The sequence below is a fragment of the Balearica regulorum genome, chromosome 16 (assembly GCF_011004875.1).
Source record: "Balearica regulorum gibbericeps isolate bBalReg1 chromosome 16, bBalReg1.pri, whole genome shotgun sequence".
NCBI lineage: Eukaryota > Metazoa > Chordata > Aves > Gruiformes > Gruidae > Balearica > Balearica regulorum.
The window spans coordinates 17086175-17147122 of record NC_046199.1 but is presented as its reverse complement, the minus strand read 5'-3'; the positions used below and the strand labels follow the sequence as shown (position 1 = coordinate 17147122).

Sequence of the window (60948 nt, the reverse complement as noted above, 5' to 3'; positions counted from 1 at the left end):
GGGAAGGGAGCGAGGGAATAGTGTCAGGGAAGGAGCTGCCAGGTAACGACGACTGAGGGACAAGGAGCTACTGGGTGACTGCAGCTGAGGGACAAGGAGCTGCCAGGCAATGGCGGCTGAAGGACACGCTGGAAGGCCATGCCGACTGAGGGCCAAGGAGCCGCTGGACAGCGGTGGCTGCGAGGGCCGTGACGCCAGGCAGCAATCTCTGAAGGACAAGGAGCTGCTCAGTGACGGCGGCTGAAGGCCAGTCCCCAGCGAGGGCCACTGCCAGGGCAGGGCGTAGGGCGGGGCCCGGCGGGCAGGACACCCCCGGCGGGCAGCGCGGGAAGGGTGACATCACACCACAGCATCAGGGCGTGACGACGCGGCGTCGCGACGCAACAGCAGAACAGCTCGCTGCCTGCCGCGCGCGCAACCACCCCTGCTCTCACGTGACGACCCCTCCCGCGATCACGCGTCCGGTAGGAGGACGCCGGCGGCAGGCAGCCGCTGCGCGCGCATGCGCGCTCCTGCTCTCACGACCCTCCCGGATGCCATCATAGAGATTGCGGACGCGCTGGCTAGAGCGTCGCCCCGGAGACCCGGAAGTGGCTGCGTGCGGGGTGGTCCCGCAGGAGCGCGGTGGGAGGTTTAAGCCGGCGGCCGGCAAGATGGCGGAGTGAGTGTGGCGGCGGTCGGGCCGCGGGCGGCGGGAGGGGTCGGTCAGCTCCGCTGTGTTTCCCCGGGCCCTGCTGGCGTGAAAGTGTCGCCTCCGGGGCAGGGCCTCGCTGCCCTGTGCCCGACGGGGGTGCCTTTCGCCTCAGCAGGGTCTTGCGTGCGGGGGTCAGTGTCCCCGGCCCCTCGGTGCCGACCCCTCCTCAGCACGGCGCCCGGGGCTGAGGGCTGCGGGGCGGCCGTGTGACGGGGGCAGCCCGACGGGCTGTGCCTGCCCCTGGGCAGAGGGCTGCAGTCTGGGCCTCTAGAGAGGGTCCTGGAGCATCCTGCCCACGGGAGGGGGAGGCCGGCTCTGAAGCGGCCCTGCGCGGCAGGGAGGGCTGTGGGAGCTGGCAAGCGCAGTCCTGCGGGTGCCCTTGGGCTGACACAGCGGGGTTGTTACACTCGACAGGCTAAGTGGGCTAGTTTGTCCTGCCTGTGTCAGGCCTTCACCTGCATCCCAAGCAGCAGTGCAGAATATTTGGTGTCTGCAGTGCGTGAAGGAACTCAGCAGTAATCAGCTCCATGAATCTGAATTTACAGTATTTATCTGTGATCAGAGACCACTTTTAAAAAACAAACCTAATGTGTTGGTCACTAGTACAAATTCAGTATGATCTGGTGGTTGTTTCACGGTGTGCATATCTGTAGTAGGCTAAGTCTTTATCATGCTGCTCCCATCCAGCATAATCACATACTATATTGTCCTGACAGGTCTGCAAATGCAACCCATGAAGTCATCAATGTCACCCTCCACACGACACTGGCTGCTACTACCAAATTGGTGGTACCTACACCTGCTAAACCTATCCTTCCAGTTCAGACTGGAGTCCAAGCACAGCAAGAGGAGCAATCTAGTGGCATGACAATTTTTTTTAGTCTTCTTGTATTAGGTGAATGATGAACTGAAAGTTTCTTAATCTCTGTTAATCATACTCTGTACCTGAGGACATAGGCCAGTTTTCAAAATCAGCATTTTTCTCCACTTTTTTCTCTCTATGAAGGGGAGTATTGTACAGGCACAGGGATTTAGAAAGTGGGTATGTAACTGCCTGAACCTCCCAAACCTGTGGAGAGATGAGGGCCATTGCAAACCTTTTCACCATGGTCGCAAAGTGCAAACAACATGTTTAATTGGCTTTGCCTTCTGTAGCAAGCACATGGCACATGTTCATGTATGAAAAAGACACGGTCAGAATACTCCATGGTGCTTGCAGCTGTCTTTGAGGACTGTACTAGACAGATGTCAATTTAACTACTTATAGCGCTTTTGGGCAGCTCTCAGGTGTGTTGTTATATAAGCCAATAGAAGGCTGTCAGATTTACATGCACAAGTACAAAAGTACATTTATCTATTTTTCTGGCTCTTACATTCCTACAAGAGCGCGATAATAACATGCAGATTACCATAATTATATTAACGTTGTATATGTATGGACGTTTTGAATGGCAGATGGATGCCCAACTTTTCTATAAGGCTGGGCTGTTATCTTTCTTTAATGGATATAGTTATCTCTCACCATCTGCGTAGAGCAATGCTGTAGTCAAAACTGAAACAATAACAAAACTTTCATGGAGGGTTAAGGGTTTGTCTGTTTTCCCTTGTGTGTTTGTGTGCTTGGTTCCTCCAAAGCAAGCTACACTGAGAGACTCTTCTGTGACAGGTGGATCACCTAGTCTTCTAAGTGGTTATTCTTTCCAGTAGCAAATGGAAAAAATAATAGGTATGGAGTTGACAGCAATGCAGAAACTTCTGCAAATCATTTGGATTTTAAAAAAATAAAATTTTGTCTCCTATAACTATTATTAAGTGTGGCAAAAAGTAGGCTTTGCTTATTTCTAAAGTATCTATTTATCTTCAGAGAGGGTTAATGTTTTCCCAGAGGTCAATCGTGTAGTAGAATTTGAACAGAAATGAAAGACCACAGCAAAATGCAGCAGATCAGAAGTCTTCTAAGATTAAAATAAAATTTCTGAATATGTGTGTCTCATTGATTTTTAAAAGGGCCATTGTATTCCTAGCACTTAAGAACAGAGCTATGATTTTTTTTTGGCCATGTTTTAGCCTATTTATGCCAGTCTAATAGCTTGATGGATCTTAAAAGCATCACCCTCAGGACAGGGGAGTTCTGTGAACAAAGTAAAGTCAGTATAAAAGCTTATTGTTCATAGTTATTCCCATTCATAATCTCTGATTTAAGGGTATAGGAAGGGTGAAAATGAATGTGTCTACCATACTTTTAAATCTGAACGTCATGAGCTGTAAAATGGCCTTTAGAATGTTCTAAACTGGAGTAGACCCAGAAGCAGATCTGTTCTGAGCTGTGTTGTGCCAAAGCCAAGACCCGAATTTAAAGTGCCTGAAGTAGCATGAGTTAGTCTCTGGCCCCAGATTTCTATGGCTTGTTTATCTGTTCAAACACAAAGTCATACCTCTATTCTGCCATGTTCATGTGATCCAAGAATTCCCTTCTGTTATGTTATATGCTTTTACTGTGCCCTTCCTTAAGGGGACACTCAAATGTTCTTTTAGCCTGTGCAGAACACTGCTTTTTCCAGTCTCTTGCCTGATTGTTATACAGGAAGTTGGACTAGATGACCTCAAGAGATCTCTTCCAGTATAATTTTTCTGATTCGGTGATTACCATTTGAGCAAAGCCCATCTACTTACAGGGACTCAGGTGTGAAAGTGTGTAGCTTTGAAATTTTAATTGAGGCCCTGTGTACATGTATGTTTTATTTCAAAAATACGAAATATTTAGCAAAAACGGTATTAAAACAGTGTATTCTGTATAACTGATATTTTTTACAGCTACTGCTCAGACAAGGTTTTCTTGTAAGCTGAATCAGGCTCTAAAAGTAGTAATACTGGTATTTTTAGAAGATAATTTTAAGTACTAAAATATGCCTTAGTTATTTTCTGTCATTTGTAGATTCATTTATGTATTTCAGTGAGAGTTAGGTTTGAACTAAAATTTGGTTAGTTGCATTAGTGGATTTCTACTAAATCATTAGGAGAAGTTTTGCTGCATGTATTTTAGAAATACAACTTAAAAGTATATTTTATTCTCTTCTACCACTTCTAAATCTACAATTTCTTTTTTTTTCTTCACAGCTATCTGCATCATATTGGTGCATTTACTGATAAAATACCGACTTCATTTTTTACCAGAGAGTGTGGCTGTTGTTTCTTTAGGTGAGTGACCATGACATTTTTATATTGAATTTGTGTTAATTCAGGGACTCTCAGTAGTCTGTACATTAAATAATGCTCTGTTGTGTGTTAACCATCACTAGAAAGATGCACCAAACTGGATGCGGTGAAGAAAACAACCAATTCGTAGAACTAAATTCATGGAAGAAATCAAGAAATAAGCATATGTGCAGAGAGCGGCCAAGTAAAATGACACATATAGGCATTATAGGGATGTCACTACCTAAGTACTTTGGCAGTACTTCCTCTATTTTTGCATCTGCACTATAGGACGAGATACCGCAGCACTCCCTGGCAGCAAGACTCTGGCCTTCCCCTTGAAGTGGTACATGTGTTTCTATTGGTTTTGGTAGAATTATGTCTGTATATGTGATTTTAATCTAGCTGGGGACTGTAATTGTATCGTGAAGACTTGCCAGGTACTTGACTATGCCTGTAGTACCATGACAAGAGCTGTTTCTATGGCTTGAGCTATAAGAATGCCACCCTTAATGAAGATCAAGTAGTTACTTAATTTGAATTAAATTTGGGGTATTCCTAAGCCTGTAGTTTTATGTTAGGGTAATTTCATTTATTTGTATCCTGTTGTTCCTGATTTATAAATATGAACATGAGGAGGAAATCAGGTCAATTGTATTTATTGTTTTCTCTACATACCATCTAGCATAATGTTTGAAGAACCTGATCTAACTAATCCCAGTAACAGTTTTTCAACTGTCTCTGTAACTTATTTACAAGAATCTGTGATATTTTTGCTTCTATTACTAGTGACATTTTCACTGACAGCCATTCTAAAAATACAACAAAAAGAGAAAGATGCTTAGCTATAATCCTAATATAGCGAAGTGTAATACTTGTTGAGCAGATAGATTTTTATTTTTTTTTTACTTTCTCCTGGGCTTTGCTAGTACCTTCTTCTCTCATATTTCTTAACTGTATTTTCACACAATTTCTCAATGGGAGCTTTCTGGTGCTTGTCGCTGCCTTGTGCTTTCTGGAGAATGGGGATCATCTTGCATCTCAGGTCCTAGATTGAGAAAATCCTAGAGCTGTTATTTAGCAGAAAGAAAAACATATTTTCCTGCAGGCGTGACTTGCTGAATTTTTAGATAACTATTTGATGCAGACCACATTGCATTACTAGCATAGTGAAGGTATTGAAGCTTAAAGAGACATTCATTTGCAAGACCCTATTTGAGTTTTGATATTTCTGTGCACCTGAAAGACAAATAGACCTGTAAGAAATCTGTCCTAATGCTGGTATGGATTTCCTGGGCGTTGCATGCACACCTTTTCTTTACAGGAGCAGCATCCGTCAGACTTTTGTGCGTTTATGCTTCTGTTTACCACAGTAGGACATAGAATGATCAGAGCTGCTGCAGATAATCCTGACTTACTTTGTCATCCCCATAGAAACCATACAGTGTTTGATTCACTATTGACACATTTTTCTTCCTTCCCTTCTTACATTATTGCCATGGACAGGTAAGATGTCTTGTGTAGGATATCTTCCAGTGTCTTGAAAGATTCTAAAAGGACATTACTATCCCTTCAGTATCCTTCCTCTTTGTACACAAAAATCCAGGTGAAAGGTAGATTTGGCTTCTAATCATGTTAGTTATGATTGTTATTAAATAATTAATCTAAATTAAGCATAGTCCCCAATTTAAAATGCAGCAGTATATTGATTGCTCTTGCTGGGATAATTTTGGATTTTCTTCGCTCTCATTCCTTATATTCTGCTCCAAGCCAACTCCTGGGCAGTGCTTAGCTGAGGTGTTAGGCAAGCTTGCATCACTGCTCCTGCTGAGCTTTGCAGAGAGCAGCAGAGGCACAGACATTCTTCTCTTTCTGTTTCTTGTTCTTGGCACCTCAGCAGCAGGGTAAGGATTTTAGCTGTGCTGGTATGTTCTGTGCTCCTGTTAGTCGCAACAAAAGCTTGTTTGTGAAACTGGTACTTTTTGTGCTGGGCTGTCACTGCTGCTCAAGATGCGTGAGAAGGAGTAGCATTGCATCTGTTGTATTTTCACATAGAGGGCACATAAGAAACTTGCAGTTTGGGTTTTGGTGTGAACCACAGCATAGCCGTAGTCTATCTCCCAACCCAGACAAGATGATGCCAGCAAATGCAATTCCACTAAGTCAAGAGAGTGTTATACCCAGTAGCAACCCAGTTAACAGGTGTCCTGTGTCACTTAAGCCTTATTTATTTAGTTTATTGGCTCGGTCGTATTTAAACCACTGTCAGCTCTGTTGACAGCATGTGGCATCTGTATAATCATTGGAATTGCCAGCTAATTGCTGGTCAGTGAACCTCTGTTACTGGTAATGATCTACACAGCTGCAGGAGCACAGCTTGAGTTTCCAGTATCCAGTTTTGCTAGCAGTGCCAGAAGATGTGTCCTATTTTGACTTGCAAATTAAGCAAATGTTCTCAAGCAGTTAGTGAAGGCTAATAAAAATGGCAGCAGAGAAGATAAGTATGATTTTCACGACTGTTTTTCCTCCCATTGTCTAAGCTGCTCAGAAGCTTCTGTTTTACACTTTCTAGGACATGTTACTTTCCTGGTGGACAGGGATGGAGTGCATTCTGTAAGGCTGGATTTTTATTTTTGTCCTTAAAAATTACTGGAATTTCATTGGTAAAAATAGTTACCAGAAAAGTTTTTCTGTTTGATTCGTTACTGAGTTTTAACATGTTTTCAAGAAAAAGGTTGATTGTAATAAGAAAATTCTTATAATGTTTTCAAAAGAATGAGGCTTAGATTAACTCTTACAGACTTAGCTTTCCAATCAGCCCCTTGACAAAACTGATCTACCTGATTTAATAGATGGTACCAGCTGAACAAAAACTGCATTTATTAATCTAGTAATAAGAGTAGTTTGTAAAGATGTGTGGGACAGGTTTTAAAAACCAGCATGCTATTAAACTTTCTTGATCATGCATTATTTTGTGCAGCTCTCTTTCATGACTTTGTTTAGCATAATCTTAGTTTAGTAGTACTGTTGTGTGTAATATGCAGCTAGAAGTAACTTGTGCTATATAAAAGTGAAAGTTGTATGATTCAGGCTCACCCTTTCTCCTTAACCTCTGCTGTTGCCTTACATTGATATTGTTGCTCGTTTAATTTCTGATAACGTGAAAGGACCTCGTCTGTCCATGACACTATTGTTAGGGCCAGTTTGTGATTAGCTCTTCCTCTAAAAAAGAGATTAAGACTGGCCTTTGACTTAAGCCTCCTGAGCTTGCAGGATAGGGATGCCTAGCTTGTAGCCCCCAGGCCATAGTTGGTCTACTCACAGGGGTCCAATTTCACAAGTTGTGCTGGAGCCCTTCCACTTCAGCAGAAGTGAGTTAAGGGATTCTCTTCTTGTAAATCCCCTCTAAACATAGTTTTGTGTGAGGGCTTTCAATACTAATTCATCCTGAAAGTTTGTTCAGAAAGTACACTTCCTCAAGTCTTTGCCTTCAGATATATAGGCTCTGGTTTGTGTGGTTTGTTCTTTCCCCACATAAACTTCTTGTTAAGTGATGCAAGTACTGCCTGTAGCAGTTGAAGATGATGTTGCTGCTCTACAAAAATTAGAAATGTTCTGGTGCTTGGCATCTGACACAGCTTCCATCCGAGATGGAAAGCTTGACTATTAGCACTGAGGCCTCTGTTTATGTGGCATGTGAGTGGCTGTATCTGCATACTGTCCTCCTTCAAAGAACAGCAGACCTTTGATGTTCCTTCATTAATGTTTTACTCTTCCTTCCCATCTAAACCATTTCATGGAACAATTATTTCTATCTTCTGGGACCAATGTCTTCACATTTTTTATGAAAGAAGATTAAGCCTCATGGCTTTGTGCATATGACACATCCATCAGGAGTAATCCATGTGATGCTATTTGTAAGACTCTTTTGATAGCTACAGCATGAGAGAATAAAAACACATGAGCAAAGCATACTTGAAGCTTCTCAGCCACTTTTTACCTTTCATTCAGTGTGTTTCACTTCTACATCCCAGTGTTTGACTATGAAGTCTCTCTCCATTCTGTAAATAATAAAACACAACTATGCAGAAATACAGATCTGGACTCTGACTAAAGACAAATTCCTCAAAACTCCTTGAAAGCAATTAATGAATTATCTTCATGACTTCCAGAAGAAATCTTGTTAGTTTGGAGTTTTCTGTTTTACCTGTTTGAAGATGTATAGGAGGAAAGAGCGTGATAACCTTTAACTGTTGACTTTCCAACACCCTTGATAAAATTCTCTTATACTCAAATTAGTAGTTCTACATGACTTAAAAGAAGTGTAATTAATTTGGAAAATAGTTCTGACAGTGTCTCCACCCTGATCAGAATTTGTTGCCTGCTTCGTTGCCAGTAAGTGCTATGGTTTCATTGAGAGAATATTCACTTCTGTGGAGAAGACTGATTTCACTTAAGCTGCGTTAACACTGCAAATAACATTGAAGTGACATGAAGGTTTTGCACTGTCACACAGATATCTAACTCATAACTTCCTGATTCTTTAGCAAGAAAGGTGGAATTTTATTTGAGTGCAGCTTAGATAAGAAGCCTTTTTGAGTAGTTAAACCTATTACCTTTATGAACCAATGAACACAGCACTCTCAATATGTGTGTTCGGTATTTGTATATCCCAAGTGACAATCTTTTGTGTAGGGAAGCTATGTAATTATGTAACGTTTTGGAAACTGTCATATATCAGACCCAAAACGTCTTTGTGTTTCTGTGATGTAGGAATGAAAGACTTACTGCTTTATGTTTTGCCTTGTTTTCACTTTTAAAACTTTATTGACTGAGCATCAATAAACAGTTAATGGAAACAGTGATGTGCTTTGTGAATATTTCAGAATGTTATCTCATTCTCTCCTAGGTATCCTTATGGGAGCTTTTATAAAAATCATAGAGGCTCAAAAGCTGGCCAACTGGAAGGTATATTTGAAGCAATTTTTAATGGTAGAACAATCTTTAAATGTTTAAAATAAGACTGTTTGTAATACTATTTTCATTAGATGTAATTTCCAAAAACTTATGTACTTTATACTTGATGCCAAAGTTTGGAGTTTTTTTAATAATAATACAACCAATTTGAGGTCCTGATCCTGCTGAACATTTTCTACAAAATGTTTTTTTCCCTGAGTAATCCTTTTTACTGTACCAAATCTGTTCCTATTAGATATATGGTAGAATAAGGTCCTAGGCATCTTTGGGATCAGTTACAGTAAAAAACACAGCAGTTCAGTTATTTATCTTGTATACTTTTTGACTGTATTTAGTCCTTTTCCTCCTTTTGGAGTTAGTTTGGTAGCTGTTTTCATAGAAAAAAATGTGTTTCGATAGGTTGTGAAGTCACATGTTTTACCTGAAGGTGTTAACGTAGATTTCACAGAGGTAAAAAGGAGCACATCTTTAGAATAGCTGTGCTAAAAGTCATGTTATTTACTTATTTTATTTACTTGTACTTAAAACTGTAACAAATTGTGGTGCTTACAACAGACAGTTCAAAAAGCAGTCCCTTCATCATGGCATGTTCTTTGGGTGCTCTATTGCTTCCTGTGGAAAGACTGCATAAAAACCAGTGTGCCTGAAGCAGTGGCATTTTTCACACTGGCTGAGACAATGGAAACATGATTTGAGCTTTATTTCCAGCAGAAAATACAGGTAAAGCTTGTGTGCAGAAGGTTGTCCTTGTCCTGGTGCCCGGTGCTTTATGGACTTTGATCCTAGGAAGAAACTGTTAACAGTGATGGTAACCATAGGAAGACGTGACCAGAGAGATTGTGGGAATCTCCATCCACAAAAATATTCAACACTTGGCTGGATAAAGCCTGGAGCGGCTGAACTTGCTCCGAGTTGGCCCTGCTTTAAGCAGGAGCTTGGATCAGACACCTCCAGAGTCTCCTCCAACTTAAATTAGTGTGTGATGCTATGAAGTCTTACCTGTGCATGTGTGGAGCTACAGAGGCTTCCCCGGGGAGGGAGAATCCTGGCAGAGGTGTCTGCAAAAGGTGAAGTCTACAGTGAAGCAAGGATTTTGCCTCCTACAGTTTATCTACATCATCATAGTAATGAACCCTTCACTATTCCTGCTTTAATTTCTTGCAGTATTTAAATTGTGAGTTTGTTTCGTAGGATTCAGCAGTTTATTAGGATTAGATCAGTGAACTGATTGAAATCACAGTGATTTGAATCACCAGTTTTAAACAGGATTTATATTAGCAAGCTGAAAATCTTGGTCTGAGTAGTAAATTTTAATCCTGGCTTGCAGCTTAATATTTTTTGGCAGTTATTTCCTTAAAGGAAGATTTTTTTTTTTTTTCTCCTTAGTTGAAATACATTAAAATGCATAGATTTTCAATCAGATGCAGCTTTTTAATTGCATATTGTACTTCTTTTTTGTCAACTAACTATATTAATTCTGTGTACATTCATTTAAGCAATTACATAGTTCGAGTCATGTTGTGATATTTCATTTTTATATATTTATGTATTAGAAACAGTGGGTGGTGTACTAGTTAGTGGTTTTTTGTTCCTGATTTGTGTCAACTGGGTTTGACTTAAAATTGAAAGTCAGTTAAACAGCTGCAAAATCAGCATTTTAAAATAGCTTCTTATTGGTTAAATAAAATAATCTGAAGAAGCATGTAGGAAGAGAAAACAAGGCTTCAAATATGCTCTGATTTGAGCACAGATTCTATAAACACAGGAAATATTGATCATTGCTAGTGAATTATGTAGTTTATTTCTGGTAAGCATTAGTCAAATCTTGGGAGGCACTGGGGATGCTGCGTCCAGTTGCTCATGTTATCAGCTAAGGTAAAGGGTCACAAATATCACATTATTATTTGCTTATTTAAGTTACTTTCACTGTATTAAAGCTTAGGTTTTTAACATAGGCTGTCATAATTTCAGATGTGAAATGTTCTAATCAATAATTATTATGTACTTTATAAAATCGTTTTAAATGTTTTTTTAAATTTACTAGAGAATTTTTATTTATCTGATATGGAAAAAAAAATAGAATATTTAACTGCAGGCTATATCTGTGTACAAAGCACATCTTGGATCATAGCCATGCCCTAAGAACTTTGTAATGTAATTTCTTGCTATCATGCCTTAATAAGTCTTCGGTGGACCTTGTACTTGCTGGCTGTTCTTGCTGGCTAGCATGGCTGATAATTACAGTCCTCATGTTTTACTTTCCTACTCTCTGCTTCAATGCAGCACAAATGCAGTCCATCCTTTTCATTATTTCTTGCTTCCTTATCTAGATCGGCTTTCAGGGGCTTTTACACAGTGTAATTTATCAGGTATGGGGGAGTTTTGTCCTAGCGCAGTTACTGTATTGACGGAATCTAGGTAGTGTTAGCCGTCAATGCATGGAATTGTGCATGCAGAATAATAGACTAAAGCATTTCATTATAAAGGATGAGTTTTATTTTCTAAGTCCCCCAAATCCTTTAAGATGATTATCACTGGTACAGACAGGAATGAGACTTTAAAGAGATGAGTACTTCTTTTTTCAAAGCTGGTGTTTTAACAGAACAGTCAATCAGCTGTTCAACCTGGATTTAAACAAATTAATCGTTGCTAACAAAGGTGACAAATTCTGCTGTATTCAGGACTGTGGGGACAAGGAGGGAGCCTCATGGGTAAAAAGAGAGAGGCACATTCAGCCATGATTAATTTGCCTTCTGTGTTTAGTCTGCCAGCAGGAAAAACAGGGTGTCAGTATGGGGGTACAACTCCATGAAGCAGTGTTAGCTAAGTGATGAGATCGGTGACAAAGAGTAAGGTCACCAAAAAATAACATCTTCACGGTAGGTTTCGTTTATATTACTCTGATGGTAAAAAGGAACCATCAGAATAGTACTATTAAATTTCAGGCATAAATTACATTTGCCAAGAAGAATCAAGCCTCAGACTCTTGACAGTGGTATATATCTTGAGCCTGCCAGTACACTGCCAGTGTACTAAGATGATGATCTGATTTCTTCTTGTCAGGTGATGAGTTTTCTAGTGAAACAGTACTTGGTCACAGTTAACCTTGATTATATTCAAACCAGTGGCCAAGAAGTCACTGTTCCTTGACAGTCCTTACAGATTTCAAGATAAAATGGGAATACTTTTTGTGGAAACAGAAAGATTTTTCCTTTGCCATAAATAACCTGTTTTCTGTGCAGCTTATTTGAGGACAGTAATTTAAAATAAGTAACGCCTAGATTTCTATCACTGGATTAAAAAAAACCACAATAGAAGCAGCAGCCCTGGAGTAGTTTACTGTTCTTCAGTCTTGTATTTTGTGATAAGAAGGTAGAAAGATTAATGTCATTTTCATTTTCCAACATTATTTGTTTGGGGTTTTTTAAAAAATAATTTTCCTTTTGGAAGATTTGCTGTTATTTCCATAGTTATTATATCCCTGAAATTACACCTCATTTTTGTTTTGCAGGAAGAAGAAATGTTTCGTCCAAATATGTTTTTTCTGCTTTTGCTTCCACCTATTATATTTGAATCTGGATATTCATTGCACAAGGTTAGCCCCTGCCAGGCACTCATTTTACACATTGGGGTTTTGTTTGGAATACGTTCTGCTTTTAGTTATCTTTATGAAGTTTAGAATAATTGCATGAAATTCCATCATATTGATCATCAGGGAATTGAGAATGCAAAATTTAAGCCTCTTCAACCCAGAATGCGGGGGATGTAACTTACTGCTGTTAGCTGAATGTTGGCAAGGTGTTAAGTACTGTGCAGAGGTTGTTTCCCTTGGTTGGAGACGTTTCTTACCTCATCAGAGCTGTACAAGGGCTGATGTGAAGGAGGCAAAATGGGAAGGAGTAGGATCAGAAGTGGGAAAGGTGAGGTCACTCCACAGCTAAAGAAGAGGAAAGAAGAGGAAAATGTTTACAAGGGTTTTCACCCTTTGCCTGGGAGCCTGTGTTTCCATGGACGTTTCTCACAGCACTAGTCCTGGCTGAATTGGTTCTGGTCCTCCCTGTGTGCTGCCTTTCTACTTGAGCTGTGCTGCAGGAGAGGGTGTGAGCAGTGGGCGATAGTAATATCCTGAACTGGTACCAACACTGAAGATTTTTTCCGTACAAAATCACAACCTAAGAAACGAACTAGCAACTGGGAAGTTTACAAGCCTCCTTCACATGCCCTGTCTGCAATAGGTAGATTAATTTACAGTTCTGTCAGGTGGGGAATGTGTCAAAGTGCTGGTGAATATCCATCTATTCACCTGAGGATTGGTTTGTTGTTAGGGTACCAGACTGACAGCCTGTCCTGGGTGTCAGAGGGATTTGCTGTTGTCTTCAAGAGAGCAGGCTCTTTAGGCAGGTGGTGTGGATGTATGTCCTAGGGTACCTGGAACCACACTAATGAAGCTTTATGATCAGAAACCCAGTTGTGAATCAGAATTTAATTTAGATGCAAACCCAAACATGGGTTTTCCCTCAGATAATTTTCACTAATTTACTTTATTATTGTGTTCCAGGGTAATTTTTTTCAGAACATCGGTTCCATCACTCTGTTTTCTGTATTTGGCACTGCAATATCAGCTTTCATTGTAGGTGGAGGAATTTATTTCCTGGGCCAGGTAAGAATAACTGCTTTGGAGCACTTAAGTTTTTCCAGCTTGCTCTTTGAAAGTCCATTTTTCAAGAGCAGGCAAACATAGGGAAAGTGAATTCTTGGGTCACAAAGTCCAGTTCTCTGCTGTCACAGAGGCAATGTTATTTAATCCCTTCCATAGATATAGCATGCTCTGTGTTAAAAGCAATTAAGACTTGAGTTTTACCTTTTTTTACTTATTCTATCTTCCAATAGGAAGGCTGTATTCTCTAGAGCCATCTTCTAATCTTCAGTATTAAGTTTACTTGTTCTTCTGTCAATAATTTTTTTCACTTCTCTGCTTTAGTGTTTCCCCATTGATTAGATAAGAACGTAGATAATTATGTTTTCTCTCAGACTTCATTCTGGTAGGCCAAATAATCCATACTTTCCTCTTTGCCTCTCAGATTTCCATTCCTTTGAATGCCTTAGTTACTGTACTCACCTGTATCTGTTCCAGTTTCATCTGGTCTTCCCTGATTTTGGGTGACCAGAATTGCAGCAGTAGATCACTGTTGGAGCGCAGTGTTAGACTGGGTAATGTCACTACAGTGATTCTTTTCATAATAACAAACTTAGGATTTGATGAATAGTTTCATTTTTAAAAACAGCAGAAAAACACAGTTGATTGTGATTTTTTTTTTTTTTTTTATGTTTTACCTATTCTTTCAGGCTGATGTAATTTATAAACTCAACATGACAGACAGGTAAGCTCTTGGGGAAATGGTGTAGTATATGAAATGAAGCATTCTTCAAGATAAATCTGTATGGGAAATGCACTGTAGTTAGCCAGCTCTTCTGATTATTGTTTAGATTGCTTAGATTCAACATGGCGTATGAAACTAATAAATAGATCAAACACTTCTAAACTCTATTTATTACACCCTTATTTCCAAATAGTATTCTGTGCTCAGTGATTTTTCTAGACAGAGAAAATACTAAGCTTTTTACCAACCTTTAAAGTTAAAATATGTAAACTTCAATTAGTTGGTGTTATTAATATATGTGATATGGGCATAACTTCCTTGTCCAAATTTTCTCTTAAAAGACAGAATGAGTTTTTCGGTATCACTAATGTAGATTTTTCAAGAACTTGGCAAAGGATCTAATCAGGTTTTTAGGAGTACACCACCCTACCATTAAATAAAGTTTGTTCCTGGTTTATTTGGAATGATTGTGTATTGTATAGCCAATACAGCAGTTTTCTGTTAAAATCCATAAATGAATTGGGTGGCAAGCAAGAAACATAACAAGTAAAACATGCATGAACAACAGAAATCTTCCTTACTTGGTTCCAGTGTTTGGCTTTACAAAGCTGAGCAGTCCCGTTGTCTCTGTATTGTCTATCTTCGGATTCCAAACAAATGAAGTTTTAGCAGTTCCCTTTAAATGTTCCTCTCTAGTACTCCTGAACAGGTAACAATATGCATGTAGGATACGTGGCTTGGGCTGTGTCTGTAAAGTTGTTTGGTTTCTCATTCCTCTGATTTTTTTTTTTTTTAATTTAGTTGGAGTAAGACACTGATACTGTTATTGAGAGCTGGGAGATAGTTATTTTTCCAGTATCTCTTGCAGCTGGATAACAACTTTTCTCTTAGGTATATCAGTAAATGAAAAACAAAAACTTCCCTTTTGTCACTTCAGGTTCTTATGAATGGGAAGACATCATACCTTTGCACTGTGTAGATACTATAACATATAAGGTCTTTGTTACTAGTTGTTCATATAACTTTACTAGGTACATATTTTTCGTTCATCTAGTTTTCTTTTTTGTTTTATGTTCTCCCAGTTTTGCATTCGGCTCTTTAATATCTGCGGTTGACCCTGTGGCTACTATTGCCATTTTTAATGCCCTCAATGTGGATCCTGTACTTAACATGTTGGTTTTTGGAGAAAGCATTCTCAATGATGCAGTCTCTATTGTCTTGACCAAGTAAGTGCATTTGAACTACATGTGCTTGTGGAAACAGCAACCACGTTATTTTCTGTTAATTAATTATTCAGATATACAGTAATTCTTCCATTTCCATTTGGAACAAAGCATGTATTTCTGGTGTAAAGCTGAATTTTGCATGATCCTTCTTTGTTAAAAGCAATCCATAATGTAAACTGCATAGACAGAAGGCAGTAAAAGGGTGTCTTATTACGACTACCTCAGTGCCTCATGTCATTGATCCCCGATAATTGATTGCTTTCTAAGTCCACATGTTTACCAGCTCTCTTTCCATCTGAGGGTCCTGACAACAGAAAACCAACATGTGTCCTTTCAGACTTACACAAAAATATTTACCTTTCCAAATAAGCAGCTGTGTCTCTTGTGTCATTGGCTTATACCATGAATCACATTTCAGCTGGGAGAGGAGGTATACACCAACATCCATGCAATAGTTTTATATTTATGTTGGGGCTATCACAGGGAAGAACAACATCTGCTATCCTTGTCCTTTGCCCATGGTAATTCTTTGGGGCTGAAAGAGTAAAAAAAAATAGTGATATATCTTCATGCTATTGTTGAAGTCAATAGATGTGACTATGAATGTATAGAAGGAGTACATATACTAAGAAGATAGTGAAGTTAGAGTCAATTTTCAGTGCACTAATTGCTTTTGATACAGTCATGGTTCTTTTATGGAAGACCGTGAAGTCAAAAGGAACACTAGAATCCATATCTTCTTTGCATGGAATTCTATGAAATAGAGTCCTGAAATTCAAAGAGATTTCTCCCTGTTCCTCCTGAGAGCTTCTTTGTTTTTCTTCAGTGACCTTCTTGTCTCTCATTCACACCTAAATATTTGATGAGAGGTCTTCCTGTTCATTTGTTCTTCTCCAAGGATCACATAATCCATCTCTTTTCTTTTTCATGCCCTGAGTTTTTACCACTGCGAAATGTGTTTTCCTTTACAAAGTTTGAAAACTGTTTTGTAATACTCGGCATTATCATAGCCTATTTATGCCATTCTAGGGATTCTTCAGAAGAGCAATGCTGGATTTCCAGATTTTTAGCAGAATTAGGTTTCCCTTTGGGGATTACACTAAGACTTGATTTAACGTCTTTTGACATTCCTCGTTATATATATCACAGGAAAGCCTTTTGAGAGTGGTAGCAACAAAGAAATGGAAGTTGTCGTTGTTGTTGTTCTCAAAGGATTTTTGGTATTTTTGGACTCAGGCTTAGAATTTATAACCATTTCTTTTTATTTAATTTTTAATTATTTCTAGCACAGCAGAAGGTTTGACAAGAGAAAATATGTCAGATGTAAGTGGATGGCAAACCTTTCTACAGGCACTGGGATACTTTCTCAAGATGTTCTTTGGTTCTGCGGCGCTTGGCACACTTACTGGTCTTATTTCTGCATTAATATCCTTTTTTAATTTTGGTGATGCACATGTATAAATTGGTGAACTTCAACATTCTACTAGTATTTTCCTTTCTCATCTTCTCCAGCATTTCTTAGGGGATATCTCTTAATAGACATTATATTATTGGCTGAGGATTTTCTCATGCTCGTTTTGTTTTATGTTAGTGTGCATGGATGTGTATTAAGAAGTTGCATCAAATTTTTATAAACATAATTAAGGTCTGAAATGCTGTATAATAGCTTATGTGCACTGGAGTGTTATAAAATGTGGTAATAGTTTTGTAAATTCATATATTAATTCCATTTCAATACTGATCCATTTTTACAAGCATATGGTTTCTTTTTTACATACATAAAACAGTTAATTAAAAAGAAAAAAAAAGCTGCCTTTCCCAAGGGCTTTTGAGTCAGACCAACTCATTTGTCCCTATGTATCATACTCAGGCAGCTGAATACAGATACTGTTCTATTTGGATTTACGTTGAGTTATATTTTGCCTCTTCCACTTCCATGAACTGGTTGCTAAACAGCCCAGAAGCTTCTCTGCTGAGATTAGGAAGGATGTTTGTCGTAAATCAGACACCTTTGTTACTTTTCAGAGCTTGTTTAATGTTATCTCTGACTTCACTGTAGGTAGTCTTATGTGCTAGGCTTGTACAACAGTTACTCATGTCGTCTGGGACATACCGTTAAGCGCTCTGTTTGTAAATAACAAGAACAGAGTGTTTGATTAAATATAGACATATTTCCCTTCTTGGTTCATTAGCCCGATTCCGTGAACTTTTAAATTATTCCATACGTCACTGCAAAAGAGGGAGACAGATGTTCAACAGTTCTTTCACTGATATCTAAAGGATATTAAGACAAAGAGAAAAGCAGCTTATTTGCCATATTTACAGTTATTTGTGCCTCAAAGTATTGGATTTACCCTAAGCATGCACAATTTCAATGCAGCAAAGAACATCTCTTATTAGTTGCCAGCAGATAAATATAGTTGAAGGTTGTTGCTGGTTCGTGACCCAGGAGGAATTTGAACTTCCATGTCACAGGCATCTAATCTTCTGAATTTTAATGAAGATGGTAGATGGAGTATTTTAAGTCTTAAGGCAAGGATGTGATTGAAGCAATATTCCTCACTGTTAATACTCCTGCAAATCTGTCATATCTGTTTGAAAGTAAAGAGAAGTCTAGTGACTGAACAGAGGAGATTGCTTCCATGCTTAGTGTGGCAAATAATGTTGTCTGAGGCAAAATCTACTTGTACTTGGCAACTGTGCTGCAGAACTGTGCATGAGATGCAAAGCAGAACTTGCGGCCCTTGACAAATATCCACATTTATGACTACAAATGTGAAGTAAGTTTTAAATATCTTGAGTATCAAAAGGACATTATTTTTGTTAAAACACAAATGAGAGCTATTTTACTTTTGATTTGCTGTTTCATAGCTCTCCCCTATTTTTAGAAAAGCCTTTACTGTTTAATGATTCTTTGTAGATTTTCTGCAGTAGTTTGAAGCAGAGATTTCAAAGACTGAACATGTAGGGAGATGGCCCTTCAAGATCCAAACAAACAATCTAGCATGTTGTTATCAGTATTGTACAGGTACATCAGTAGGAGATCTTTTCTGTCTCTAGGTCTGTCCATTCTGATAGACTTCCACCAGCAGTAGCTCCAATAAGAAACACTCCTCGTAAGAAATTACTGATCTTTCCATACTTGAGTCAAAGGCCAATGTATAGACTTTATTAGCTATTCAGTAGATAAGTACGTTAAGCATAATCATTGTTTTGTAATAGAATGACACAGATTTAAATTATTCTTTGAATTTTTTTTTATTTACTTTTTCCATAACATTTTCATGTGTACGTGCTAAAGCACATTGATTTAAGGAAGACACCCTCCCTAGAGTTTGGGATGATGATTATCTTTGCTTACCTTCCTTATGGACTTGCAGAGGGTATCTCACTCTCAGGTGAGTAGCAAAATGAGTATGTGCTAGTTTCTTTGATAAATTTAGGGAGTAGGTATTATTTGTGTCTAAGTGGGCCCCTGTTTTTTTATTTAACCTGTGCTCTTACTTTGCAGAAATACTTATTCTCTACTTTCTGTTATAAAAGTGTAGAAAAGATAATCCAGGTTTTCATAGGCATTAGTTAGCCAATGTAAATACTAGTATTCTCCCCAGTTAACTCTGCCTGACACAGAATTAAAATTTCAGCTGCACGCTGTAGATCTCAATCATGTCAGCTAACTTAGATAATGTCCAGCCTGCTACCCTGTCGCCATTTTTCTGCCTGTCCTTCAGTGCCATTGAGCTGAGAGCAGTGAGTGTTGTATATATCTTTGAATACTTGATGGAAGTTTTGCTAAAGTCCCCGAGAAGAGGCTTACAGGTGAACTTCGTTCATCATTCTGTAGAATCAAGTACAAAGAAAGGGTCCGGTTCTGCTGGATGCCCAATGTCTCTGACCTTTGCTGATTTAAGTAGTTTTTTAAGGCAATCACCTTTCCGTCTCATTTCTCACAGGAAAGTGGAAGGGATGCAACAGTTAGTATAATTCAAATAGCTAGGGAGTCTGCTTGGGGTTTTTGTTTTTTCTTTCTTCTTTTTTTTTCCCCTCTGTTTTTTTCCTTGGGTTGTTGGGGGTTTTTTTTAGTGCATTAAAAGATGTATTTGCTCTACAACTGGGACTATATAAGATCAGTAACAAGTTTGTGAGGAGTAGTAGCAGGACTAGATTTCTTGTGAATGAGGTGCAGGTATGAAATCAGACTTTCTGAAAATGTACATGTGAAGTAATGTGAATATTTTGGGATGGATCTGTAGCAGTGTATATCAGCATACCTTCACTGATGTCAGTGGAGCTGTATTTTTTAATATGTATGAAGATGTGGCCTGTAATCATGGTAGTTACACAATCCAGATGTATAATCCTAATGCGAACATTCCATTCTGCCCACTTGCATCCAGAAATACTCTGTATGTGCGTATAGGCCAGCACATATGTAGGGGAATGAAATTATATGAAGCCTGAGCAAGCAGTTTGATATGTTAAAATATTTCAATTGCTGTAAAAACAAGTTTTGCCTTGTTAGAATATTATTCTGGAGGGTCTTAGCATGTGGCCTTTTCTATTTCTAATTTATATTGCTTATTAATACAAAATCATAATCAACTTGCAGAATTACGGTGCCATTGCATTATATAACCAACACATCTGTATGTTGGTATAAAATGAAAATGAATTTACAGTAAGATTCCTAGTTAGTTACTCTCAGAATGATACAGATTCTTTATCATTTTACAGAGGTAAAGACAACCTCTGTAATTTGCTCAAGTGCCTTCAGGAATGACTTCTCAAGAAATACAAACTTTGAATGACCTTAGGTAGGTCATGTCTGTGTTTCAAACAAAGGATCCTTTTGACTGTACCTCAGCTATTCTCATCCTTCCAGTTGCATTCATCTTGGCCACTCCTGGGCACATACCTCCAGCCAAATACTTCTAGTCTTTTAAACTTCCCTTGTTTTGGACAAAGCAGCACATTCCCCCCATGTCATCCTGTCCTCTCAGGATCTGCATTGCAATTGATTTCTTCTGGGTTATATTGTCAATTTTGGTCAGTTATTTGCTCACAAGGAGCACTGTAGTTATTCTTCAAGTGGACCGCTTATTTTTTCCACAATCCTAACCATCATCTCAAATGACATCCTTTCCAAGTGTAAGTCTATGCAGTAGCTGTGGAAATGCTTAAAACTTCCTTTAAGATAGCCAGCTCCCTATGAACGTGAACAACTGACAGCGTCTGTGATATGTCTTGAGCAGTTAGTGAAATAGGTTGAAATTCAGATTCTTCCCATAAACAACCAAGAGCTGGGAAGCAAGGTAGATGGAAAAAATCCCTAACACAAATCAAAGATTTGTGAAATGTAGTGAAATATGAGGTAACTGTTCTGGGCTGTGATACCAGTTGCTGTTTCTCTGTCCAAGCTGTGCATGTCATTAGAGCAACTGAACTCTGTAATGGAAAATTTGGTGGCTTTTCCCATAGCTGATAGCTGAGATTAATCTCTGTAGTAATTTACAGCACATGGTTTAGTGACCCTTTCTGCTAGAGGCAAGGGACATTCTGCACAGTAGCATTTCTTCCAGGGCCTACGTATCAGGCTGCACTATACTTACGGTAGGACTTAATGATTTTAAAGGTCTTTTCCAACCTAAATGATTCTAGGATTCCTACAAAGGTATTTTTGCCCTGAATTCTCAAGTCTCAATAGCTTTTTCTGATTCTGAGATTGATGGAAAATTGGAGGTACACCTGTGTGGGCTATTCGTTAATTTTTTATGGTATTAGATGTGGTGCACCATACTGGACTGGATCACAGCCATGCCCTGTTGGTCTTACTCCTGGTGGAGTGATTGGGCCTGGCTGATCAGCAGGTAGGAAAGAATGACATGCTTTCTGGGAGAACTGAATCATACAGTTCTCTAGCCCCGCTATTCTCAAATTGGTTTTATTCTTTTGATCTCACCTCTCTACCTGTTAGGAGAGTGAAAAGTAGGAAGGACACTCGAGAATTGGCTTTCTATTTCCCTCACTTTTATGGGAAAACATGACATAACAGAGATTTATTCTAGGTTGCAAGTGACCTAGACTGGACCTCCTAGTATTTAATATGACCAGTGGAATGAGACAAATATGAATAACAATGGTGATAGAAACTCCACTTATTGCTTCATAAGCTTTTGTGTTAGTAAGGGCTATAAGCACAAATATTTGCACAGTGCAAGCTATTCCTCTTCTGTTGACTGCCATGTTTTTATCTACAGGTATCATGGCAATCCTCTTCTCTGGCATCGTGATGTCTCACTATACACACCATAACTTGTCCCCGGTTACACAGATTTTAATGCAGCAGACACTGAGAACTGTTGCTTTCATGTGTGGTAGGTGCTACCTACTTTTGATATCTAATACTAATGGTTTAAAATTTTATTTGCCTGAAATTGTGATTCTGATGGGAGCAGCAGAGGTGTGAACTTTCTTCTAGCCATTTGTACGTTAGTGGTACGTGTATTTCAGAGAAGAATTCCTAATATGGAGGCTGCAAGGCAGTCAAAAGTCACCTTTCCTGCCATACTGGATAAAACATACAGTAAATCTCTCTCTCCCATGCTGTGGCCTCCTGCTAAGATCTGCTACAAGATTGATAACCGAATAGAGATCTCTGACTCCTATATTCCTCTCGTCTATTTTTAGTTTTAGGAGATGGATTTTTAGCAGGTTTTTTTTGAAACGGTTCTGTATATAAAAAGCTACTTGCAAAAACAATAGCTTCACGAATTGATAAGTTTTTGGAAGTAGTGATACAAGCAGCTCAGAATCCCATAGCCTTTCCATTTCCTTTTACATGACAAACTTTGAAAGAAATGGTATGCTTCTGTATTACAAATACATCCCTGTTTTTTAGGGGATCACATAAATGTTTTCTGTATAGTTTGCGGGAAGATGCATTTGGAATATGGTCAGGGAGTGGTCTTGCAGCAAACTAAACTTAACCACTCATTACCTAAGCACCAGTAGCTCATCAGGGTTTGGTCTTAATCCATTACAAATGCTAAAAAACTATGTATTCATTCAAGTCACTGTGGAGGAGTTATTTAAGATACTGTGCAATTTTGTACATGTTTGCAGGAGGTTTTGACCATGCAAATGTAAGTAGCCAGTACCCAAAGCATGACCAATGTTCTATGCTGCAATAACTCAGGTATTGCTACTGTCTGTCCAAACCCATCGTGGTTTTAACTGCCTTTATGATACGGAACCTACCTTGCTAGGACAGCAGTGAATTGATGAAACATCTTGACTCTGCGATTCTCTGATGGTAATGAGTCGGTGTTAGATTACTGTAATCATTGTGCAGTGCTGGTACTATTTCAGATTTGCAAACATCACTTCAAGAGGTTATTAGACTGTACAAAGGTTGTTAGATCATACAGTTCGGTATTTTATTACAAAGTAAGTCATGAACTGCTGCTGTTTATAAGAATTTAATGAATTGAATACTTTCTAATAGTGTTCTACTTACAATATACGAGATTGCGCCTGACATTTCAGTTTTATATAGAATGATTCAAAGCTACAGAAGTCAGTAGTAGTTGTTCCTGTAGCTTGTGTTCTGCAGCTTGTCCTGTATTCCTCAAGTAAAAAATTCCTTAGTCTTTAGAACAAGGCTTTGTTCATACTTGTTAGTAATTTACAGCTGAAAAAAGCCTACACACACAGACTAAGGTGCTGTCCAGTGACAGTGAGTGGAAGAATCTGGCCTTTTGCATAGTGGCATTTGTGCCTGTTTTGTGCATTCAGAAATCAGAAAATAATATTTTATGTAACATATATAGTAACTTATAATAGAAGTAGAAAAGGTTTTATAGAATTGTTTATTTAAGATGTGATTTCTCTTTTTCAGAAACGTGTGTTTTTGCATTTCTTGGCTTGTCAATTTTTAGTTTTCCTCACAAGTTTGAAATGTCCTTTGTCATCTGGTGCATAGTAGGTATTTACTTTCTTCCATACTTGTTTAGATGTGTTTTTTGGTGTTGGGTAGGGGGGAAACACTTTACAGCTAAAGTATTTTAGAATAGTTGTTATGCTTTATAGGTTTTTATTAAAATATGTTTATGTTTTTTTATATTGCAAAAAGTTAACTCTCACTAATAGCATGAAATTATTGTTGTTCTCAGCACTTTGGTGCACAAAGACATCAGTCTTCTTTAAGGAATTCCAGTCTGCTGTTATTTTGAAGCCCTTCTGTATAAGATTATTAAAAGCAAGGAAAAGAACCTTACTTGTTTTGACCTTATTTGATTTATTAAAATAAAAGAAATCTCAAAAGATGTTGAGATTATTGTACATGCCACTTTATTCCAGAAGTTATTTTACTAGAAAACAGTCCTGAGGTTTTATGCATCTTTAGCTTCATACGAACAATTTGTTCATAGAAACTACAGTGCAACCTAGTATCAAACTCTGCTCCATTTCATCTCTCCAGGACTGCAGCTTTTGAGTCTTTCTCTCTCAGACATCTTTGTAGTTTGTTTACATGAACCAATTTAGTCCAGAAATCACTTCTTCACTCTGAGCTCACCTTCTTCAGAGGAAGTCCTTACTCAAACCTTCTGCAATGTGTATTCATTCTTTGAATCTATTCTTAATTATTTTTTTTTCATTCTGTATTTCCATGTAGCTTTATGTAGCAGCACTTTGAATTATGTTTCACATGGGGGTTACCTACATCTGTTGCTATTATAATTGTTTAATGTAGACATGAAAAGTATGTTCTCTTGCAGAGACAAAAGAGGGAAATGTGAATCCATTTCCAGCTACATGAAGTAACATATACTAGCATGTTTTAGTCCATGTTTCAAGGACAGAATTCTTATCTACAGTTTGCAGTAGTGATATCAGCATGGGGAACTGCACTCACTGCATTACACCCAACTTCCTTATCTAATATATATCTAAGGTGTGATACTTCCTTCTATCTGGCATTGTCCTCGCAGGCGTAATGCAAATTGCATAATTTTGGGGTGATTCATAAAGGAAAACAGCACAACCCTTCAAGGATCCTGCTGACTAATTCTAGGATATTTACCTTATCAAGGTCTGTTTGTGGTGGAGCTTAAAAGCAATGCCATTGTGAAAACCTTTGCTTTTCTGAGTTAGTTTTCACTGTATTTGTTAATCGTTTGCCATTAAATCAATAGTACTTCCCCCCCCCCCCTAAAATGTTGCTTCAGTGTATGGTATCTCTTATAACCATACCCAGAGAAGTGTTGAGGAACGCAATTACATGCTATTTGTTTGGCTTCTGGCCTTTTTCTCTGAGGAACTGGTCCATGGGGAGACAATAGAAATATCTTACTGCCTCTTAGCTGCTGCACCAAGGGAATGATTAAAGGACCTGAACGGAGGAGAACTTTTAGTGAAAGTAATTCTTGGTCTCCTTGGAATACCTCTTGGGTTTCATTTATTTATTATAAGTCAAGTAGTGTCTGGTCTCTGTCAGTGACAAGTCTGGTTTAGTTTCAGTTAAGCAGACAAAATGTTTAAAAAGTTAAATTCCACATTGACCTATGCTGAGATTTCTTTTTGTTAGTTTAGCACCACACCTACTTACAAGACTTGTGAGTGAAAAGAGCGTATTCACCTTACCCTGTACAAACCAGATGCAACTGGGGCCTGTGCGAACATAAGACATCAAATGGCCTTTTGCTTTTATTTCTGTTTTTCAGGTACTTGTTCTGTTTGGTAGAGCAGTGAATATTTTCCCACTTTCCTACCTACTCAACTTTTTCCGTGATCATAAAATCACCCCCAAAATGATGTTTATCATGTGGTTTAGCGGTAAGTTAAAGCTCAAAGTACAGAGAACTGGAAAAAAATGTTTTATTTTTTCCATTGTGTGGGCTACGCTGGGAAGAACTGGTTTCCCATCTGTGGAGCAAAACTCAGCTGAACATTTGCACTGTTCTCAAGCTCAAGTGCAATAGATAATGTTCTCTTTCACCTTTGTGCTAGAGGACTATGCAGTGGTGATCCCCACTAAAGCTTTTTGGCAAAGAGTCTGCTTTTCTTTCTGGGTCTAGCAACTTCACAGTTTGAACAACAGTATCTGAAGAGCTCAGATTCATTTTAGAGTTGTAACCAAATGATAGGTAAATGGACATGGTATAGGGTTGTAAAAATCTTTTAAAGATGGAGAATTCCTGTTGAGTTACCAGGATGCTGAGGACCAATGTAGCTGTTGATTCACTCCTCATTGATTTACTGTTCTCTCTGACAAGGTTTACGTGGTGCAATTCCCTATGCTCTCAGCCTACATTTGGGCTTGGAACCCATAGAGAAGCGGCAGCTCATTGGGACAACAACAATCATCATAGTACTGTTCACGATTTTGCTGCTGGGAGGAGGAACCATGCCCCTCATCAGACTGATTGACATTGAAGACTCCAAAGCACGCAAGAGGAACAAGAAGGACATCAATCTTAGCAAGACAGAGAAGATGGTTTGTTTGGGTTTTTTATTCAGAGGTTCGCTGGGGGTTTTTTGTTTTGTTTTGGGGTTTTTTAATTATTTTTCTTGTTTACATTTTGCAATACTAGTGTATTATTTTTTTACTAAAAAGTAAAGTGGAAGTAATGGAAAAAGCCAAGGTGGTAGGAAAAAGCCAAGCAATATAATTTTAAAATATCACAAAGACAAAGCTTTGTTAGCATTTACACAAAATAACTGTTTGGACAAAGGGAGGAGATAAAGTCTCTTAACTCAATCTAATTATAAATTGATCCGTACAAATTAAAGTAACCCTTACAAAAGCATAAAGCAGATGATACAGGATTGAGTAATATGCAGCGGGAAAGTAGCTAGTACAGTGTGAGTCATGAATTAATCATAAAAGGCAGATGGGGATTATTTTCAAAAAGTCAAACCAAAGGCCATGAGAAGGTAGTAACAACAGCACCCCTCTGGCTGGGTTTTATTTTAAAGCAATTTCTGGCTAAGAGTACGGAGGAAAACTAAGATCCAGTCTGAAACATCATGTGCAAAAGGTTGGAGAACGTAACAGAGTAATGTAACAAGAGCATTGGCCTGTTTTTCCCCAAACCATCGAACAATACATGTAGAGTGGAGTTCTGTAGGATCTGAAGAACAACTCCTCTTGGTGTGAGGTTTCTAAAAGCTTGCAGTCTTCAGAATTATCTTACATACCTCTCTGTACATGGACACAGTATAGGAAGAGCACAGGGATAGAGTATGTTCTGATATAGAGCTTGTTTTCAGTGAGACGATGACATTAGTGTTGCTTGCTGAATAAAATGATTGTCCAGCTCACAAGAGAAAACCTGCACACTGGAAATCTGTTCTCAGCAATAGTAACAATACAAAATATGGAACATTTGAGGTTTTTTACCTTTCAGCATGAAAAAGGAAGCTAAGTGGCTCTAGGAATCAGAAGCTGGACAGATTCATACAGCCCTGGTAGGCTGGGATGGTAATTTCCATATTGTTTCAGCATGGGAATTGGTTGAGCGAAGGGAGAGCACAGAGCAGGGGACTGAAACAAGCTGGAGGGATGACTGTCACATTTCTCAGGTTATTCCAGTATTTGTGATCTTTCTAGGGAAATACCATAGAATCTGAACATTTATCAGAGCTCACAGAGGAGGAATATGAAGCCCAGTACATAAAACGCCAGGACCTCAAAGGGTTTATGTGGTTTGATGCCAAGTATTTGAATCCTTTCTTCACCAGAAGACTCACACAAGAAGTAAGTTTCTTGTTTTTTCAAAGAAAAGAAACTGTGGTAGAGTTGGTTGTCATTTCACTCTGTACCATACAAGGCTCATAGTGTAGCCATGCAACTTCTGCATTAGGAACAGTGAGACATCTAATATATTACTTGTGCATATGTAGAGCAGCTGTAATGAAAAGCTGCACTGTAAAATTGCAGATTGGATTAAATGAGCATTTCTCAGGGCTACCACAATTAAACTTTAAAAGGTCTGTGGATTTATTGAACTGACCTTTAATCTTGCAGAGTACCATAAAGAGTATCAGGAGTCACTAGCTACTACTGTTGCTAGAAAAGGCTGTTGCCACTCATGCATTTTTTAAAGTGCTATCACACAAAGTTACTACTTTTTACTGTACGTGGTCTTGTGAATTCTGGAGTTGTGCTTTTTCTGCAGAGTGCAGTCTTTATCTTGGAAATATGCACCGAATTGCAGCCTTCACTTTTAAGACCTTGAAGCTGTAAATGCAAAATGACACCTGACTGAACATGTAACTTAACACTGAGTGGCTCTGAGAGGTGTAAATACTATGCCATTTTCACTCCACGTCTCAGAAACCTGAGAATCCTTGGCTGTATAATTCACTGTTTTTCAAATCTGCCATAGAATTAAGCATTTTTGCTGTGGAGTTAATAATTTTGTTTAAAGTGTGCACATTCCATATTCCTAGCCTGCACAAACATACTATTTTCCTCTTGGTTTGTACTTTTCAAAAGAATGCTTTCAGCACTTTTCCACAAAAGCTAAAGGGTTTTTTTTGCAAAACTAATAGGAAATCAAGAGACCAGAGCATGCATCTGATTCTTAGTTGGTAGCCAAAAGCTCAGGCTGCCATCCAGATTGCAACCAAAGGCTACAGAAATAAATATGTGAATCACCAAAGCAGGCCACAAGCTTCCCACTGTCCCTGGGAACACATAGAGAGGAGCGAGATTCAAAACCATGCCATCCAGACAGCATTAGGATTGTTGAAACCCACAGAGCAGGATTGTCTAGAGCACAGAGGTAAAAATATCTGTCATCAAAAATATTGTCTGTGGAAACAATTACTGATTGAACACTGGATAAATATTTTCTCATAGGAAACAATTGCTTTGCATGCTTAAGAGACCTGGAGTGATTTCTTAAGGAATATGTTAAACTAGTATTTCTCTTTTGCTCTAACACACAGGTAGTGTTGTAGCTAAGTAACAAACTATTCTGGTTTTCTTTTGCCTTAGGACTTGCATCACGGGCGCATACAGATGAAAACTCTCACAAACAAATGGTATGAAGAGGTACGACAAGGACCCTCAGGATCTGAAGATGATGAGCAAGAGCTGCTATAGCAGACTGGGGCAGGAGTGCAGTAAGTTTATCATTAGAGCATGAGAAAGAGGATTTAAGTATCAAGAGTCTGACTGCACAGAAGCTGGAAAGCTAAGAATGAGCTTTCTCATTTCAGGCATGTCTTGTGCTACACATTTAGGTACAAAACTGCAGACCTACTGTGCTCGATATTACTGGTCAGCAATGGAAACCCCAAAGTGTCAGACACTGGACTGAATGAAGAACCTTTTGTTCAGATTTTACAACATAGCAAATTTCATGCAGCCTGTTGAAAAGCAGGAACGTCTGCCACAAAATGATGACATTCTTTAATGGGGGGGGTGTCTTCTTCCTATTACAAAATCTGCTGTAAACATATGCTGAAGTATAGAGCCATTGTATGACTCTGCAAAACAGAATGAATTGCACTTTACTTTTTTTATATATATTCATTCACAGCATGGAGAGTCTTGACAGTTTATACTGTGAATTTGTTTCAGCACTAGTAAGGGAATCTGACTGGAATAAATCTATAGTTTATGGTTTTGCACATTATGAATCCAGAGAAGATGCGTACCTTGACAAAAAATGGATGTTGCACATACAAGGAGGCATCTCTGAAAACTGATGGTTTTGTCATTTAAGAAATTCTCTATTTCTATTTTATGGGTTTGGGTGGGTTTTTTATACTGAGGTATCTAATACACAGTACTAATTATAGCATGGTTTGGGGGAGTGGGCGATTGTATGACACAGTACAGAACTGCATTTGAAATTCTAGTTTTAATGTGGTTTTTTTCTTTGGCTAAAGAGAGTTGCAGTTGGGTTTCTATAATTGACAGTTGCTCCTTGCTGGCACTTGGCTTCAAGTCTTAGAAAAGAGAGGCTTTTGTTTTGCCTAATTCATGAAGTATCCCTAACACTGCAGAATTCACTAGTGGAATTTTTAAGTTCTAGTAGAAGCAAAAGCAGTGTGTACATGAGGAAGAAGGGTCTTCAAAATCTAATCCAGGTACAGCAAGTTTAATATTGCACAGTGCTGAAGCAGCCTCAGTTGGGAAGTACCAAACAGCTTTCATTAAGCTGTCCTATTTGCTAATAGGATTTTTCTCTTCTGCTTACAGTATTTCAAAATCAGCAGTATCATCTCGCTTTTTCTACACGGCCTAGTCTGTTTGCTCAAAATTGCATACACCTAAACAGACACGCAGGGTTTGTTAAACGTTTGCAGTGGTTACACATGCAGTGGTTTGCTCTCACTGCCAACCCAAATTCCTCATTAGTAATTTGCATATTCACTGTTGAAATGTGAATTGTAGTTCTGCACATAAATCTGACATGCAAGTGCACGTTTGTTTCTAAAAGCGTGAGACTTCTATTTTTGGTCTGGTTTTGCTACTGGGGTGTTTAATCAACTGCTTACCTGCTGTGAGGAATAAAAGTTCAAGAATGTATTTAGAATCCTAAACCAGTGCTGTCTGAGCAGTTTTTCAAAATAACACATCTTGCTGCAGGACTCCCTTCTCCCCTTTTCCCACCCCATGAGTTCAAAGAACTTCTCTGCTAATCCCAGAGCTGAAGCATGCACTGGTGGGAGTCCAACTGGGGCATGAACTCAGCTTCTGGTGTTGACCAGAAAGCAATCAGTGCTTGCTTTATCCTTAGGAGAGGGTCTGCATAAAAATCAAACCTTTTCTTCACCCTTCTAGACAACAGGAGACTTAATTACATTTTAGTTACCTGTCAGCCTTGCTAGGTTTCTCAACTTGAACATTTAAGCCAGGAGCTGGCTGGAAGGTCTCTGGGAGCTTCTCTTGCCATGCACGCCTTGGAAGGTATACATTGATCTAGATGCTATTACACTGGGCTTAGTGTGATGCCTCAGTCACTCTGAAATATAGAATAGCCTCTAATTTCTATTATTCTGGTGAAACAGGCCACCTGTGAAATGAGTAAAGGTCTGCACCAATAGATCAGCCTTTTGATAACATCCATCGAGGTAAATTGATAGTTTCCTGCCCTCTGCTGGCAATTAGTGATAGTATGCCAACATCTAATGAGAGCCATTTGCTGGGAATAATTTTACACATTAAATTGAAGCAATTAACTGACACAGCTAGAACTAATGAAATAACTTTACAGCAGTTAAATTGAAGAACATTTGGATGGTTTAATTTAAAAGCAACCATTCTAAAACTTAAGAAAATACTACATTTGTCAAAACTTGGAATTAAGACAACTTTGTTCTCTCTCAAAATATGCAATAACTAACTTCCTTATTTTGGAACCAAGAGAAGTTTTTACCATAGTGACCAATTTTCATATTCATTTATCAATACATTGACTTTCTGTGACAGTCATTTCACAGCTTGGATTTCTTTGCTTAAAATAATATGCTTAGAAAAGAAAAATTATGTCTCCTTATTGACTTGTCCTGCAGTTAATTAGATAATTTCCTATTTTATCAGACCAATATTAAACTCCAATCCTCTTTCCCCAAGTACTAGCAGCCCCATCCTAACTTGGTGTCATCTGCAAATTTGTGCAAGTGTAAACCTGATTTTTTCTGCTCTCTTAAATACAGAACCACCAGCAAGTACAATGCAGATGTTTCTAATTACAGAGCCCTGAAGTTTTGCCAGGCTGCAAACCCCACGGCTGTTTCTCGGGATGACTAAGCAGCCATGCAAAGGAGGGTCAGGGGGAGCCCAGAACACAGCTTCTGCCAACTCAGAGACTCCCAGAAGTAATTTTTCCACCTTTTCCAGCCCATCCCATTCCTAAAACCATCAGGGGCTTTCACCAGGTTTCACATCACTGCTCAAAGGGGACAGCAAAGCCACTCTGCTGTGTCATCACTGCTGGCTCACAAGGCCTGATCTGTGCCTCAGTTTCCCCACTAGTCAAGATCCCTTTGGCAAGGCCAACAAGTGGCCCTCAGCTGCTTGATTTTTGGGGCTACTAAAACTACGATCAGAGTGGCCAGCCTGACAGCAACCCCTGTGCCAGGCAGGGAGTGGATGCCCCCGCCTGCCCCACTCCCTTCATCTCCCATCAGGACAGCTGCACTGAGGATGGCTGTGCCACTGGGCTTGGGGCAGCATGTGAGCCTCGCCCCCAGGCAGGGCTGCCACACAGCCACCAGCCAATGCTCAGCTCAGGAGAGCTCCCAGGTCTCACCCATAAAACGTGATGGAGCCTGTGATGGGGCTCCAGCGTGTCCTTCCTGCAGACATGCCGTCACTACTGTGTCCCCTACAGAGTGGTGTGTCTGGGGGCACCTTGTATCCTGAGACAGCTGTGTGACAGTCATGGATGAAGTGATCATTACCATAGGGTCTGGTTTGCATTCAGCCTGCACCATCTTCGAGCCCCACCTCTGCCCCGGGTGCCCAAGAGCCAGACCCCAGCCCCAGCCTGCTCATGACTCACCAGCAAACTCCTCCAGCTTTCCCTGCCTTGGTTTCATCATGATGAAGACGTTATTTTTAACTCAACCACACCAAGACACACTCACTTATTTTAAACATTAAAGCACCTACAGGCTGTTTCTACAGCCTAATCTAAAAGCTGCCATAAAAGGGCTGAAAGCAAGTCATTATCTGCCATTCAGGAGCTTGACCTTTGGAAAGAAGGACCAGAGCTTTAACAAGTTTGCTTGTTAAACACCCCTTGCCTTTTCCCAGTGACTGCGCAGCCTGTAGGCGAGGTCACCCATCCCAGAGAGGAGGTTTCCACCCATTGGGTTGTGATTAAAGGTCAGTGGCACAGACTGGAGCTGAGGGCTGCTCACCCTTCAAGAAGAATGGGGCCACAGGAGATGACACAGTCAGAGCACTGACACCAGAGGGGAACATGCACCATCCGCTTTGTGCAACCGCCCATTTTGGAGGTACAAAGGGTCTGAATGCAAGGGGTCACTGGCCGCTACTTGGAATAGTGGTGCAGGCTGAGGGCAGCTCTCTGAGCTGATGGGATCTTCATTGGTGATGCCCACTTTAATTTGAACAGGAATTGGATGAGCTTGCAGTGGAACACAGCTTGCAGTAGGCCCTGGGGGACATTTCGGTTTATGCATCCTGGCTACGGGGCACATCCAATTGTTCTTTCTGCAAACCAAGCAGAATGGTAGAGCATGTCCCTGCAGCCTCAGAGCAGCTCCGAGGGGAGCACAGCAGGCACCAGTCACCTCATGTGAGGTGAGGCTGTCCTTGCAGAGCCAATTCACAGAACCAGTGTTAATGGAAATTAAACTGAAAGGGCAGATTTTTTCCCAGAGGTTCATGTTTGCAGACAATCTAACCACTGCTACCTTTAGCTGAGCCCGCTGTCCAGACAGGAGCAGAGGGGGAAGTCGCAGAAGAATTTGCAACGTTTGCTCTCAGCTTCATTTATGTAAAAATCACATTTTACTGGCCATGACCGCTGTGAAACATAGCCCTAGAGACTGCTCCTGGGGTCTGGAGGACACAGGAAGGGACAGCCTTCGGGTGAAGCCATTCAATAAATTAAGACAGAGGCTCAAATCACACGCCATCTGTTTTGCCGGTGCTATCACACAGCCAGCTGCAGGATGCTGCATTGTTCCAGGGTCTGGCCCTGTATGCAGCTGTGGTTGGTGGGACACAACACTGATTTGAAGAGCGTGCTGATGTCCCCAGCATGAGTGGGAAGACTGTGTGGACACACGCCGGCTGCTTTAGTTCACCCTTAAATTCTCTTTCAAACCTAAACTCCTGCCAGGCTGAGGCTCTCCCGAGAGGGGCAGGAATGCATCATTCGCCTGCTTACTTTCAAGGTAAGGCAGCAAAGGAGAAGGTTTCCTGGAAAGGCTGCTGCTTTGCAGGTTATTACCAGAGTCACAGTGAGCAAACCACATATCCCAGAGCCCTGTGGTACTGTCAGTGGGAGAACACAGAAACCCCAAGGGTTATTGGTACTAACCTGATTGTATAGGGCAAAGTAATTTTATGACACCAGTAGATGTGAAATCATGGGAAATTTGGGCAGAAAATAATCCCAGAATGGACCAACTACCTTTTGAAACTGCCTTATGGTTGTAATTGCCATCTGCCAGCTTGCCTTTGGGAAGGGATCTCTCCTTGAGAAAGATTTCTTGCTGCAGGTTTTCTGGCTCAAGCTGGTCTATTGGTAACTATGTATTTCTTACATATAGATCAATGGAGCATACATGTCTGTGTTTGCCTCAGCATCTTCAACCTCAAGATGTTGATTGTATTTGGAATATGATGGCTATTTGAAAATAAAGCCATCACTGGTAAAAGGCACAAGTGCTCTCAGCCAGCACCAAGCGGGAAGCACAGCAACCACTGCACACCTGCCCAGGTACCAAACCCAAATCAAGGCAGCCCTGGCTTCTTCCCTGCACCAGGACCAGGCTCTCACCAAGCAGCAACACAGCACTGCAACCTCAATCCCCCTTCACACCCAGCTCAGAGCTGGGGACCAGGCTTCAGCAGCACCGAAAGCCAAAGAAATCAGTTCTCACAACCAGCAACCACTTCCCAAACCCTGCCCAGCCACAGCAGCTAGTGCAGACCCTACCTGAACCCCAAGGGGCAAAGCCACCATCCTCCTCACAGTCCCAAGGTCACCCCACCAGCAGCTGCCACGGAGCTACCCTTGCTGGGAGAGGAGGGAACTCTTGTCCTCAGGTAATTGGTGGCAGCTGATGGCACCATTCCCAGCTGAGGACACTGATGAAATCAGCATCAGTCCTGTCATGCCCCAGGGGAGAGGTCCAGCCTTGCAGGTAGGAGTACCTGCGTTATGGCAGCCCCAGGTCGTGCCAGGGGAGGGACCCTGGACCTGCTGTTTGGCCTGGCCACAGTGCAAGTAGTTAATTAAATTGATACGGATTTTGCTAAATGGCTGCAGTGCCGCTGCATGGACTCCCCAGCAGCAGGAGCATTTCTATAAATGTAGATTAAAGCATATTTGGTATTACATGCTCTCAATGTTATGCATTCTCCACCAAACTAAAGATGAAGATGCTGATCTGGAGTTTTCCTGGAGTAATAAAGGACCAAGGGGATTTTCAGATTTTTTTTCCTGTCTCTTGTAGGTGATTTCTGGACTGCAGTATTTTTTAGCTAGCAGGGGACAAAGCAGCAGGGCAGAGGGATTGGTAAGCAAAGCAGGGACCCGGTGCTGTGTCAGTGGCTGGACCACACCATGTCCCCAAGCCCATCACAGTCCAAAGCACCAGGCCAGCCAGGGTCACGTCCTCCACCCCACAGCCTGTCCCAGGGTGGCCATGCCCTGAGACACCCCAGGAGATGGCAGCAACCCTTCGTGTTCGTGTCCTCCAGTGGGAAATCAGCCCTTGGCCACCTTTCTGGAGGCTCCTCTCCTCCCAGGGCAGTGATGGGCAGCAGGTACAGATGGGGCTTGGCCGAGGTGGCAGCTCGAGGGCACAGCCCAGCCTGTGGGCCAGGGTGCCCCAGCACCATCACTGCTTCACCCCGGCAGGAGGAAGGCTCTGCTGCTGGGGAAGGAGAGGTTTGCTTGCCTCGAATCCCCGTGCCCTGGCCGATGAGCTGTGCCGTCTCTGATTGCTCACCCACAGCACCGAGCCTGCCCATGCTCTTGCCCTGGCCACGTGCAGCGGCAGCACACCAGCAATATTTCCATTTATCCCAGAGTGTGGCCAGTAACCAAGTCGAATGCCAGTTTTGCATGAGTGAATTTATTTTTTAAATGTACAATTTCTAGAATATGATGACTAGTCAGCAGAGACACCGAGTGTGATTCCCTCGTGTGCTAGAGTGCCTGGGACAGGGCACAGGGAGCAGAGCCCCGAGCTGTGGTGTGGGAAGGAGCTGAGCAGCCATGCCCTGGGCCAGGTGGTGACTGACCCTCCTAGAAGTGCGTACCCACATTGGAAACTTTGTCCTGTCTCTTCACTGGCTGCCCTGATTTTTCTTTGTTTGTTTGCAGCATTTTGCAAATATTGCACATCTTTGGGTTGAGTGGGGGTTTTTTGCATAGCAACGAAGGCAGGAATGTTGCTCTTCGCATAGACTTTCAGTTATTACTTGGCTCTTGTGCATAAACCCTGCCCTAACCATCTGCACCTGCGGGTCTCACACATGGGCAAAACCATCCCGGGAAGATACAAGTGCACCCTGGAGGTATCGATGACCCTCTCCTGTCACGGGGAAACTGCTAGTTAAAGTGGCTATGGGGAAATGACCAAGGGACAAAAGCAAGTGCCACAACTGTCATGCTGTCGTACACTAATTAGAGGTGTGCAGCAGCAGCCAGTAATGATGGCACACACAGGGAAAGCAAGGGCGGGACCACCAGCGCCCCAGCACCCTTCGCTGCTTCACTGGGTCCCTCTGTATGCAGCAACAGCTTTCCCCACCGCAGAGCTCACACCAGCCCAGTTGCCACGTACACTGGAATTGGGCCATAACACTGAGGTAAAAAAAAAAAAACCCTCAATATTTTTAATGCCTGGGTTCACCGGTACCAAGTTTGTAGCTTAAATGACCGGTGGTGGGCATCTGCTGTCTGCTCCCCCAGGACCACACCTGCCCCCCCCCCGTATTTGTGCATGGCCTGCAGCCAGCGGGTCTTTTGTCAAGTGCTCTGTGTCCTTGGAAGAGAGGAGGCTGCTGTATTGGTGCTAAGAAAAGGCAGTGGTACATCCCAGTTCTGGGAGCAACTGCTAAATCCAGCAATATCTGTATCTGGAGAGCAGAGGGAGGAGGGAGAGCTCAGGATCAGCTTACAGGCAGGTTGGCTGGCCGGCAGAGCTGGCAGGCAGAGCACAGCCAGTGACAGCATCGGGGGCAGTGGCTGTTTCCCAGCATTCGGTGCAGAAAATGGTTCACTATTCCTAATTAGCATGTCCATGATTTAATGCTGCAGCTCTAGCAATGGGTTGCGGTGTGGGTTTTGTTCATTATCCAGTGACAACGTAAAGCACTCCCACAACTAACTGACCAGCTGTTTGCCGGAGGGCAGCACATTTCCCATCTCTGCTACTGACTCTTCTCATCACCTTGAATGCATCTTTTAATTTTGGGGGCCATAACCAACCTCTCAGCACCCTGGCTGTGGTGTTCACCCCCTGCAAAGCAAAACCAGCTCCTGCTGTGCCCAAGGCTGGGCACACAAGCGGCTTGGTGCTGCGGGGGAGTGGGATGGGAAGCCCTCCAAGCTCAGCCCCAGGCAAGCTTCACCGCAGGGCTGCCAGCGTGCTACCGGAGAGGGACGTCTGCCTGCCACAGCAGGTAACATGGGGACTTTTCTGTTGATGGCTTTGCATTGGGCCCTTTCACAGCTTCTTGGTCTTTTTCATCCCAGACTGTTCACATGGGTAAACTGACCACACTAAACGCTAAATGCTGACTACAGGCCCGCAGGATGCTGTTGCCCAGGCAGTGCAGATGGCATGAGCTGCCCCGTCGCCCCAGCTACCAGGAGATACCCTACAGCCAAGGCCCTGTCTCCAGGATGGTGCTCGGCCCACAGATTTGCCATTCTCTGCCTGCAGAGCATGACCTGGGACCGCTATTACTCGCACCGGGATTATTTTAACCCCAAATCCTTACTCTAAAGACAAGCTCCCATTTCTATCTATAGGATGGTGCTGAGTTTGCATTCAAACCAAGGGAGTGGGGTAACTCAGCCTGCACAGAGAGTAGTCTCTTGAGAGGTGCATAAAGATGCTTCATAATACCAAGTGAGGTAGCTGAGCAGCATGGTCCTGCTCCCCAACAGGAAAGGATATGGTCAGCAGGGGCTATAGGAGCTGGCACTGCAGTAGGATGCCTCTCAGGGCCTCCTTGCCCCCAGCCCTCCCTGCCAGGCAGTTTCTTAAGACAATCATGTTCCTACTTGGTCATCAGAGCACCAGGATGAAAAAACAAAGGCCAAGGCCCCAGAGAGCAAGCTGCAGGAGGAACTGCACCCTGGACTTGCACCCTGGGCAGATTACAGGCACTGGAGTCGTCGTTTTTTGGTTTGGGTTTTTTTTTTTGCAAGTGCAAAGACTAGGCTCAGAGTTGCAAGAGCCAAACCAGAGGGGGAGGCAAGGTTGGTCTTAAATTTTCGTGTCACTTCATCTGCAGAACATGCTGGGAACCCATCAGATACATAGATGAGAGAAAAGTTGTGGTTGGTTTTGTCTTCCAGTGTGCTGATAGGACTCAGCCAAGCACAGCTGGGCTCAGAGAAGGTCTTTCATGATATTCGGCGGCAGGGCTTCCCCCACCACATTCGCAGCGCTCAGGCCTGACCTCTTCCGTGTGACGAGCACCATCACCTGCACCGTCCTCTTCAGCCCTGGCTGGCAAGCAGCTCCATCGGCCAGGATAGCCAGGGGAGCGTGCCGGGCTGAGCTGCCAGGCACCTGGGGGAGTTTGTAGCACTTGGGGTAGTTACTGAAACACTCAAAAGTGTCATTGCAGTTTCTGCAAGCCCCAGGGTGGTCACTGAAGCCCAGGGATGGGAAGGGCTGGAGCATGGCACTTGGGCAGCCACAGCAGAAGAGGGTGTGGATGGCCTGGAGGAGCACCATGTCTTTGGAGAGGAACTTATGGAAGTTGGGCTTGAAAATCAGGTACACCAGAGGGTTGTAGAGTGTTGAGGACTTGGCAAAGACGGCTGACAGCACGAAGGCCAGCGCTGGCACCTGGCTGGCATCCCCGAGTACTGCCCACAGGGCGATGATGGCATAAGGGGTCCAGGCAGCCAGGAACCCCAGGCACACGGCAATGCTCAGCTGGAAGAGAAGGAGATGGAGACGGTGGTGCCATGAACTTCCTGCAGCATACGTGGGATGCTGGACACACACCCCCCCCCCGCCAAAACCCAGCCTGAGGCTGACAACCACCAACGTGCAATGGGACCCTGAACAGTCGGTCACATCCCCAGGGAAAGGTGCTCCGCCTTCTAGACCTGTCACATTCAAGCATCGGGGTGTCAGACATCAGGGCAGCAACTCAGTACGTCCCAGCGTGGGTGCATAAACCTGCACTCGCTTCAGGTGACTCCCACTCATTCCACTTGGGAAATGTGGGAATTGCCTCAGCCCGCCAGAGCAGACAGGTACGGAGCACCCAGCGACCAGCTGGGACCAGGCCAGCATCGGACTCCAACAGCCTTTTGGCAGCGCTCAAATCCCTCCGGCAATCTGTGTGCCGGACTACAGACCAACTAAGAGGTTCTGGAAACAGGCCATGCTCAGAACCCTGTCCTCTAAGCAGACATGAATGTTTCCTTCAAGGCCAGGCTTGCAAGCTGTTTTCTTCCATGTTTGGGTTTTTTTTTTTAAAGGGTATCCACCTTTTTTTTTTTTTTGTGGACATATCCTTGGTAAATTATAGTATTAGCTTGTAGTCTGGGGAACAATGACTCATGCAAGCTCCTTTTATGATCTTTTCCAATGTAATTTAAAATGAAAATTCCTCTACCTGATGGCTTTAAATGAGGAGGAATGTGTTATTACCCAAACTAACACAAACACCTGGAGAATTCATCAGGAGTGGCAGACACCGCTGGCTGGCAGAAGGGGTCCTGCCGCATTCACCTGCCCACAGGGTGGTCGGCTGGGGCAGGGGACACCCTGAAAGCCTGCACTGCCCCAAGCCCTCCCCTACCTTCATGACCAGGCTGTGCACGCTGTGGGCTCTGCGCTGGGGGGACGTGTGCTGTCTGATGGCTCTCCGGGACACCCGCACTGTCCAGAGGATCCGCGAGTAGGAGACGAGGATGAGGAGGCAGGGGAGAAGGTAGCAGAAGACGAAGAGGGCGAGGATGTAGATCGTGGCCTCCTTGCTTGAGGCTTTCCACATGATGCAGCAGGCTGTCCCATAGGGCTCAGGGCCGTAGCTGCCCCACTTGGCCAGGGGGGCCGTGGCAAACATCAGAGCGTATGCCCAGACACACAGCAGCAGCACTCCAGCGTGGCAGGGGGAGAACTTGTTGCCTGTGGCAGAGGGATTGCGGTGAGGAGGATGGCTTCCCATGGGAAGGGTGAGTGGAGAGAGGGGCTGTGACCCCGAGATGTGGGGCTGCCCGGCTCGGGCAGGAGCTGCTGTGCACAGCATGGCAGCACTGCAGCTACGGAGCAGGCAGAGCCACGCCAGCACTCACCCCCAGGCCCCGGGACACACGGGCATCCTCCTGTCCCCTTGGTACAGAGCAAGGAGCCAAGAGAAACGTAAAGGTTTGCCCCAGTCTGGGCAGCAAGTGGCAGGATCAGCGGTGCAGCCTCTCAGCTGTGGGAGGAATTGCTGGGAGGTCGCGTGGCTGCTGGTGGCATGGGGGCGACACGCTGCACCCACAGCCCCATAGGAACAGGGCTGCGGCCACGGCCCCATGGGCAGCCAGGAGGGAGGGAGGCTGCCTGGCTGCAGCAGCCTGAGCATGGGGCAGGGAGAGCTGGCTCTGGGACTGCTCAAAGCCATCCCAAACACTGTCGTTTGAAGGACCTTTTCCTCTCCGGCAGACGGAAGCATTGGGGGAGGTGGGTTTTTTCCCCTTTTTGTCCCATCCCCCACCAAATCTAAAACTCCCTGATCTTCTAAGACTTCAGTATAAAGTGCTAAATCCTCAGCCATACACAGGAGTAACATTTTTCTTTGAAACTAAGCAATTAAAAGTATATTTCCTCACAGACAATGGGTTGGGGTGTCATGGGGAGATAAGCTCGACATGCCAGGCTGCCAAGCGCTGGCTAATCTAGAGAGCAGAACCTGTGCAGGGAAAAGTCACCGGTACCTGGGCTGCCTTTAATAGCCAACATTTATCTTTATCTTTCCTTCCACCTTTTTAGTGATCTCCTGAGGTGTTGTGCTGGCACATAACCAAGGTGACTCCACTCCAGCATCGTCCCTGAGGCACTGTCAGCTGCTGGGGAAAAAGCATGTTCGTGGTTGGCAACAGCCACAGGCTCGAGGCAGACAGCAAGCCACGGGAGAGGGAGTGAGGATGCACCCTGGGGTGCTGATCTGCAAATCAAACTAGTATCTTTGATTTCCCATTTTATTTCTATTTTTGGTCTTTGATCCAAAGTCTATTCTGGAGATACATGCTATATGGAGGATTAGCAGCTGAACTGAGGAAATTAAGAAGCAATTCCAAATAGGAAGAGCTGTAAATGTGTAGGGCACATCCCTGGGTCCCCTCGCTTCCTCAGCTGCTCTGCACTGCATGCCCTCTACAAAGAGCTGGTGCTCAAGCTTAGAGCTGCAAACATTCACATTAGCTCTGCGGAGGAAGTCCAGGTGAAAATAGGGCTACAGAAGTGAGCTGTAACACCGAAACCCAGTCCTCCTGTATTAATTATTTCAGTGAATTAAATACATTTGGCCTGTGGCTCTCCCACCAGGGACAAGGGAAAGCAGCTCTTCCTTGCACTGCCAGAGCTTGCGGCTTCCTAGATACAGAGTCTGCTCTAGTCTAAGCTCAGGTCTGTGTATGGACATTCAAAACCCTACAATCTGTTTTGATACAGCAGCCAGGGACTTTTCTACAGAGGGAGGACAACCCCCTCGACACTTTTCTGGATGTTACTCCTGAGTGCTAGAGTGAAGCAGGGGACGGCCGAGATGCACGCATAGGGCATGGGGACAGGGGCACAAGGTGCTGGGGCTCCGTAGCCCCATGCAGGTGGAGGGGGCTGAATTCATGAGTGATAAAAGCCTTCAGAGTCTGCCGCACCCAGTGTATTGACTGGGAATAGGTTGCCGTGGGGCAAAGCTTTCCCAGAAGAGGTGGATCTGGCCCATTAAAAAAAAAAAAAAAAAAAGAGTTATGTTAACAGAGAGGGGTGTAAGTACAGATCAGATAAGGCATCCCAGCACCTACCATATGCTGGGTAACAGACCTTCAGGCAGCAAACCGTGCTGAGCACCGTCAGGCTGGTGAGGCTGCACAGCCCGAACAAGACCCCGCAGAAGGCATAGAGGGTGCACACCGCCTGGTTGAACAACCACCTGGAAGGGAAAGCCTGCAGGTAAATCCCTTCCCCTCTGCCTGGGGTGGCTGGCTGACAGCCCCTGCCACTCGGCTGGATGGGAATTTTCTCCATGGTTCCTGCTCTCAGGAAGGCTGGGTATTTCCCAGACGCTCTCCTGGCAGTAGGGCCCCAGCTGCCAGTCCCACACCATAAGCAAAGCTGGCCACACGTGGGGTGGCTGCAATGGGCTGTACGGATACCAGAAACCTATTGCCCAAGAAAACATGGGCATGATCTCGCCCCTAATTTGTTCCCTGAGCATCCCAGTGAAAAGCACAGCTGGATCCCCGAGCGCAGGAGCTGCCCTGATCCATGCCAGCGCACACCACTGCAGTGCCCGTGCCATGTGGGTGCCAGCTCAGAAACCCCTTTTACAGCAGGTCCGTGTGATAAACTGGAGGGACGGGGAACAGCAAAGCACCCCGCTGCGGGATGGATGTCTGTGAGGTTACACAGTGCCCCAGTGCCACCAGACTGACCCCTTGGGTCCCTCCACACCCACTGTCAGGTATCTCCCCATTTCAAGGCAAAGTTTGCAAACTGCACCCAGGGCCATTGGCCAGCACAGAATCACTTCCACAAAGTACCTGTGTGCAAAGAAGGAGGAGGTGGCCAAGGGGAAGAGCGTCACCGTCATGCTCAGATCACTGATGGCCAGGTTGACAATGAAGAACTCGGCAGGCTTCAGCATGGACCTCTTCTGATAGGCCACCAGCAGGAGCAGCGAGTTCCCAGAGAGGGACACAATGCCTGCAGAGAAGGGAGAGGAACAGTGCTCTCTGTAACAGAGCTGGGAAAGGAGCCAGAATCATCTCGATGTGTTTGGAAGCAAACACTGGAGATGTCTACAGACAGTGGAAAGGGCTCCAGGCTTCCCCCTCCGGAGCAGGGGGAGCAGGGGAGCCCGTGGGACCTGCAGAGCTCTGTGAGCACATCTGGAGCTGCTTCACATTGAATTTGATCCCTTCCCCTTCCTGAGATCCTACAGAGGCGTTTGACAGGAGGACGGTGATGGGATGAGACTGCAATGGGCTCCAGGAGCAGGATCTGGCCACACTCCCTTCTTCCAGCTGGAAGGAGCAAGGGGAGCACTTCCTTCCAGCTAGATAAATAACGGGAGCTCTGTGCAATTGCTCTTCTGATGTGAGGCCAAGGAGCTGGGCCCCTTTGCCTTTTTAATTTCTTCCTGCCAGTGTCACTCCTGTGAGTCTGTGTTGTCCAATATCATGGTAACAAAACAAACAAGAAGAAAGGCATTACAAAGATCAAGGGAAATCCAGACTAAATAAAAGGCTCTTTGTTTGCTATTAGTGTATTTAAAACAACAGTGGTGATTAAAATTTTATAACAATGGCTTTCTCTCTTTTTTTTAATTACGTAATTGTGCTATCATTGAAAAGATGTTTCAGCGTCCTCAGAAAGGGAATTTTTGCTGCTCTTGGGGCAGGTTGGGTAGGATGAGAGTTTCTCCCTAATGGATTAGCCTATAAATTAAATATCATGTTAAGAACCAGCTTCTAAAGCCACTGACTGGCCTACACTAAAGTTCCTCTCAGGAACAGGATTCCCACACAAGACCTGGCCAAATCCAGGGCTTTGGAGTTGCTGGAGGGTAAAGTACTGAGATGTTCGTCCTTGCTCCCAGCCTCACAAGGCATTTTTCCCACAGAGCTAGTCCCACATCTGTACTAAGTACATTTGATTAGCTTTACTAACTCCTAGGAGCTGCAGGTGCCTACAGGACTGCTGGCAGTCCCAGTGGCATGAGCATACCTTGGGTTCCCCATGCTCACAGGCATGAAAAACTCTTCTAGCATTTGGGAGACAACTTGCTCAGGGCTCAGAAAACTGGAAGGTTTTTCTCTGCCCATCGTCCATTTCTGGCCCACACCAACCAGGGCTAGGCCACCTCAGAGCACGTCCCAGCCCCCTTAGTTTTGCCTGCCAGCTTTCTGGTGCCACTAACTCCAAATCACATGACATAGATCAGCATCTTCTGCTGAAATAAGGGCCAGCTGGAGGTCCAAATCACCTTCAATAGTCATGGAGCTGGCAATGCTAACAGACTACCTGCCTGTCTCACATCAGGTGGCTGCAGTAGGAGTTACCACACATTCCTCCAAGGTTGTTCTTCAACTTTCCAAATATTTAAAGATATAACTGGTACTTGCAGTTCCCCTGAGAGGGGAATGCAGTCACCAAGCTTTGGCTAGATTGTCCTTTTGAGTAACATGGGGAGGGCTAATGTGGGAAGGGCCAGTTTGATTATTCTGCTAATGACTCAACACTTCCAGAAGCATCAGTGACTGCAAAAGTCCTGAACGCCTCTGGCAGGCACCTGGGCTGCCCACAAGCAGAGACACAGGTGTAACAGGCTGTCTTTCCTTACCAAAGACTAAATAGAGTGTGCCAAAAATCAAGTCTTCTCTTTCCGATAAGGTGGAGATGAACACGGAGGCGTTGGATGTGTTTCCCATCTGCAAAGCAAGATACAAATACAAGTGAGCATGAATTTTGGCTAATGAAGGAGTGCTCAGCTTCCTCAGTTCCCAGGGAGGATAGCTCTGCAACACACTCCTGGCACAGTGCTACAACCAAGCCAGCAGCATGCCACCCCCCCAAGCCCACCACTGCAGGAGGTGGCTTCATTACCGCTGTGTGCAGCACTGACCTAACCGGCTGGGCAGGGGCCAATAATAGGATCGGGCTGGTAATCTCACTTGATTACCATTTCTTCAATTACAGATTTTACTGATTAGCTTTAGTCTTTAGATTTAAATTTTCTTCGCAATCTCAGCCATGTGCTGACTGCAACAGGCGTCGTGGGTTTGGACACGGGGACTGGCTGCTCAGAGCTGGAGGCTTCGTGTTCTGCAAAGTTCCGCCTCTCCAGGCTTGCCCCATCCTTCACGTGTCTCCGCCTGTCCCTGTGTCCACATCAGCAGGAGGCTTGGTCCAAAGGGCCCTTGTGATGCAGCCGAGACCTGCTCATGTGCCATCCTGGTGAAATAGTAATTGCCTCTACTGAGAGACGTGCACTGTGTGTGCTGAGAAGGGCCCATGCAGACAAGGGGACTTGCATTATCAAACCCTGGCCCAGGAGACCCCACGGCTGGGGATCTTCCTTCTCCAACTGTAACTGAGTTTGAACTTCTGGCCTCTCTGGATGGTTCCCTTATGAACAGAGACAGTGGGAAGCAAGAGAACTGGTCTGTGCAACACAGTCACGGCAAGTGTGTGCTACACAGAATGAGGTGTCATCCACTGAAGGCAGAAGGAGCAACAGCAAGCCAGGTTTTGACTCGCTCTAGCAGACATGGCCAAAGCCCTTGTGCTGCTGGCAGACTCCCGCATCCTTGAGACACGTTTTGCTCTGGTTACTGGTTTGACAGCTTGATGCAAATGTGATTTTAAATTAAGTTCCATTTACATCATCCTGCTAAACGGAAAGAGGCTCTCAGGAAGCTGTGCAGCACACTTTCCTCCTTCCCCAACTCATTTATTGGCTTTTGGTGATGAGAAAGAGACACTGTACTGGTTTGAAATGCCCCATCCTCCTGCCTGGGTCTGGCAAGTCCAATCTGTGGCACTGTATGGACATCGCGAAGGCAAACACACACAGCCAGGAGGTCTAACCACTACTGTTTGGGTTTCATGGTACAAAAGAGCTTCCTGCCACCATCTTTCACTTTGGAGAAATGACCACCACACCCGGGATTTTTCCAATCTTTTGTTGTGCAAAACAATGCATTCATTTAACAGCAGCATGTGCTTTACCAAGAAGCTAAACTCCAGCTATTATCTGCAGGCTTGGAAGAGGCTGTTAGCCCTTGGGGCTTGATATGCAGACACCTATGGGAGAAAGCACCAAGCAGTGTGACGGCCCAGGCAGGCTGACAGCCATACAGCTAGTTTGCTACTTGAACATACCAAATGTCCCCTGTCTTGTTACCAGTAAGTAGAAATACAGTATAGCAACTTCTCATACATCATTACTTGTATTTATGTACACACAGTTTTGATGTTCAGCCTTAAAAATTCAGTAGCTTTTAATATTTGCCTCCTAAAATATGTAAGGAAAACATTAGTATTTGCGTCTTAGAGGCTTCCTACTTTAACTAATACCATGTCGGTGTCAGATCAGCATCTTAACTTAGAGGACTTCTCCTTGCCAGCCCAGCACACACTTTGCAGGTGCATACTCCCCTGATCTGCTTTTCCTTATGCTTTTCTGGCTGGTGGGCATTGCTCTCAGTTCTGCTTTGGCACTGGGGTAGCCTTCAACCACTCTAACACATTTTAATGTCCTCATTTGCTTGATATAGTTCAGCTGTATCTATTTGCTTTTCTTCACAAACATAATTCACAAGGTGTTTGTTTTACACCCCTCCTACTCTCTCCCTATTCTTCTTGCCTGGTGACAGTGCAGAGAACCAAGCCCTGTCAGTGTGGCTCCAGAGCAGCAGATGCTGCTCATGAGAAAGTTATGAGACATCACTGTAACCTCCATCTGCTCACTTGGGTTTTCTAGCTGCTCTGGGCAGAGTGCAAACTCCCTGGCCATCCCCATAGATGTCTACACAACATAATTACCAGGGCACGCAAGGTTGGAGTTTAAGCAGCAATGGACCAAGATCAACCCTGAGTTTTGCTTAGAGGGAAAGGGTTTAGGCAGGACCTTATCCTAGCTAACATTAACTTGGGAAGCTGCACGCCATTCCTCAGCCTGCACTGGATACCCAGGCAAGCAATGCACTGCCTGATCTTTTTGCACTTGCACCACACTAAAAGCATCTCAGAGTAACTCAGTTTGCTCAGCTCACCACCTGCTCACAGGCTTCCACTTACAGATCTATGTTGAAGGTGACTGTCCCATCTCTGTGTCCTCCGCACGACTGATGGCACCTGCAGCTCTGGGAAGCTCCTCCCTGCCTGGCTGGCCGAGGCACTGGGACATGCTGGTGTCACCTGGGGTTGCCTTTCCCGTTTGCTCCCTGGGAGTATGGGGAATCAAATCGACAGGAATCCTGAGCACAGCCCATGAATCCCAGAGGCACCAGCGTAGAGGTGACGCCAGGCAGCTTTAAGCTGTCTCTCCTTGCCCCAGGCTGTGCGGGGCCCATCTTTCAGCAGACGTTAAAGCAATGGCAAAACTGTTGCTGTGACCTGTTCAGGGAGCTGGGTAGCCCCAGGCCCTGTGACTTTGGTGTGCTCCCTCTGCAAAGGCAGCCTGCAGAAACCAGCCCAACTGCCGCTCTCCTGCGAGGTTGCACCTCAGTGCAAGACAAGCTCTGGGCATCACGTACACACTGCTTGATGGCAGAGAGACACGAAATCATTTAGGAGGTGAGTGCAGTGGCTCTGGGATTATTGTTTTCTCCCTTTACAAGATCAATCATTTCAAAAAAAGAATGTTCCTGGATACCTCCTCCTGACCCTGCGACGTGAGCCCCTTGCAAGCACTCCAAGTGCTTTCGCATCCAGAATTCAAGCTGAATCTCCCCCTTTATTGACTGTCCAGTGGAGACGTAGGTTCTCCCTTGAGATTTTCACTGACAATCCTGCCTTGTTGGACACAAGTGCTGGAAATCCCTAGAAGGAAAAAGGGAAATATTTCCCAACCTTTCTTCACCTACTGTGTGCAAATCTGGTCCCTAGCCTCAAAGCTTCACCATACTATGCAGTGACTGGTAAAGAATAGCAAAATAAATGGGGCTTCTGTTCAGGTTTTGTTTAAAACCTTGTGAGTTATTTTATCTGAAGAAAAAGCAGCAACGGCAAATCTGGGCTTTAGTGGAAGACTAAAGTTTACCGGCTGCAAGACAGACAACTAGGGGATCTAAGGCTTTAACTGAAGGGAGCAGGCAGTGATGCTGCAGAAAAGTTATCAATCATCAGATGAGATTCCTCCATCACAAGGAAGCAGAAAAGGTTGGAGCCCAACTTCTCCATTTTTTAGGCCACCCTCTAAAAGTTATGTGAGGAAACGGGCTTTCCTGCCCACCAGCACATTCAGAAGCAGACAGGGCAGGGTGAGAACATCACTCTGATGCATATTCATAATTGTCAGGGTGAAAAAGCTGCTTCAGAATATTTAATTTCACAGCTAATGAAAATCCAGTCTCAATCTGCTTTCTATGATGAATGTCCTTAGGAGCCCACCTCTCCCTTCCTTGTGTGCCAAAGCATTTTAATTGATGCTAAAGTTAAATTTATTAGAAAATCACCAAGTTATTAGACCTACAGTATGATACTGTGGATGTGGAAACAGAAGGAGGAAGGAGGTTTTGCTACATATTCATCAGCTTCTAAGCTTCTCTTCAGAACTTCCTGGGAAAGTGACTCTTTCACCTCAACCGCAAATGGATATAAAATGGACAGGGCTCCCAGAGGCATACTTTGGATGCATGCTCTGAGATATGAGCCTATACACACACCATCAGGCTAGCTCTGCCTGGGGCACCGAGTTATGCCACTTACTCTTCCGTGCTCTTTGGAGGGTAAAGAGTGTCCATGTACAGAAACAGGTGATTTATACCTCCCTGTACCAGACCAAGTGACTCTGACCATGAGAATGATGTCTTTCATTAACCTAATTGGAAACAACCTTTATTTAGGGCCGAGCAAATCATTCCTGAAATTCTCATAATGCACAGTTCTCGCCTAGGCCATATTTCATTCTTTCTCAAGAGCCCTTGGAAGCAGACATGCTGAACACAGCACATGCACAGTGCCTACCTGAGATGCTTCAGCAAAGCATACATGTACTAAGAACATGGAGCCTGGGAAAAAGGAGGGACTGTGGTCACACAGCTGCACTGGTGACAAGGCAGGGCAAAGCTCAGCATAAACAGTCTGGAAGGAACTGTTCCTGCTCCTCAGTGTGCATGCACACACGTAGCAAAGGAAGGAGAGAACTGGCAAAACTTGCAGGACTTTATTTCCTTCAGATCCCTGGCAGGCCTCCATCCTGCAGTACATCAGTGGAGCTACAAGTGTCCTGTGAGATCAAGCTGGCAAAAAGAAACAATAATCCAGGGGAGAGGAACTTCTATTCCTGATATATTACTTGGGATAGGCTTATTTTTATGGGTGTGCTTAAGCTATTTGTAAAGCGCACATCTCTCACTGTAATACAGAAAATGATAAAAATGCATCTCTTGCACTGATGGATATGCTGATGTCATTGACACACAGACAATAAATCAGTTTTACAGAAATATGGAGAGCTATCATTTTTGTGTCTGCAAGTAAATCATAAACTAGATCCTGCAAACTTACAGTAGCTATATGCAGCACACAGGCAAGTAGAGCTAGGATCAGTACAAAAACCTCAGACATTCCCCTGTTGCTTTCACTGGCGGCTTGCAAAGCCTTCCCCCGAGATGAATTAGAAGGTGGTGCACTTATGTGAGCTTGTCTGTGAGGGGGATGCTGGGACCTCTTCACACTTGGCCCCAGGAGGTGCCTACATGGTCTTCACCCTTGTTGAAACAAGATGGTGTGTAACCTGCTTCCCTGCCAACTCACAAACCTGTTCTGGTTCTGCCTGCTTGCTGTAAACCTGCCCAAAGGCCTCCCTCTCTCTGAGACACTCCCTCAGGTGAGTGTACAACAGGGCAGGAAGCTTGCACAAGCCTCCACTCTGCTGTCATGTTTAGTGGAGAGTCACAAGCTGCAGAAGCATCAGTGCAGGTACTAACATTCACACTTACTTCTGACCGAAGCAGCTGCTAGGGTTTTCTTCCAACTTAAAAACATATAAAAAACCGTGACCATGCTCAATCAAGACTAAATCTGCAACCCCTTTGGGAGGGACTTCAGACAAGAATGTCTCATTGGGGGCTACCCAGCCAGCACAACGCAGCCCTTTAAAGTGTAACTGCTTGGACACGTAGTCTTTGGGCATACAAAGCTGCTGTTGAATTTGATTTAAGCTCCATTGTTCAGACTCTGTCCTGAGAAGAGACAGACTGTGAAAGCTCCTTCCCCGTCAATTTAATCAGATTTCAAAATGAGACGAAGTTTTCCAAGCAGCTATTGCCACAGGTACATTACCAGGAAACCCTTGTATTCTGCATCCCAGATGCTATTCTTGGGTTCACAGGAAGAATCAAACCTAAACCTACATCCCGTGTCAGTATCTGGCACCTGGGAGGACACTGGCATAGCTGGACTGGCCTGATCACACACACTCTGTCTACCTGAGAAGCCATACATTTTATTTTGTGTGATCGTTGGTTTTGCCCTTTTCCTCTCTAGACTTGGACAGTTGCTTTTCTTTAGCCAATGTACCACAAAGCCAGAGCCTTTCTTGGAGAGGAGGAGGAAACCTAATGAGCCTGGAAACCCAGCTGACCTCCAGTCTCTTTCAATAGTAAATAGCAGGAATCGATTCCTGCAATTCCTAGCACAGGGGAAACGTAGACACTGCTGCCTGCCTAGCAAATAAAGCAAGCCTTAAAAAGTCATAGAAGAGCAAAAGAGCATAGCTGAGTGACTGCTCAGTATCTGAAGGACAGATTGCAGCACAAAGAAAGGCAGCCCTCAGTCCCTTACCCAAAATCACTTTGTAGATTACAGTTTTCCTGTGCCAGGGCTGCCCATCCCCATCGGTTAACAACAAAACAAGTCTGCTTTCTGCCTCCTCAGTTAGCCACCCAAGACTCTTGCATGCCCCTTTGAGAGGGGATGCAACCCCATGCACACGTGCACCCTAAAGCTCTCAGTGAGACGCGTCACACGCACGCACCAGTGCCCAAGGCTGCCCAGGTAGGGAGCAGAGGTCGCACCCAGGGCTGGCACTGCTGGTCACCCATGCCGACCCCGGGACACACAATGCCCCGGTGCTGTGCTCCATCACCCCCCCGGGCGAGCGTGTCTCTCACAGCCCCGGGGACACCACGGGGACCGTGTCCTCCCCACGCCCAGGGCCGGGGGTGCTCGGGGGCACCGTGTCCCTCCCGGGGATGCCCAGGGCAGCGCCTCCCCCGCGGTCGGGCCGCCCTTACCTTTCCCGGAGGAGCCTCTCGGTGCAGCCCGCTCCGCTCTCCGCCGCCAGAAACTTGCCGGGGCTCCCGCGGCAGGTCGGCGCGGGGGGGGGGGGGGGCGGGGGGCGCAGGTTCCGCGCCCGCGGGAGCGCGGCCGCTGCCTCCGCGGCTCAGCACCGGCATCCGCGGACAGCTCCGCTCCCGCCGCGCCCAGCACGGGCTCTGCCCGGACCGGACCGGACCGCACCGGGCCGGGCCCTGCCCGCGGCGCTGAGCACAGCCGCCGGGCTGGGGAGGCTGAGGGATGCCGTCCCCACAGCCGGGGCAGCTCCTGTGCTGCAGGGCTGGCACGGCCAGCTCAGCCCGGGCACCCGCCTTCCCCGCACTCCGCTCCCCACCAGGCAGCAGCCCAGGCACCCCTCTCCCCAGCCGCACATCCCCACTGACTGGCCTTGGAGCCACTATTTTCATAGCGAGAGAAACTGAGGCACAGAGCGCAGTTTAAAGCAGCAGTCCGTGGCCTCAGCACCCCTGGGCTCACTTTGCCCTCCCCTTGGCCATCTCCTCTCGTCCCCCCTCAAGGGAGGCAGGCTGGTAATTCACTCACCTCTCCCTGAAGACCTGGCTGGCCACCTGGCACGGCCCCATGCTGTGCTGTGAGGTGCTCCAAGGACATGCTTGCGCTGACAGAGGAGACAGACGAGGAGGTGGGGATCGCTGTGCTGAGCCTGTTGCCAATCAGAGCTGGGTTTTGTTTTCCACCCAAATCATTTGACCTGTGTCTGCTTGGCAAAACACGAGTCACAACCAACACTTAACCACGCGTTTTGTTAATTCTCTCCACACCAAGAGCTTTCCCTTAGTTGCCAGTTAGAAATGGGAACATCAAAAATCTTAGTGCTCATTTTTAAAGATCTAAACATCGTCAGGACTGTTGTCCAACTCAGATTCAGCTGCTTAAATTTGCTTCAGAAAGGAACGCCGAAGCTGGAGAAATGCACAGCAACAGCCTTACGTACTCTACATGCTTTGGAAAAAGCCTTCATGAGAAACATTTATGGACTAAACAGCTATGTAAATAGATACATACTGAGATTATTATAAACCAAAAGTTAGTTGTTGTTTGTGTTCCAGAAACACAAAGGCCTCAGCCAAGTTTGAGGCCCCGTTGTGCAGTCCCATCTGCATGGCCAGAGTTAACCCAAAGAGCCCAACATCCATCAGGGAATGTGTCCCATTTTCTTCCTGTTACCTGCGGTGGACTTGAGGCACGATGTTCAGTGATGTGCCAAGGGACAAAGAGTCCTCGGCAGAGTCACAAGCTCAACTAGGAGCAGCAGCACTTTCCACTCCACACCACGCTGTGTACAGGGACTGCAAATAGTTACTAAAGTTTGTGGGTAGGTTTGCACAATTGCATTATATTTTTAGCATAGTTTCCTTGGGAAAGAGACCTCCATTTCAGTCTGTCTTTCCTCAGCAACACCCCTCATCCCCAGTAGCATTTCATTCCATCAGCCATTCTCACCCAGATTTGGAAGAGGATTTGAAGTCTTTGAGATAATTTAGCTCCCGCCTGGTTTCTGCAACAGGGAAGGACCCAAAGGAGGTGATAAAGCTCAGCAGTGATGCCACGCAGCAGGCAGCTGACTGAACAGCACCCACAGACTCCTGCTTGCTTCCTTCCTTCTTGTCTGGACATGATTTTGAGAGAGAGGTGGAGGAGCTGGGGGTTGTGGAGGTGATGGGACAGAAAACCTGCAGGAAACTAGACTTCATAAGATTGGCTGTTCATGAAACAGCTTTTTTCTTAAAGCTTATCCACATTGTGAGCTGTGCTTAAACTCAGATCTACCACACTCTTTCAACACTGCTTTTTTTTTTTTATGGCAATGGTTGAGGTACAGAGCAAGTCTTTAAATGAGTGCTTTTGATCTAGGATTTAACCAGCTGGTTGATTTTTAGAAATCAAAATTGACCTGAAGCATATTCTTTGCTGTGAATCCTAGAGATTTTGGTATAGCCTGTGTTATCTCAACTATCTAATTTTGGTTTTAAGCTCTCCTCTCTCTCTAATTCTTCCCTCTCCCCCCCCCCCAAAAAAAAAACCCTCCAAACAAACAAAAAAACCTCACCAAAAACCAAAATGCCAGAAAGAAAGAAAGAAATATTTGAGCTATCAGTCCCTCAAAGGAAAAGAGCCCCATCAACAGAAGATGACCACAGGACGCTGGCAGCATTACAAAGACAGCAGAAGAGGTATGTCAAACCTACACCGTGTCACCTGTCCCAGAGCGAGTATTTCTGCCTGCCAGCCAGCAGAGCCTAAGGTGGAAAAGACTTGCCAAGCAGGTACCGCCTGCGGTTATCAGGCAACTCAGAGCGCCCTGCTCCTCTTTCAACACCAACATTAGTCACAGCACGGGGACTATAATCTTGCTTCATTTTTCTCTGTCTCCCCCTCTGCCCTGCGGGCCACAGGCGAAGGCTAACCAGAAGTTTTTGATTCCTCCTTGGTCATCTCCTGAAGAGACCTACTCTGTGTTCAGTCTCGAGACTGTAAGTAATTAGTTTTGCTCCCAATCCATTGGAGCCCATTTGCATCAGCTGAGGTGGCTTTGTACAGCAGATCCTGTTGGTCTAAGGTCTCAGTTCCATCTACGCCTCCAAAAGACCAGGGTTTAACTCTCTAAATGCCTGTTTAATCATTGGTCAATGGCCAACTCAGGCAAAGTTTGGAAGAAACTAACATCTGTGGTCGGTATGCAAATATGACTATGAGTCAATCATGTTACCCCCATAGTGAGCAGCCCAAGAGCCCTTTGAGCTCTCCTGCACGGCAGTGGGCTGCATGCCAGGATCTCCCCTTGAGTAGGGATGCCTCAAGGTTGAGAGAATCCTTATCACGTCAGATATTGGTAAGCAAATCGGGAATAAGCACGCTGAAACTGAAAATCTCAGCTAAGTGATATAAAGGACCGATTATGCACATATAATCCTTTAGATATAAACTGTTGACCAAGTCTGGGACTAAGTCTGCATCCAGTTGCATGTAGACTGCCCTCTGAGAAGGAGTTTAGAATTCAATGGTGTCCTTTCTGAATCTCATGACTCAATGGGAGGGTCTCCCTGAGAGTTTTGTCTGATTCTGTCTTCTATATAGTAAATAATCACGTGTACCTTGCCATCAAATCTTAAGCCACTATCACATTTACCATTGAACTTTGTTAACCCACTTTGTTATCAACAAAATACATTGCTGCCTCTCTCTTGTGAGCGAAGTGCATCTCTATCACTCCATTCACAGCAACAACAATGCCAGCCTCCAGACCGAGGAGCAAGCGTTCCAGATTCCACCTTTGAAATTAAGCTTACGGGCTCTTTTTCTTACAAAGAACTTGAGAATTAAAACAAATAAAATCAAATTACTGTGGCTCTTCAAAATGGGTATCTGGGTTCTCCCTTCAGCCAAGGGAAGCTGGTAGGGGAAGAAAATGCACATGCACACACATGTGTGCACATGCTACATCCTCCTGTCCAGAGGAACCCAGTAAGTCATGTTATAGCCAAAGAATGACATGGATCACCTCCTAAAGCTTTCAACCAGCTCTACACACAGCAACAAAAAAATCTAAGAAAGTTGTCTTGTTTTGCAGCTGCACCAATGGAACACTACATTCGCTGCTGCTTGCTCAGGCTGTCAGCCTCTCGGGGCAGGTTGCTGCTTCCACAGCACGCTGCTCTGCCCCTGTGGGGCTGGCTCTCCTGCTCCCCAGCTGGCCTCGCGAGGATGCAGGTATCACTTTTGCACCAGGTGAAGAAAGAACTGTGCAGCCCAGCTGCTACCCATCAGAGGTGCTTTGCAGTGCTGCGTCCTTGCCCAGTCTCAGCATTTCTGAAGTCCAGATGGTGGGGAGTAACCTGAAACTCATAGCCCTCTGCCTTTTAGAAAATACCAGCTCGCCACCAGTTACAGGACCCTTTCCTGGGAGCATCCCATTAAAATGCTGGCAGCACAACTCTGATAGTGTTGGAGATAAGGAGAGGAGACTTTGGGAACCACTAGTCTGGCTGTGCATAGACTTCCTTCCATGTGGCTCTGCCCCTGTGCTGGAAGACACCGACTGCAAGAGTTTGTAAGCATACCAGCGCGTTCAGTCATTTAAACTACATAATCGTGCACCTAATTTGTATGTGCAAATACCACAACTTTTTCCATGTAAACTGGGCATTTTGACACAGAAGTGTTCATTATGGAGATGCACGTTTACAGTTAATTTACTTGTGTAATAACTGTACATGGAAAATAGACACACAGCCATGCCTCTCTTCTGCATATCAACCCTGATGCTGAATACTTGTCCCAGTGGCAATCTCTGGCTAGGAGCTCTCATCCTTACCGCAGTATGTGCTTTGCGATAGCGAGCAGGGAAAGCTGTTTTTAAGTGGCCAAGGACAAGAGGGTACATGGCTGCAGGCAGTGCTGCCAATGTTGCAAGTTCTCTGTATGTTTCTTCCACCTCTGGCCATTTTTTTGCATTGATGGTAAAATGAAAAAGTATTCCTTACCAAAGGGACATGGAAGAGCATCTGTTTTCAGAGACAAAGGAAGAAGGATGCTGCTGCCCAGCAAAAGACAGCAAGCTAGCTGATCAGATCTGTAAGGAACAACTTAAAAGATAAAACAACGAACATCAAGTGGGGATAGGGAATATCCTGGGAAAACAGTGGAAGTGCCCCAATACCAGAAGACTAAGTTGATTCAAAGGAGGGAAAAAAAAAGAAAGAAAGAAAAAAAAAGAAGAAGAAAACCAGATTGGTGTGGTGGAGAGTTAATTCCCATGCTCAGTCTGCTGTGGAACAGGTGTCTGAGAGACCAAGCAGCTACAGCATCATTAGAAGAAAATCCCAGCATAATATATAAGATATTCTAATTGCTACATCTAATTATGAGGAAGAGTAAATCACCATGAAAAAAACATCTGTCAAACAGAGTATAAACACGTAATTGACAATCATACTGAGAGCTGTCATCCATCTTCAGAGGCTGCTGCTGTGTATAAAAAGACACTGCTTGATTTTGTGAAGTAGAAGAGTACTTCTGGAGTTATTGTAAAGTCCTATTAAACTGATAAATCTTTAAATATTTGCATAAAGTTGATCCAAAAATGAAAACTTTGTCAAGTATATTTTCTCAAACCGAAGACCAGTAGGACTCTGCATTAGCAAACTGGAGTCTGCTAAGGCAGTTGGACACATGTTTATAATAGTGCTTTGTGAAACATCTGGTACTAATCTAACTAAAGAATTTTTAATTAGCCATTTATTTCCTAAACAACACAAAAGTCTAGACCACCTGCCATGACCACAGACAAGTCTAATTAAACCAGGGTCCCTAAGAAGACAGCATCAACTGTGCACCTTGCCCCTAAAACTCATATTTTTATACTCTTGTTCATATCTTGCCCTTCCTCCATCAAATGCCATGTACACAAAGTAAACTGGAGTCACTGTCATGCAGGGATGATGCCTTCAGCCAGACCCGAGTTACATCCCCACCCAGGGCCTCACCATTACCCTTTTCCATCAGCAGCTCGTAGCAATTCTCCAACTGCAGCCTGGAGTTGAGCCCAGGCTGCTTCTCCCAGCCCGCGACCCATGGCGAAATGGTCATGCTGACACCGGTGACAGGGCTGAGTGAGCTCCTTTATGGGCCATGCTGCTCGGAGAGGGAATGAAGCAGCCCTTCCAGTCCATGATGGTTGCTTTAATGACCAAGGCTGAGATTTTGGCTTCTGCCTTTTGAACAGAAAGCTCTGTGGATGTGCTACATGCATTCACAAGCTGCTGCAGCTATATGAAAATGCTATTAGGCTTTTCCTTGTTGCTGATCCATCGCTAAGGCAGCAAGTGCCAGTTTTATCACACAGTCCTCCTACGTTCCCAAACCGTTATTGGTTCTTTCCATCTATTTCTCTGTTTTTAAGAAGTGAAGGGAGTTCAGATTTCCGTTTGGGATTTTTACAGTACTACAGCTGGGAGGTCATTTGTGACTTTACTGGATTTCAGTGCTTGGGTGATAAAATGTTTCATTTTAAAATTAGATGAGGTTATCCAGTATCCTCTGTAAGCACTTCCACCATTGGTAAAAGCCCTGATGGACTAAGAAGCAAGACAGACTCTACATCACTGCAGTGAGTCGTGAGACTGAGACTGTCCTGAAATCCATGAACTTCCAGGGTCTGAGGAGTTTTTTAAGTGGCCTGTTACCAATTAGTAATGGCAATTAATTAATCCCTAATGATCTCCTTGCCCCTGAGTTGAGTCTTGAATCACAATTTTGTGCCCTCATTCTTAGGCCATGGTGTTTCTTTTCCTTTTTATGAAACTAGACATGGTTATATACCCATTTTAAAGGTCTCTGGCAATGGAAGTACTGAACACAGTGTCAACACAGGTAATTATTCAGGCAAAATGTCTATAACACCTGTATTGTTTGCAGATAATATTGCTCACAAACAACAATTCCTACTTACACAAGTGACCTTTATGGGCAATGAAAGGTCCAGCCTGCACCTTGAACTCAAACCCATACAACTCTTCTAATCACACATTTCAGTTTTAAAAGGAGACAGACATTTCTATTAGAAAACTGTAAAGAGACAACACTTATTTAAGTATAACACTAATACCCAGGAATGTTAGAAACTGAGGTATTGAGCACTACATGGCAATATCATTTCCCTTCAGCATAAAATTCTTGAGTTTGGACATCAACATCTTTTTAATACACTAAACCCTGATGTCAGGAATGGTAACTCTGTGTACGCATCACTTGCACATACCATGGCAGCAGTGGTACATCTAAGCATCCACTGAAACATTTCATTTCTGTTCCAATGACTTCTAGGAATAAAGCCTTGCAGAAACCTCTCAAATGAGAAGACCCTCACCACAAAACCAAGAGAAAAGAAATTTTACCACCCTTTAACCTTTTGTTTGCAAAGTCAGGTGTTTTAGCTAAAAAAAAAAGTTTATAACAAACCATGAGGCTCGGTCTGGAGGAGCTGACATACAGGAGTATGTTACTTTCTGCAGTCTCTGCTGCAGTGATATCTGTGTCTGGTAGAGAAAGAGAGCAGACAGTCATGGGTGGGATCGCCTTAAATCACTGCAACTAGATTTTCCAGAGCTTTCAGTTGATGCCCTTGGTAACTGAGACCAGCCCCTGGCTGGCACACAGATGTTAACTGGACCAGACTGGACCATGCGCAGGGACCATGTGCTCGGAGCAATAGATTTGCTTCACAGCATTGGGACTCTCAGTTTCCTTGGTCACCTCTGGTTGCCTCAGTTTCCCTCTAGGGGAAAGCAGACTGCAGGGGTGTTGTGAGGCATAATTTAAATTTGCAAAAATGTGTTGACATCACTAGCTAGGGATCTGTTCTGAATGTTTAATTAACAGAAAATCAGTCAGCAACACACAAATTAAAATGGAACCATTAGAGAAGCCTGCAAGAGAAGCGATGTTTAGCTTTTTCATTAAGTAGCAGTGACAGATACAGATTGGGAACATGGTCCATAGCATGAACATGAAGCCCAGCTCCAGCCTGAGCTAAGCCTGAGAGGAACACAGTCGTCTGTATGCAAACGACAGAGTTGTCCGCAGAAACATGAACCAATGACAGCACACGTGTGCTGAGATTTGGAAGCACTTTGCTCCATCTCCTATAAAGAGGACGGGAATACTGTTCTCTCTTGTACACCTAGTTTGTTCCTGCCAAACAAAGCGGCACATACTGCAAGTTGCTCTCATCAATAATCAAGCCAGGAGAGGCAAAAATAGAGTGACAGGGAGCAGGGATCCAGGGCTCAAGTGGCAAAACAGCTCTGAGGGTACTGTGCTCAAAGAACATGATACCAAAACAATTCACTCAGGAGAGAGGCTTCAATAATCACTTCGTGCGGGCCAGGGAAGATGGAGACTCTGGGGGTGGCCTTGCCCTGCAAGGTGTTTCAGACGTGAGTCCTTTCCATCACCTCCCAAGCAGGTGAGCAGCAGTGTAATGGGATGGAGGGGAGGAAGGAGAGCTCTTGTGCCCCACAGTTGCTCACCTGTGAAGCGGGAGGCTTGGGGAGCCAGCGCGAGGAGGCAAACGCGTGCAGGAGCAAGCAGCCCAGGCAGGCCGCTACAGCACGTTGCCAAGAGATGGGAATGCAAACTCCTGTGCAAAAGGGGGGACAGTCACAAATCTGAGAGTGACTAGAAACAGCACAGCCCCGTGAAAGGGTCTGGCTGCCAGGACAGGGGCGGTCACGAGGAACACGAGTCAGCCAGCTGCGCTGCCCAAGCCAAATGCTGCTGCGCCCTGCATTGTCAGGGAGCTGACAGGAGCCTTGTCCTTCAGTGAAATGAAAAATTAGTCCATGGATGTATTCATGGGACAAGGGAGTGCAGAGACAATTGAGAAGAAACCATCTCAGTACTCACCTGAATTAATGACTCAGAGAACTGCCCAAACAGCTGTGTCCGATACCGAGGATATCTGCAGGCAGCAAAAGGCTCCGTACCAGATGCAAACACTATCTCCACCATGCAGGCCAGTGCTGGCAGCTGGAGGAAGGGGAGTTCCCTAAGAGACAGCTCTATTTTGAGCATGAGGGGCAGCGACCAAACAGCCACGGGTCAGGTAGAAAGGCCTTGATGTGCAGATGGGCACACTTACCCGCTTTGCCAGTCACGTATAGAGCACAACACTGCGCAGTATCAGAACCAAAGGGCCAATCTTGCATGACATCCTTGCTAGGGATTCACTTCTGCCCTTGTTTGATGTTCTCTGTACCTGGCCAGCAGCACGACTGCAGCCCAAACCTGTTTGAGCTAATGGAGAAGCTTCAGGTGGGAGCTGAAGGAAACAGGAACTCTTGGGAGAACTTGCTCCTTTGTCAGCACTACGTACGTGCAAAAAAGGCCATGTGAGACTAAATAAGCCATTCTAAACAATTATTTGCCTACTCGCATACTGTTCCTGTGGTGCAACCAAAGTAAATGCCTGTATTGATCAAACAGAAAGAAAACGTGGCTGGCAACGGGCTGACAACCCACCCACTGCGAGACAGCCGGCTCAGACCTCTGAAAGTTCCTGCTCCTGGATGTCTCTTCCAGTCTCTAGACAAATTGCATCCTTAAAACATCCTGTCTCAAAGGACAGTAAAAAGTTGTTTATTTTTCAAGGCATAGAAGTCCACAGAGATCAGATGATGCGCAACACTGGTTGCACTCCATCAGGTTTATGCGAACGTTTATCACCTCCACAGAACTATTGGATAAACCCTTTTTCCAGAATTCCTCAGCCTGTGTTGGAAACTCGTTTTCTCAAAGACATTTCTCCCGGCCACCTTCTTCCCACCTGGTCATTGCATGGCAAGCTGCAGACCTCGCTACACACGTGCACAGGAACAGCTCCAAGCTCTGCTACTGAACTGTTCTGTAACTTCAGACAAGTGACAAACTCTGTCTTGTGACCTCCATCACGCAGCACTGACAACATACCTTCTGTGGCTCTTGGGGAGATATGAAGCTTTGGTGGCCATAACTGAGATGAAGAGTTAGGTCAGTGCAAACCTGCACTTGTGTTTCCCTACATTAGAGAGAAAACCTTTCACTGACAGAGGCGGTATTTAATCCCTTGTGAAAACCCTATAATTAAACCCATTTACCGGTAAGCACTCAACAGGATGGATGACTTGCCTGCAGACCATGACTCGCCCAGGAATACAAAATCCCAAAGCTACTGGCACAGTGGTATTTTAGTCAGGCCTGCCACAGGAAATTCTAAAGGGATATCGGCACCAGCCAGGCAAAATTCATTCAGGACAATCAACAAAAATATTTTTAAAGAAATTTATAGTCTTCAGGAAGTGTTAGGCCAATATCTCATGGAATTATCAAGTGTTATAAAAAGGTCTATGAAAATAAGCAGTGATGAGTTAAAAAGGATCATTTGTGAAGGAATAGAACCCATGAAGGACAACTTGGGGATAATTTCTGCTAAAAACAGGGATCTACAAGTAGATTAATTTTAAATACAATGGAAAACACAGAACTGATCCACTAAATAAAACGTGTGGAACTGAACAGAAGGCTTCGGATTCTGCTTAAGTGGCTGTTCTATGCCCCTTACAGAGAAGCTCAAAGGGACTAAACACAGCAGATACTTTGCAAGTCATTTCCCAGCTCCACTGCCATGTGTGAGCACAGAATCTTAAAGAATCATCCCCACTTGGCAGAAAATTTGTGAAGACCGAGAGGTCTCCAAGCAAGCCAGCTGTGGCTGAAGTGTTGCATGCTACCACTCTTGGCTTCCACTCAGACCACAAGAGCATTTAATTTTAGA

General features: G+C 44.1%; 2 protein-coding genes across 5 annotated transcripts; one reads left to right on the top strand and one right to left on the bottom strand.

The window, feature by feature from the left end:
• The first annotated feature begins 525 nt into the window (after positions 1–525).
• On the top strand, positions 526–30032 carry SLC9A8 (solute carrier family 9 member A8). Of its 4 annotated transcripts, XM_075768454.1 has the most exons (17): positions 526–661; positions 1411–1589; positions 3812–3892; positions 8799–8857; positions 12378–12461; positions 13425–13526; positions 14213–14247; positions 15330–15473; positions 16760–16898; positions 18766–18871; positions 21731–21847; positions 23371–23453; positions 25196–25307; positions 25748–25968; positions 27085–27231; positions 28477–28604; positions 28701–30032. In XM_075768454.1, exons 1-16 carry the CDS (start codon positions 654–656, stop codon positions 28582–28584), a joined length of 1725 nt encoding a protein of 574 aa, XP_075624569.1. In that variant the 5' UTR covers positions 526–653; the 3' UTR covers positions 28585–28604; positions 28701–30032. The 4 variants fall into 4 exon arrangements, with proteins under 4 accessions (XP_075624569.1, XP_075624570.1, XP_075624572.1 ...); XM_075768455.1 differs by lacking the exon at positions 15330–15473; XM_075768457.1 differs by lacking the exons at positions 526–661; positions 1411–1589 and adding an exon at positions 3230–3385.
• Positions 30033–37628: 7596 nt separating this feature from the next.
• LOC104641038 (opsin-5-like) lies at positions 37629–44166 on the bottom strand. Its single transcript, XM_010309581.2, has 5 exons — positions 43951–44166; positions 42149–42311; positions 41411–41538; positions 39199–39527; positions 37629–38321 (listed from the first exon to the last, which is right to left on the bottom strand). The coding sequence occupies exons 1-5, from the start codon at positions 44036–44038 to the stop codon at positions 37767–37769; spliced, it is 1263 nt and encodes a 420-aa protein (XP_010307883.2). The 5' UTR covers positions 44039–44166; the 3' UTR covers positions 37629–37766.
• Positions 44167–60948: the final 16782 nt, after the last annotated feature.

Coding starts and splice junctions, on each gene's coding strand:
- SLC9A8 (XM_075768454.1), top strand. Junction 14,248..15,329: donor AAACTCAACATGACAGACAG/GTAAGCTCTTGG, acceptor ATGTTCTCCCAG/TTTTGCATTCGGCTCTTTAA. Junction 16,899..18,765: donor CTGGTCTTATTTCTGCATTA/ATATCCTTTTTT, acceptor TTTCATGTGTAC/GTGCTAAAGCACATTGATTT.
- LOC104641038 (XM_010309581.2), bottom strand. CDS start 44,038: ATGGGAAACACATCCAACGCCTCCGTGTTCATCTCCACCTTATCGGAA. Junction 41,539..42,148: donor TCCTCCTTCTTTGCACACAG/GTACTTTGTGGA, acceptor TTTCCCTTCCAG/GTGGTTGTTCAACCAGGCGG. Junction 38,322..39,198: donor TGCACAGCCTGGTCATGAAG/GTAGGGGAGGGC, acceptor CTTCTCTTCCAG/CTGAGCATTGCCGTGTGCCT.